The sequence below is a fragment of the Conger conger genome, chromosome 5 (assembly GCF_963514075.1).
Source record: "Conger conger chromosome 5, fConCon1.1, whole genome shotgun sequence".
In the NCBI taxonomy this organism is placed as follows: Eukaryota; Metazoa; Chordata; class Actinopteri; order Anguilliformes; family Congridae; genus Conger; species Conger conger.
This window is the reverse complement of record NC_083764.1, coordinates 57,421,581-57,483,921: the sequence shown is the minus strand read 5'-3', so window position 1 is coordinate 57,483,921 and position 62,341 is coordinate 57,421,581. Positions and strand designations below refer to the sequence as shown.

The window sequence follows — 62,341 nt, the reverse complement described above, 5'->3', positions numbered from 1 at the left end:
CTCTGTGAAAGAGACACACCCACGTCACTCTCTCTTACCTCCTCAGTGGATTAATGATCCGCAAACGTACACGGCATCGCTACACAGCGGTTCTGTCCGTAATAAATACTATATATCACGGAAGATTTCAGTCAAGCCTAACATTCAAAATATACAGCGGAAAGTAAATCAAGACGTTTATTAATACAAATCTTGAATATGAAATACATGTCAACAAGACCGATGACCTTTTGAATTTATAACCGCCTTCCTGAGTGTTGGGGGAAATTGACTGTTTTAACATGTTTCAGTAATTATATTCTCATGAATATAGAAGGATCTATACATCTCTGTGCATGTTTGCTCTAATGATCTATTTAAATTCCAGCGCAGGCAGCCACTGTTGAGAAGAGAGGCTGGAAAATCAGCAGGGGTTACCGCTCATCACGGTCTTCATCTGTCCCAGTGGGGAAGTCACAGAGACGCAGGACCATCTGTAGAGCGTCAGAGCAGAACCGGATGACAGCAATACACAGGCTTATTTAAACTGATCCGGCTTCTGCACTAAACAAAAACCTATACAATGTGCCTATTATGAAAGCCATAGCCATGAGGTCTAGGGCTTTTATAATATGGGTGTATGAGGTTTAATGTAACAGCTTCACTATGGATGTTACCTATATTTAGCAATATCAGTGACACTGATCAACACTTCCTAGCAGTTTTGGAGTACATAAACTATATTTGCATGTTTTGACTGCCTCTAGACATATTTATTCTAGACTGCAAATTTTATCAGAAAGACAGTAACCAAGCTCCCCTGTATGGAGAGTACCCGATGGAATTTTCAGCATTACTGTATGGTCAGTCTACTATTTATAACTGTATCTGTAAGTTCTTATTTAATATATTTTTATTATTGCAGTAATTTAAGTTAACAGTCTTACAAGATAAGCCAGTTCAAAGTAGAACAAATAGTACACTCCAGTTTCATATCGTGCTTATTCAAAGCACCATCACAAATCAATTGGGCTTCAGATTGTATAACACAAAGAGTGATATTACCAACTTTGTCCTTAAGAGGGTGCTATAAGACAAAAGAAATACCACCTTTGAAAGCAGGGGGTCATTGGCAGCAGTAATTGAGCAAAATCTGCTAAGCTCTTGGATTTCATTTTCTGTTCATAATGGGGCAATCTGTAGGGCATACAGTTTCCATGTACAGGGCAGCACAGACTTAGCAATGTCACAATACAGATCAAGCTTATAATGTTCTGTTTAAATAAAATCTACCATTATTAAGGCCTGAAAGTCCACATTCAGGGTCAGCCTTGAGATTTAGTAGCTGTGACGTGTCGATAAGAGTTATCTCATAAACACTGTGTAATAATCATGTTTATCAGATGTGTCATCTTTGTGATCTTGGCTTCAAACTCACGGCCTGTCCTTGTTCCCACGTCTGTTATAGGTTCATCAAAGAATATGGCAGCCTGTAGCATAGTGGTTAAGGTACATGACTGGGGCCTGCAAGGTCGGTGGTTGCTAATCCCGGTGTAGCCACAATAAGATCCGCGCAGTTGTTGGGCCAAGGCCCTTAACTCTGCACTGCTCCAGGAGAGAATTGTCTCCAGCTTAGTCTAATCAACTGTACGTCGCTCTGGATAAGAGCGTCTGCCAAAATGCCATTAATGTGATTAATGTAAAGATATGTACATACATGTTTGTATGTACATGTTTTCAATGGCCTTATTGTTCATAATCATTCGATCATTCACATACTTCATTGACAGACAGCTGCCCACTTCTGCTTGTCCCCTGGGTGCTGAGAGTAATCTCCCTGGTCTGTGGTCCTGCAGCTCGGCTTCACAGTCCCTGTCCTGTTCCTGCGTGTGCCCGGGCGATGTTGTTTTCAGCTGCTGAGCTCGCGCGAGGCTGCCAGCATCGCCTCGCACCCTGCAGCCAGGAGAGATGAGAGTTTCACAGTCTGATGCTGTCCAGTTGTGATCTCCCTTCACTCCGCCCGCTGAGAGAAAATGCCGACTCATCACTTCTGGCTGTGTGCATGACTTTCAGGTTCCTCCTGTAACTCCCAGTCTCAGATGGTCGTTTTCTCCTAATCATTTTAAAAATAATCCAGTGTATGCAGACACACACAAACTGGTATCTTTTTATTTTATTTTATTTTTTTACTTTTTTGTCTAAGCATGTTGACTTCTTTTTTCTTTCTGGACATTATCCATAAATATACATTTGGGCATTGATTGGCATATTCTGGTGGGATGACTGGACCTTTAACATGATCCAGGGGCGATATTGGCTCAGGAGGTCAGGGCAGATCACAGGGTCGCCGGTTTGAGGGTTGCCAGTTTGATCCTGGGTGTATCAAAGTGTCCCTGAACAAGACACCTAACCCCCAATTGATCCTGATGAGCTGGTTGGTGCCTTGCATGGCAGCCAATCGCCGTTGGTGTATGTGTGTATGAATGGGTGAATGAGGAGCATGAATTGTACAGTGCTTTGGATATAGGCACCATATAAATGCCAACCACTTACCATTTATCATCTATTTCCAGATTGGGAGAGAGTAAAATGTGAAATGTTCTGTGTCAAATCAACTGTAACTGAGTTTATATGAGTCCAAGATGGCTGAAATTAATTCTGAGTAAAACATACTCAATCATCATTAATTCCCCCATAAGGATTTCACAGTGTGGCTTGCAACCTTTTCCACACTGCACAATGATATTCTTTTATTTAAATTAGGTCTGGTAATGCTATCTTTATTCTTCTTTTTCTGTGTTTGAATTTAATTAAATATCATAATTCCAATTTGCTCTGTTGACTCTTTGCCCTAGTAGGGCTGGTCCCTAGTACCCATCGTGCATTAGCTCTTAGTTCTCTCGGCATCTGTGAATTCATTAAAAACATTGTTTGTTAATGCATGCTATGCCCAAGTGAACTACATTCTTCTATAAGATTTGAGCCTGCCACTGAGCTCCATCTGCTCAGTTATTCCACAGACATCCATAATGGCCATGGTTCCTTTCCCTGTACTTAATAGTCTATTCATTCATTGCCTCGTGGTCTGAATGTAATCATAATGCATACAGTTAATTACTGAGCAGTCATAAGGCCAAGCTGATTGCATAGCAGTTATAACTGCGACTCACCACTTCCACAGCAAAGGCAGATGCTCTTTGGGGACTTTGGGGCGTGATAACGTGTCTTGGGCATTGACGGGCCGATATGACAGCTTTGTGAGGGAAACCGGAGCCGTGGATCTTTTTGGAATACTTTGTGGCGCCCTGCAGAGTGGGACCTTGCCTTCAGCCACCAAAAAACATTGCCCCCAGAACAGATAATTCTGTCATAATAGTTCATAAAAGATGCATTATTCTCACCACAGGGTTTTGTTTTATAGATAAATGCAAAAAAAAAAAAAGAAAAAAAAGTGTCCAATTTTGTACTTTTATACAGGCTGAATCATTTCCATATATTCCAGTTATATTCATAGGTGATTTGCATCTGCTAGATAAAAGCTTTAGAGTCTGTCTTCAATACATTTGAAATCAAACTGGCAGTAATCCGCAGAGCTGTCAAAGGCAGAACACTCTGATTACACGACAGATAGAGAGGCCAGATCTTCTTTGTGAAATAACAGAGATCATGGGTCATGAGATAAAGTTCACTCCACTGCTACAAGGGACTGAACTCTAGTCTGAAAACAACAGTCTGCATTTGTACCGGGCTTGACTGCACTTATTTATCTTGTGTGTCTGTGTGTGTGTGCTTGTGTGCCACTCTGCCAACCATGGTCGAAGAAATAAGCAAACAGAGAGACCTCGGTGAGGAAAACGACGAAGAAGAAGTGCAGGATACTAAAAAAATATTTGGTGTCTTTAGCAGAGAGAGTCTAACCATGCTTGGAGTTGGAGTCGGTGTGGTCGTATTGCTGGCGGTCATTACAATAGCTTCTGTTGTTGTGACTTCACAAGCAGGTAAAGACAATTTAAATCATTGGACAAAATTCTTCCTCTCCAAATTCCACTCATGTTATCCATGGATGGTTCACTTTCATATTGTGTGGCGCTCAAAATCTCTGCCTGTATTTATATGATACATAAAATGGTTTTCACAATATTCAGTTATCTTTATGTACAGCATAAAGCATTTTTATTATGATCGCTTGTAATAGCTTTAGTCGTGCCATTAATTTCATTATTATCATTCATCACTATCAGCAGCAGAAATGGTCGTTTGTAGCGCAAGCAGTAACAGTGGTGTAAAGTTATTTTATTATTTGGAATATTTGCCAGAGAATTGGAAATTAAACGGTGCGGTTTTAGTTAGTTCAAGTTAACAGGAGTGTAGATTCTTACAGTAGTAAATCTTTGAATTTCTCGCTTCCTGTGCATTGCTACAGACACTACTGGGCCTGTTCAGCCTTTTCCTACCAGTGGAGACATGCTGGATTATCTTGTCCAAAATGGCGACATCCAGGAGCGAGATGCCCTACATGTCTCATGGTACCACTCTGCCAACAACAAATCTGAATTGGACAAAGCCTTGAAAAGTAAACATATCTTTTTATATATTAATGAGTAACTAAAATGTGCTCTTGCTCTGTAAAGTGTGTACAAAAATATCGAGTAGAAGTGGCATTATTAGAAACACCACAAGCAACATAGAATAGTATCTGGTACATGTTACATCTGGTACATACTCTTGCTCATTGCTTTCCCAGGCACCGCCATGGTTCTGGAGGCTGACGTAAACGTGCAGGGACACAACACCGTCAACGAGACAGAGATCCCCATTATGGCTCACCCCCCTGATGTTTACAGCGACAACACTCTAGAGGAATGGCTGGAGTCAGTGCTCAAGTCCAAGAAAGGTCTGAAATCGTATCTTGCAACGGTGCTGTAATTCCGAACGAGCACAATATCTTCACTTTGTAACTGCTTTTATCAGTAAGTCCAAAGAAGCATATGTCCTGGGCTGCTTCATTATGTACAAAACATGAAATAAAAAAAATATATCACCTGTTAGGCTAGTTCAGTTTAAAACATTTAATATTTTTAAAATGCTTAGAAAATGGAACAACAATTGATGAGTAAACTATTTAAATGACTTAAGGTTAAAAACAAATGTGAGAAATAATTAAGTCTATGGAATAGTATATTTATATGGGTCTGGACACGGAATGAATCTTCTTGTCTCGTGTGAGCAGGGATCAAACTGGATTTCAAAAGCATTGAGGCAGTGCAGCCGTCACTGGAGATTCTGCGAAAGAGAAATCAAACAGGGATAAACCGTCCAGTCTGGCTGAACGCAGACATCCTCCCTGGTCCTAATGTCCCGAGCTTTTGGCCTGTTGTCAACAGTACAGCGTGAGTGAGCAAATAAAAAACATCCAAAGGACAAATAAGCACACACTCTCTCCCTCACACACACACGCTCACACACGCACGCATGCACGCACACACACACACACACACACACACACACACACACACACACACACACACACAGTATCTCAGTTGGCTCTATATCTACAGTAGATAAACAATATAATATGCATTATGTCAACACTGAAAATCACACTCCAGTGGATTGTTGAATTTTTTTTACTGTCTCTACCGAGACCAAAATGCATCCTAGAGTGACCTAGATTAATCATTTTAGGATTTTTTCAGCTTGAAGCCAAATGTGCTTTGTGAGTGGAATAGTATTAATGCTGTCCATTAACTTATATATTTATATACTTAATATACGTGTCCATTTCAAATTCAGCAGCTGAATGGGTTACCATTTATTCAGTAGATAAGCACAGCAGGTATAAAATCAGCCTGTTCTGTTCCAAGACTTCACTGTGATAATATTGAAAATGCCTCTAGCCGTATTGTAAGTAGAACAATACTGTTATCACTTTTAATAAAGAGAGCAAATTAAAGTTCTCCCCAGGACTCTAATGCTAATCACTGCATTCCCTATGAAATAATAAAAAAACAAAAGATTATAACCACAAATTTTATGATAGATTCATGTCGAAAACAAGATGATACATGTTGATATGCAATGTCTTGTGGATTTGTTAGACATCATTTGCAAGGATTATGTGTCAACCAAAGATATTAATGTTTAATGTTTTCTTCTGATTTTCAACATCCATCTTCTCTGCCTGTCATTTGGTGCAGTGCATCTCACAGCATAATAAACCTTTGGCTGTCAGTGGGGGGAAGCACTAACATGGGTGTGACATGTCTGTGCCCTCACACGCTGCGCCAAACAGAGGAGGCTGGTCTCCCCCTGTTGAGTCCGGTTTGCTTTTGTGTGGGGGTCTGTAGCGTAGTGGTTAAGGTACAGGACTGGGACACACAAGGTCGGTGGTTCGATCCCCGGTGTAGCCACAATAAGAGCTGCACAGATGTTGGGCCCTTGAGCAAGGTCCTTAACCCTGCATTGCTCCAGGGGAGGATAGTCTCCTGCTTAGTCTAATCAACTGTATGCCGCTCTGGATAAGAGCATCTGCCAAATGCCATTAATGTAATAATGTAATGGGTCGGCTGTTAAAATATTCCGTGGCATTCACTTGGCAAATAACACAGATTTAATTTGGTGACTGTTTTGTTTTGGTTTTGCCGTAGGTTCTTGGGCCTCATCCAAAGCGAATTCCCGGAGGCCACGATCTCTCCGGGGTGGAAGGTCCTCTACCTGCCTCTGACCCCGTCCTACACGCGCGCCATGGTGGAGAAGATGTACTCTCTCATCCGGCACGTCCCCCAGAGGGTCACCTTCCCTGTCCTGGCCGTCATGGCCAAGCAGGCCTGGCCCCACTTCAGCTGGCTGCTCAGCCAGTCCAGCAGGTACTGCCCAGCAGGTAACCCAGTCAGTGTGTAAGGGTACATAACAAATACACCCAGTGCTGGGGCCACTTCTAAATGTGGTCTTCGTTGCACAAGAAAGGGCGGCCCGTAGCGTAGTGGTTAAGGTACATGACTGGGGCCCGCAAGGTCGGTGGTTCAATCCCCGGTGTAGCCACAATCCACTCAGCTGTTGGGCCCTTCAGCAAGGCCCTTAACCCTGCATTGCTCCAGGAGAGGATTGTCTCCTGCTTAGTCTAATCAACTGTACATCGCTCTGCCAAAATGCCATTAATGTAATGCAACCAATGAAATTCACTTCAGAGCATTACATTTAGTGCATTATTTTTCAGTGAGTTCCAATCACCATTTGTTAAACTCTTCTTTTAACCTCCTTGGTTACAGAAGCAATTATGTAACTTCCCTGGGGGTTATAAGTGAATGTAAAAAAATAAAACACATTCACACTCAAATACCATCATAATATACAACTACATGTCCAGTACAATTATCACTTTAGAAATTATGTTAATAAATCACATCTGCCAATAAATCAATCTGAATGGATAACAGTAATGATGTGACTGTCCTGGGGGTTTAATATTCACACCCAAAAATATATAACAGCTACTGTATATGTACAATACCATTATCACTTTGGAATAACAGGGAGCACTTCAATGCTCGTACACAAGAGCTAGATAACTCCTTCATAAGCACTACATAAATATTCATAAGCACTTACCGTATGTAAATTATTGCAAATAGGCATATTATGGGTAAATGTTATTATGGGCAAATGGTAAAGACGTTATGATTCAACAAGTGACATTACCATGACATATCAAGTGAACTGACACATGATCCCTCTGTCAGTTATTGTGCAGTGCTTATGAATACTTATGTAGTGTTTATGAATGTGCTATGTAGTGCTCATGACAGAGTCGTATAGCTTTTATGTAGGAGCCTCTAAATAAAGTATTAAAAATAAGTCACTAGTCAATAGTCATCTGGAGATATCAGTGGATAACAGACTGTGACTTAAGTCATTCTGAGATTGCAGGTTTGAATCCAAGGTGGGGGCACTGCCACTATGCTACTCCAGCATGCTACTTAACCAGTATTTTTCAGTAAAATATCCTGCAGTATAGTTTGTATGTAAAGAATGTAAGCTATGTGGGTCACTGTGGATAACTGGGTCTGTTAAAAAATGTCAATGCAATTGTGTTTGATTTGCACTTTGTTGTACGTCGCTCTGGATAAGAGCGTCTGCTAAATGTCAAGTAATGTAATGTAATGTAATGTATGGCACGCCCGTGTAAAATTAGCCTGTTGTGTATTTCCTGTGGGTCAGGTTCAGCCTCACTCTCTGGCAGGGGGCGGAGAATCCCAGTGTAAACGATCTGCTCTTCATCCGGGACAACAGTAACCCACAGCGCATTTACTACGACATCTATGAGCCCGGCCTGTCGCAGTTCAAAGCAGCTGCTCGTGAGTTGTCTCTGCATAACCCACAACTCTCCTTTTTTCTACATTTTACACAATTCACTGTAGCCTGGTGGTTTTCGGTTGAAATCCCTAATGGGTCACTGCCACTGTACCCATTATTAGACAATAAATTAAGTCAATCTCAACAAGAAAATGTTAGACTTAAGATCTAATTTCTATAACTTTTGTGCTAAAAAAGACACAAATATTGCCAAAGGTGAGATAGTTTACTTATTTCAAGATTTGCCAATGGGGTAAGAAAATCTCACATGTCAAGGAAACTTAAAACAAGATATTTTTTGCCCTCAACTAGAATATATGAAGATATTAAGTCTCATTACCAGACAAAATCACTTCTTCTTTTTTTGCAGTGTAAAAAAAACAATTATTATATGTTAAAACTGTAACCAGTGTACATCATTCTGGATAAGGTCATCAGTTAAGCAAACAAATTATAAAACTTTAATTAAAATTGCTCCCATGTAATGTGACGGTAGATTATGAGTGATTTAGTCACTCCAGGCACAGGCTTAAGGTGGGTTTTGCATTGTGCAGTGCAGAAGGGGAGACTTAGGCGGTTCTACCCTGGAGGAGACCTGGTGGACTATTTCAAACCTGAGAACAGGGACGGGATAAACATTGGGTGGGACTGGGTCAGTGACAGAGCCTCCCTCCAGTCCCTGCTCAAAGGTAACCAACTCCCCATCACACAAGCCACACTACCTCCCCTTCGCTGCAGTTCTGTATTCCTGATCACTGTTCACAAATCCCTGAAGCAATGATCCGTGTTAAAAGCCCACTAGATTATATTACCAGAGGAAATTGCTACTACTGAGTCACTTGCCATCTGGCATAGCTCAAAATGCACCTCTTCAGACCATGCGTTTGACCCTTAACTATAATTACGATTTTGATTATGCTTTATAAAAGTGTACTAAAAATGTGTTCTGCGTACTTGTTCTTGTGCCCTTCAGTTTTTTCTTGTGCTTTCCCCTATATTCAACCCAGTTTCATCAATCTCATCAGTTACTGTGTCTAAAACATTTCTTGTTAGATGCTAAACGCTAAATGCAAATGTATATTGGAAAACTGGTACTTAATGTACACCACACATCAGACTGCGCAATAACGGTGCAAATAAGTAACTCTGTTTGAAGCTCGTTAGAAATAGATTGCAATTGAAAAAAAACAAAATGCTCAGCAATTTTGTTGTTCACAGGTAGCAGGGGTGGGATGCTAGTCATTCCGATTGGATCCAAAAAAGACCAGCCAGAGGTTCCAGTGCTGGAAAACTCCAGTCCAGAGATTTCACTCCAGGAATGTCTTGCCCTTGTCTCAGCCTCCCCTACGCTCCACGGCCTCTACTTCCAGGTCAAGTCTCAGACCATCCTGACCCCTACGCTCCACCTACTCAACCAGACCTACAACGGAGACCTCCTGTACCGACCCACCTGGATCAACATGAACGTGTCCCACGGAGCTTTCGAGACCCCCGGCTACATCACCGGCGCAGAGTTCCTGGACACGGTCGACCGGGTCTTCCCATACGTCACCCTGGCCCCAGGGTGGCCCCTGGAGGCCCTGAGCGAGGGTTACACCCAGCCTCTGGTGGAGGACATGATCCGGCTCTTCCGGGGGGCCTGGCAGGACGTGTCCCTGCAGTTGAGGGCGGTGCCGCTGGGGAGGTCGTACCCGGGCCGCCGGCGCCTTCTGGAGGCCCAGCCGCGGTTCTCCCTCACCGTCGAGCACGGGCCCGACCAGGGCGGCTACAACTCGGGCTTCATGGGCCTGATCTCGGTGCGAGGCGGGGACATTCACCGGAGCTTCTACAACATGCCCGCAGGCTACAAGGCCCAGCTGTTTATGGATGTGTTCACCTCCTAGAACAAGACCTACACTCCAACTGCTGTGGTCCTCACTCCTGGTCCCGGAGAGCCGCAGGATGTGCCGGTTTTCATTGTTACTCTGCACTTAATTGATCAATTCAAAGCAGTTAATTACACGGTTAACTCGTCTCACCTGGTTTCTTGGGTCTGAATTGGTTGCTGATTTTAAGGCGAAAACAAAAGCTCTCCAGGACCAGGAGTGAGGACTACTGCTCCAATGTGTCAATCTCAAATGTCAAAATATTTTTTTGTTTTGGTTAGTCTTTGGGTTTGGGTTTTGGATAGTCATCGCTATTTAAAATAAAAAAGCTTTTTAATAAACAGAAGATTTAACATTTATGAAAGCGTGCAGTTTAATTTATGGACCCTGAATACACCATTAGTTCCAGAAAAAAACAGTCTATGAAACACCTCAATTGCTAAAACAAACTCTAGTAAATCTAGATGAGGATCTGTGAATGGTTATTTAACGGGCCAAGAAATCCTGAAGAAACAGTCTATTAGAAACAATGGAACAAAACAGATTTAACAAAGCAGGAAATTCATTTGCCACCTAGTTGCTTATTTATTGTTTTAGTCCAGGCATGTAATTTACATTGAAAAATGGGGTAGGGTGTCGATGCTCAGCATTCATAAATTATTTTCAGCTCACTGATGTTCAAAATCGTGTATAAAGACTTGAATATGAAAGGCTTGATTGCTGCTCATTATATAGTGTTTTCTTGACATAGAATTACATTTACAGTATGATTACCAACATCTCGTCTTGTTTTCACTAATCTATTTGAAAAGAAATAGACTGTGAAGCATAGAAAATGTGCAATGAAACTCTACATTCCCACAACTGCACTATAAAAAAAATCCCAGAAAAATCTCCAAACATATAAATATGCCCAGCTCCAGTTAATTGCAAAATGTCTTTCTCACAACACAGACTTGTATGAGACATCTGTGAATTTGTTTTGTTAAAAATAATTCACAGAACATTCCCACAGTATCTAAATAATAATGTGTAATCCAGATGTGACTACAGTACCGATTCCACATTCCAGAATATTCTATTGGAATATCATAATGGAATATTACAATTCTGGGCCAGTTTTGCAGACACAGATTAAGCCTAGTCCAAGACTAAATTACATTCTGAATGGAGATTCTCCGTACAAAACAAAGTTTAGTCCAGAACCAAGCTTAATATGTGTCCGTGAAACCAGCCCTGTTTTTCTTAAGTGACATCTCTTACTCTGCAAGGTGTGTTGTGGACAAGTTTAAGTTACTATCATATATAACACCATCAATGCCAAACATGCTTTCAAACATGTTCACTTCCAGACACTTACAATAAGGAAAACTCTGTTTCATAACGTAAAAAAACCCCAAAACTTTTAACAAATGAACTATAGTATTAATTCTAGTTAAAAGGCAGTAAAAGGCTGTAATAAATCTGTGGCTGATGCAATGGCAGTAAAGGCCACAGCGTAACAGGCCACACACACCCAGCTCCAGGTGAGGTGTCTCGTACTGGAGCAGTTTGGAGCACCTCGGAAGAGGGGCCTGATGTTGGAGCTTTCCGCCCCGCCCTGACGCCCCCGCTCACAGCCAGGTGTCACAGCGCGGTGGAGGCCAGGAGCTCCAGGCTGTCCTTGTTCTCCTCCAGGAACTGGCTGCAGGACTGAAAGGTGCAGCAGAAGCTGGAGGAGAGCCCGGCGATGTCAGTGGAGATGTAGGGCAGCACCTCGGGCGAGGCCTGGTTGTAGTAGGAGATCTGGGAGACACGCGAGAGAAAGAGAGCGCGTTCCACGTCACCGCTACTACACCCACAGCCAGCTGCTCCCGTTCAGGACACCCTGCCGCAGCCTAATTGACACCCTTTCCAAGGACGCGTAAGCGTTTTGAGTTTCCACACGGCGGAGGGTTGAAGTTGGGGCCATTCACATTAAGCGTCCCGCTAGCTCAATGACACAGCAGAGTGAACAGAACCAGCGGAGCCCCACTCCGTTTGATTTGAGCCCGAGATCATACCATCCACAGCCCTCTAAATTACACCTGCGTGGGCTCGTAAATCAACAGCCACTGTAAAGCTAAATTATACCTGGGACCCGGTCGTTCTGTTTCAATGATACGCTCTGTATGACCCCAAAGTACACGCCGCTAATGGAACATCAATTACGCTGTTGTGTAACTGAAGCGTCCAGACAGCACAAGACCGTTTTAAACAGGCAAATGTGTCCGACGGCCAATAACTGGGGCCTCAGAATGAATGTAATGGGCACTGTTAGTACATCGAGGGAGTTGGAGCTAAAATGCCATACCTTTGTAACGTTGCTGGAGACCTCCCAAATACTGAACCCCGCGCATGTCACCTCCCCACGCTTGTAGTCTTCTGTGGGGGGGTGAGTGGGAAGGGTGACAGACCGCAGGGCAATCACGAACGGGTCCCTGGAAGGACAAAAAGCCTTAGTCTATCTGGAAGCCCGGTCACTTCCATGGCGTAAGTAGGCCCCCATGTCTCACACAAGATGGTGGGAGGCCCCTCACCCAGTGTTACATGGCCGCCTCCTGGAAGCTAGCAAGATGAAGTCCTGGACACTTCCGTGTTTGCTGACCGAGGGAGTGACCACGCGGTAGATAGTGTCATCTTCGTTCACCTGGTTGACCACCTCACACAGCCTTTCAGATAAAAAAAAACATCAAAACATTTACATAATATTTACATACCATTTTTCTATATTTACATATTCACATTGTTCTGTCACATTGTACATTCTGTGCTCTGGTGTTTCATCATCTCTGGGATTGCTTTTGTTCTATATTACAACATAACATGGGCACATCACATAGTACAAAGGTGAATTAGCAATACTTAGCTAATTGCTAACAACAAAATAGCCTGCCTTATTCCAACCACACAGGCTTGTTTGTAAATTCAGCCCATTGATACCACAGCCATCTTGGCTCTTGGCTTCCATGAAAAATCCCTTTTACTAGCGTGTAAAGCAATCAAACAGAATCTGATACTCCTTATCAAAGCTGATACACGAGAAGAGCAAAAGCATTTTGTCCAAATGCATCCTGATTATAGACTTTCTGTCCAAACGTGCCGAGGATTAAACAAAGAAGGATGGCAACCATATCCCCCGCCTCATCTGATCCTCATCTTAATCGCCTGTGATTAAGGGCACTGTTCTCTAACACACACAGAGCTCAACCAGAAACGAGACAGAAGAAAAGTCTTTTTTTTGTTAAAGACGTACTGAATATTACATAAAGCGTTTCACCGATAATGGCAATATGCTGAAGTGTGTGAATCATTTAGCTTCATGGTAGCTAAAAACAAATCTTTTCTGAAAGTAAGTTACCGATTTCCTTACATCCACAAAAATCTCTTCTTCACCCAGAGGGACGAAACAAAAGCAAAATCCATTTCTGTTCAAATGTACAAGAGAAGAGCCCAACGCATAACCCTTCTCGGAGGGTTTGGCCATGGCCAAAAGGACCCTTCCACACCTGTTTGCACCTGTGCCAGCGGGCACCACTTAAGATCACATCGCAAAGTAACGAGACTGTGAGGTGTGGTTCTTGCTCTGTGGTATATCACCCAGAAGGTTCTTGCTCTGTGGTATATCACCCAGAAGGTTCTTGCTCTGTGGTATATCACCCAGAAGGTTCTTGCTCTGTGGTACGTACTCATAGTTCCTGTCCCACTCCGGCCTCCGGCGGAGGTCCGACATCAGCAGGAAGACCTTCTCCGCCGGGACGTTCACCTGGGTCTCCACCCAGATGCACAGGACCTGGTTCTCCTCCAGTGTGTACAGGCTGACCTGGAGACCATGAGAAGTCAACTAGGCCTGCCGGACCAGAGCTACACCACATGACACTGCTCTACTTTACTCTACACCACTGATCTCCGTTCCTGGTCCTGGGGAGCCACAGGGTCTGCTGGTTTTTGCTTTTCACCTTAATATCAGCAACCATTTAAGCCCCAAGAAACCAGGTGATGTACACTGGCCAACTGCTTTCATTGATCAATTAAGTGGTGAGTAACCAGCAGACCCTGCTGCAGCTCTCCTGGACCAGGAGTGAAGATCACTGTAGCTGTTCATATGGCAAGCTTGCATGTTACATGTAATTCATATGCAAAATAAATCTGGTTAGAAGCTTTATGATGTGTTTGTCATAATAGTAACACATATTTGAATGAAGGCCCTGATACACTCCAGGACCCATGAAGGATAGTCCTTCCATTTGCAGTAAAACATTCTTAACAGCAAAATTATTCCAATGAACAAATCATTTGTACATGAGAAAAAAGCCAACAACATTTTCTGCTGCAAGAAATCAGGAGCAAGAGTATCGGCTAATAGTTGGAATTGGTCTCCCATAGAGACATACTATAAGTATCTGAGAAGAAATCCAATCCTGTGATGTAACTACACCTGTGGACTCATCATTATCCCACCCTGCTACCATATGGCTTGGAGAGACCTACCTTATTTCTCTCAGAATTTAACACCCAGTTGTTTCTCGCGGCAAGCATCTTCAGGGCAGACACGTTGTTGTAGCTCAGGTACACCTGCAGATATTCAGCAAACACAATTTTACACTTAATGGTTTCAAACCATTAAAAAAGTATAGTACCACAACTGGTCGGTCAGACGAAGGCACAGAACGCCCCCACATCTATCGGAGTGAGATAACAGTATCAGATACTTGACTCTTTATAGAGCAATTGAGAAGTCAGTAAAGACAAACGATAGCCTTTGCACCATTTTTTCACACTACAGCATAGGGAAGCCCTTTTCAATGTCTGGGCGTTCACTTCAAAACTGATGTCATCATTTCATAGAGCCTTGCACATGCTCAATGTTCACTGCTATGGGTGTGGCCCACACCGCTCATTGGCAGGTAAGGTTACCTGGTTGCTGGGATCCCAGGGTACGGACAGAGGCACCTCGGTTTGCTTACAGGAGATGATGTATTTCCTGAAGTAAACACAAGAGAGACCACAGAGTGGGGTTTGTAAAACTGGCACTGGTATACCATTATACCTTATTCTGTTCAGTTCAAACACTGACTCCATGAACTGATGGTGTGATGCAGTGTAGTGCTGATGGTTTATACAGGGGGAGTAGGGGTCTAACAGCAATGGCACTGCTATTACTAGTGGGAGGGCTGTTATTCCCATGGGGCTCAATCAGGTGACCTCCGCCAGTGACAACTCAGATGAATGGTCTTTATATTTGAGGGGAACATTTTGATGTATGAAGGTGACTTGTCTTGCAGAATTCACAGAAGCTTACGGCAGATAGCAGTATGCCTAACATTTCACACTTGTGTTTTTCAGTGCATACACTCATCATTCATGGGCTTTTATCAGAAGCAGGATTACCGAGTTAGCTAGACAACTGCGCAGAGAAAAACCCCAAACAGCTTGTTTTACTTCAATCCATGTTCCAGATTTGTAGCCATGATGAGATCCGCACAGCTGTTGGGCCCTTGAGCAAGCCCCTTAACCCCACATTGTTCCAAGGGGTTGTCCTAGTCTAATCAACTGTAAGTCCCTTTGTATAAAACCGTCAGCTAAATAACATGTAATGTTAATGTTAATTACCTGCCATAAATCTCATTTGAAGGCACTTTGTTCCACCAAACCGTTTAACTGGGCTTTTGAATCAGGGAATCATTAGATTGATGAGATCCGTTGAACTACTCTGCCTCGTTCTGGGACTGCCAGTGAATTGAAGAGAGCTGAAAAATGTGTTGGGTCGAGAACGCTTGAGAGTCCAGGGCCTGGTTTTGTTTCTCGCCTCAGTAAAAGGTCCCCTGGCTCTTGGGTAATCTACACCACCCTTTCCTTCTGAATAAATGATGAGCACTTTGAGCCAGCCCATTGTGTCAGAGACGAAATGAGCACAGCAACAACCATTAATGTAATATACACAAGAATCCCTTTTCAGATCCCGGCTTCTGGGCTGATCGATTTCTCTGACCTGGTCTGTAATCAACGTCCATGTCTGCGGACATGAGCAAGGACGTGTGTTGCATTCACTGCTTTTTCACTGACGGGAAGCGGGTCACTTGAGCAAACGGCTTTAACTGCACCTCTCACTTGTGGAGTGTCGAAAAGGACACAAACACTCCTCTAAGCCAATATCCAATATACACTTTAAGGAGCTCGACCACAAATGGTTTTAAATGGTGTTACTGCCAATACCGATGAAGCCAAATAGGAACTGTTATTTTGTGTACGAATCAAAAGGCAGCTAGTCGTTTCACCTGTCCAATCGAATCTTCTTCCTGGCGATGGCCTCCCGGTACCGCCTCTTTCCATTCTGTCAATGACATCACAGATATCAAAAGGGGAAACTCAAGCAAGAGGAAGTCTTTGGGAAAAAGCACAGAATTACTTCAACCAGACAGGGTACTTCAATTATACATGGCTACTGTTTATTACTTCTTTCCAATATATAGACTCCATTGGTGTGGCTTCACATGTGCAGACCCTAATCTAGTCCAGTTCTGCCCTCTTGGCTGAATATGAAGCGTAATTTCCAATAACTGAACTAGGACTGGCAGCTCAATTAATAAGATGAACTTTCTCAGCTGTGCATCAAAGCAAACTGTGAACAGTGACACCATTAGCTCTATGCCACCAGCTCTCAGAATCAGCTGACCCAAGGTAAACTCGCTGTCCTTTAGCACCAAGAGGCCAGAACCGGGCTTTGCTTTTGAAGCTATTGCCAGGTGTTGTTGAGAGACGTTGCTCTACCACCAGTGTACAGGTAGGTGTACTGTATGCATTTCAGCAACCCTTTCAATGCAAGTCAATGGTAACAATTCATTAAAAATGTTTCCCCAGAGAAGAATTTTATGTTTTCTTCATCTAATGTCTCCCCGTGTGTTGATTTTGTGAGGTTAGGGATAGTTTAGTGGGTGATGTCACGGGTACAGGCAGTTATTTGGTTTGGTTGTTAGTTTGTTTGAGCCCAGGCGAGGGCTCACCACGGGTTCTGGTCGAATTTGCGGCAGTGTGCGCGGTTTCCCATGCTGGTCCAGAACCTCGAAGGTCATGAAGGCGCTGTTGATGTGTCGTAGACTCTGCCCCACCTGGTAGGCCTCCGCACACACGCCCACCTCCATGCTATGACATCAGAGAGGGAGAATAAGCGGGGATTAACCTACATAAACTGCACAAAGGGCAAATTGTTATCCTCTCTCAAAATGAGGAGGTAACGTCTGCCGTTTCCATGTTTGGATATCTCCAGGCAAATTAGGATGAAGTAAAAACGATGAGTCCTCGGGACAGACTCATCAGGGTCACCAAGCAGTAAATCCAGACACAGCAGGAAGTGACATCATTTTAACCAAACTGACTAAACAATGATGTCGCCAAGCATTAAGCGGAGTCAAAGTAGGAAGTGACATCATTTTAACCAAAGTGACTAAAGAATGACTGAATTTAAAGTTCTCCTTGACCTAATTTTCCATGGCAACTGAGCAAAGCAACACAGTGTTATTACAGTGTTATTATATGATATGTACTTAGCATCTCAGTCATACTGTAAACATCCACACTTTGTTTGACAGTCCTGAGATGTGCTGTGAGCTATGATACACATAATGTTCTCTGTTTGCTTTGGGAACCTGTGCCAAAGTCCCCACAATCAGTTTTTAGCTTTTATTTATCTATTTTTTTTAAAGATATTTTTTCTGCCTTTTTCAGCTTTATTGGACAGTATAGTATAGAGGGACAGGAAGAATGGGAGCGAGAGAGAGGGAAAGAAATGCGACAAATGTCAGACGGTCGGATTCGAACCGCTGACGTCGCGGCTCGCAATGAGCATGCGGTCAGTGCTCTACAGGCTGCGCCACCGAGACCCCCGCAGCTTTTATTTTATTGAACATGAGGAAGAATAGCGGAGGGCTAGCGTATCCTCTCCAGGATCAAGTAACCAAAAAACATCTTGACAAACTGCTCTTCAGCTCTGAAAAAACTGGTTTTAAGTCTCTCAGCTGTGAATGCAAAAATAAATAAACAAAAAAAGAATATGAAAGCGATGCAGAGGCAACACCATTAGATTTGTTCTTGACCTGGGTCAGGGTAATTATAATAAATATGGTCATTAATTCAGAAAGTACATAAAGCTTGTAAAAATAAAGCTATAAAGGTGTCTACAAAGCAGACTCTACGGGAGAATAATGTCCTGGTATTTTTATTGTGCTTTTTTTCCGCTTCATCGGCCTTGGGATTAGTCTTATCGCTGACTTATCTTAATCACCTTCGCATTTCCACAGGAGAATTAAACATCAGCGTGACGAAGTGCAACTAGCGTCAGGGAGAATTCAGCTAACTGTGGACAGAACAGCAAGCATCTCGGAAGCGCTTCAAGATTTTGGGCCGATGCTGCTCTTGCCATCGTGCAGCACAGTGGCAGTTGGGAAAGGGTGACCCTAATATATCATATATTAAAATAAACAATACGTTTTGGTCATAAATCTATCATAATAAATCTGTCATAAATTTTCTATTAGCTGATGCATTTTATCCAACTTCAACTTAAAGTTGATTAGACTAAGCCAGACCCCCCCCAGACCAATGTGGTCCTTGCTCAAGGGCCCAACAGCTGCATGGGTGTTATTGTGAACTGGCAACCATGTACCGTAGCCACTAGGCTACATGCTGCCCCTATATAAATCAGTGAACATGATGTACTGTTACACCTACCAGGCCATACCTGGCATTAAACGACGCACCTGTGCTTGAAGGAATAGTTGACAATGGCCTTCAGAAGCAGGCGGTCCCCAATTTGGGACGGACCTCTGAAGTGGAACATGTCAATGGTCCGCAGGGTGGGGTGTGCGTTGCACAGACGGCTATGGGAGAGAGACAGAGAGAGATAGATAGTCTTACTTTCACAAGAAACCAGAGCCTTTCTGGCCTGAATAATGCAAACCCAGACAGCAAGCTCTGCTGCACTGAGAGAAAGAGCACCAGCTAGTGGCTGCTGAATACTACAAGGAGTAACGAGACACTGTAAATGAGTATGCACATTAATCTTACACTGCATCATATGCTTCATACTAAGAATACGCCCAATATCGGACATGTTTATGACTACAAGTAAATGTCAAAGTCTAATCTAATTCCATGCAAGAGTCTTTTTTTGTCAAACATTAACCAATGCGTAGTTTTTTTTTAATGCTTGCAATATGTTTATTTATGAAACTATTAAACCCAGTCAACTAATGATATGTTCTTCTTAATAAATAATAATAAACCCAATTTCACAGTCTTCGCAATCAAACCCAAACAGCCCAAATTTTCCATTACATGGCCATCCAATGTGAGAATGTTGTGTTTGTCCCAACAGGACATCCATCCATCCATCCATTATCTGAACCCGCTTATCCTGAACAGGGTCGCAGGGGGGCTGGAGCCTATCCCAGCATACATTGGGCGAAAGGCAGGAATACACCCTGGACAGGTCGCCAGTCCATCGCAGGGCACACACACCATTCACTCACACACTCATACCTACGGGCAATTTAGACTCTCCAATCAGCCTAACCTGCATGTCTTTGGACTGTGGGAGGAAACCGGAGTACCCGGAGGAAACCCACGCAGACACGGGGAGAACATGCAAACTCCGCACAGAGAGGCCCCGGCCGACGGGGATTCGAACCCAGGACCTCCTTGCTGTGAGGCGGCAGTGCTACCCACTGCACCATCCGTGCCGCCCCCAACAGGACACTAACTTCAAATTGAAAGTTTTTTATTTATTTATTCATACTGCATATGAAGACAAAAATATGGTCAACATTCACTTTAAAAAAGGATCCATGCTTATTTACAGAAGTTGTGAGGTCTAGGGTAAAGACAGTGAGCTGAATGGTTCAGTGTTAGTTTGTGGGTGAGTAACAGTGGAGTGGTGTTACCTGGCAGCAATGGTTGCCACGTTTTCCATCCAGGCCATGATCTGGCCCCCGAAGGTGTTGACCTGGTGGTTGGCATGAGGGGGCAGCACCAGCTCCACACTCTCTACCCGTGTCCTCTCTGCAGGCACCGAGTCCTGATGGTCCTGCCACTCATCCACTGAGATACACACACACACATATACACACGCGCGCACACACACACACACACACACATACACGCGCACACGCGCACACGCGCACACACACACACACACACACACACAAGCACACATATACACACACACACGCACACACACACACACACACACGCACATACACGCACACGCGCACACACACACGCACACATATACACACGCACACGCACACACACGCACACATACACACACACGCACACACACACACACACGCACACACACACACACACACACACACACATACACGCACACATACACGCGCACACGCGCACACACACACACACAAGCACACATATACACACACACACACCCACGCACATACACGCACACGCGCACACACACGCACACATATACACACGCACACACACGCACACATACACACGCACACACACACACGCACACGCACACATCCATATACACACACACGCGCACACACACACACACACACATATACACACACGCACACATACATACACACGCACCACACACGCACATACACACCACACACGCACACGCACATACACATACATACATACACACACACACACGCACACACACATACACGCACAAACACCACACATAGACATACATACACATACAAACCACACACGCACACACACACACATACATACATGCACACACATACACCACACACGCACATACACATACACATGTGCACACATGCATACGCACACACACAGGAACATACACGTGCACACACAAGAAACAACACACAAACACACAGACATTTACCAGACATTATCATAATGGTTTGTTGAATTCTGCATGTAGTCATATAAGCTAGCTTTTCTGACAAACATACTTTACCAAGATGCAGAGTAATCCATATGGACAACATTCACAGTACTTTTCCCTGAAAAGCTCTTTTACACAAGCTTCTCCTTTACATTAAATGGGTTCAGCTGTTGCGTATGAGACAGCAACAGGATGGCACCTGGTGAAATATGTGCAAGTTGGTGCTTGCTAGTCAATACCAGTCTTGTTGTTGAGCATAACAAAGGTTCCTGAGGGCGGTGTCTCTGAGGTCACGTGGCGACAGACCTTTCTGAAGGGTGGCGTTGTTGAGCAGGTCCTTCATTATCTCCACGTGGATCAGCCTCATCCTCCGCCGCTCAGCTGCCACGCTGTGCTCCACCTGCTCCGTCTGCGTGCGTGGGACCACCTGCGTCAGCTGCACCTGCGCAGATGCCAGCCAACGGCCCGGTTAAGGGGGCCCTGCCGGAGCGCGAACCGCGCAGAGCCGCACAGAACCGCACAGAACCGCACAGAACTGTACAGAACCGTGCAGAACCACACAGAACTGCGCAGAGCCGCACGTAACCTCACGTAACAGCGCATAACCACACATAACCGCACATAACCGCGCATAGCCGCAGAGCCACACAGAGCCGCGCATAACTGCACAGAACCGCACAGAGCCGCACAGAACGTCGGTCCGCTCTCACCTTGCCTGCTTCCGTGCGACGGCCCACAAACGTGGCAAAGGCGTGGCACACCCTCCACTGCCGGTCGGTGAAGAGGTCCTCACACAAGACCAAAATCCCCACCTGTGTGCACCACAATTCTGTCAGTCCAAGAGCAATGTCGCCTCCCCATCTATTTCATCACAGTTTCAGAAACAACTGGTTCTTAAAACTTTTTAATATCAGTAAAACTGACATGAGACCCTAATGTTCAAACAATATGCAAAATGTAATATCACTGCTGCCCTGTTCTCAGGCATCCATTGGCTACGCTGTATTTTTGTCACTATTGTCCAAAATTCCTTGGACTGACATTGTCTGCAGTTGTAAACCTGCATAGACTTGCTGCAAAAAGCTACATTAACTCCAGAATTCTTAATGCTAGTAATGAAGCCATGTTCATTTCACACCGTATTAATTAATGATTGCAGTCCTCACCTCCATACTTGAGTTGAAAGCTCTGTTGACTTTAGCCTGGATGTTGACCACCTGTCCCACCCTACAGGAAGACATCAATCAGGTCAGCATAATACCTCTGATTTCAAGTGATATTGGGTCGTTAGTTACCTCAGAGACAGAAATACATCTGTGTGTTGCTGCATTTTAGTTCCTGTTGGACTGTTTACATTCTAGGCATTCTAGTCGACTAGCGAGTCATCGCAAGACATTTTTGGTCATTTCTGGGGGTTAAGGATGCAAATAACACAAATCGAATGCTTATCAAATAAGGTCTGTGTTTTAAATTTGAAGCTGTGGTTCACTTACGGCTTTATTGTATGACATTTTTCATGGTTCAAGGAGGACTCTGTGTTTTGTTTGATCATGTTGGCAGGAGCGCATATGTCACAACTCGGCCAATTTGTGGTGTATCTAGAATCCTGATTTCCCAAAAACTTGAAAACTCGACATAAGGGTTTCATGTGGGCCTTTCCGGTGTGAAATTTGTATTGACCAAAACTGTCAATCACCATCTTTTTTTAACTAATCAACAGACTACTGCAAATCATGAGTAACTAATAAAACACTAGCTTTGGGGGTTCATGAGCCTCATTTTCCCATTATTCAGGTGAACCATTATAATGTCTGCAGGTTGTCATTTTTGACTGAAAACTGTTTGGACAGGACCTCATCCACTCCATGAAATGAAGATAAATAGCTTATATTGTTAGATGACGCTACAAGGTTAAGGTCAATTGGGCATTCACAGACTTCCTGTCTTTGTTCTCATTGGTCCTCAATTCATGTATTGATTTGATGGAAGCTAGAATGTTGTGTCATGCATTAGTCAGCTGCTAACTTCGGGAAAATCTGAGGTCATCTGGCCTGCCCAGCAACACACTCCATCATTTAGCTGTTGTGGCTCATACAGGGCATTGTCAGTTTTAGACTTTCACTTTACACAAAATATTTATACAAAATATCAGAGATCAAAAGAAACCCAAAAATAGCATTACAGCCCTCAGGGACCACTGAATGGCAACCTGAGAGATTTGAAAATACACTGGCCGGCCAACAATATGGGACCTTAGGAAACATGTCTGACACCTACACAAAGCTCCTTTGAGAGGCAAACCAACAAGAAATGACGCTCACCCTGAAATCCAACCATTTTGTGTAAAAGATGGACACCCATCCCAGCAGCATCTATGCACTGCAAGAGGAGGCAGGCAGACGGAGAGGAAACACATTCGCTGAGGTGTCCTTTTCAATGCTGCCATTTTAATTTAATTCCACCAGCGGTAATTAAGAACCCCATGAGTGGCAACAGTTGCGCTAATTACCGAATCCTGCCCTTGTTTTACACCACACAAGAGGGCTCATTAGAATCAGCCGCAACATCGTCAGCGGCTGCTCAGATCTGATCCGCCTAATAAACGACAGTTTAGGCAACGCAGCCGGGGGCTGTAATGACCCAACGCCACCGGACACCCATCTCAGCGGTGAGGGTGTTGATAAATCACCGATCCAATGTAATTACAGCCACGGCGCTCGGAACGGAGGGAGTGATCCGGTAACCCAGCTCCGGAGGCTGGCAGGCTGTGTCATAACCCCTATGAATTCTGGGTAGCCTGCTAATTCAAGCTGTGCACACATTCACAACTTTCTGGAAGGAAACCTGTAAATAACTGCACACTCATGTGTTTACATCACACAAGCGGTCTCATTTTACACTGTACTTAAGCTGTTCTCAGTTTCAAATGTTGCCTTCCTTTATAACATGCAGTATATAAAAAAAAAAGGATCAATGGCAATGCTACTGCCAGCTAGACAATCCAAATTTCTGAATGCAGTATACCTGTGTTTCAAAGACTTCTCCTAGCTGTGTCAGACAGCAAATCGCTTCTGATACAATTCACATGTGAAGATGCAATATTTAAAATGCCCAGGCCTAGCCAGTGAGTACACTAATCGACAGAGAGGGGAATGTTCTGTGAAATATCTCCCTCCGAGCGAGGCTCCCGCCGCGGGCTCTAAATCACAGCGGTGGTAAGGATCTGAGACCCGTGCAACACTGCAGACTCCCTGAATCAGCACGGCTGGCTGGCAGAAGAGACCTCTCTCACTGCTCTGTTACAGTTGGGCCTGTAAATTCAAACAGCAAACAACTGTGTACACTCTCCCCGTAGCACAATCTCACTACACACAACTCATTTGGTTAAGAGGTTTGTACAGATAACCAAATACAGATACAGATGACGATGCTACGCTACTGGATGCTTGTGCATTGTTGTATTGTACTGCATTGTATTTTTTCAGATCAGTAATGATACGGTACACCAGTGTGAGATTTTGCTCTTGGGATGCTGCATTGGTAGCTGGGGAATTGCCCTGTTCTGCTCGATGAGACACCAATGTCATACATCACAGAGGAGTGACAAATCCCAGTCTGAATCATATAGTGATAGCAGCTGTTGTGCTAAAAAGCGCTACGCTCTTATCTGAAGACATTCGGAAGCTTTGTACTGCAAACTCAATGCCCTCACGTTCCCGCGCATCCTGAGGGACAGGGCTTAAAAATAGGCTGTTATCAATACCACTGTTGTTATCAAAAACCACACTGGCTTCACCTTCAGTGGGGGGCAAACAACAGCAGGCCATGGCAATGCACACTGAACACAACCAAGGTCTGATGTACATAGGAAATTACTTTGAGTTGTTTCAAATCTATATTACGCTCATATTACACTCGGAGCAAGGAATGAGGATTTACTAAAATGTACTTTATATTGATATCTCTGGCTAGCTACAGGTACTTAGCTATTGATTATTTAATCCAACAAATGCATGTAAATGCACCACTTGTTTGTCAATAGATGGGACCTCCAGAGTTTGACTGATGAGGATCTGTTCAAGGATTAATGATCTTCTAATATTGTCCCTATTTGCCTTCACCTGCTTCACAGCATGAATTTTAGAGAACACTTTTTTACTAAAGGTGCTGACAACTAGCTGTGGGTGTGCAAACTGGCAGTATAACTGAACAGTTTTTTCTGAAAATGTGAATGAAGAAAGCAGTGCATTCCCAAACATGAGTAGACTTGCAAGACATAATTTGAGCCTTTCCACACACTTTTGTTCGCAACACTGTTGGTTTTCTGTTCCTGAAAACAGCCACTTTAAATATTCAGGAAGTGCCTTTTCCCTCTGAACAGAATCAGATAGCAACAAATTATATAACACATTTTATCCATCCTTAGCTAAGGAGGATGGACTACAACTCCAACAGTACTTTATGCTCTCCGCAAGGGCCCCACTCCCAGTGAGACTAGGTGAAAGTTCAAGGGACTGTTGGGGCCTAAACTTATGATTTAGCAGAAGGAGAAGAACCAGCCGTCAATCTTCTAGTTCTAGGTATGGTGGTCCCATAGTCTTGGCAACTGAATGAGTCAATGCATTTGATTCAGCAAGAATAAAAATAAAAAAACCTTATAGTTCACCTGAATTTTGTTGACTTACAATATATGTCACAGGCAGATATTGTGTGGGTCAGTATGTTTATTGCTCGTATTCAAATCAATGTGTGTTAGTAAAATGGGCAAGCCTATGTTTGCAGAAATAAAACAGCTCATCTGATATTTCAGACAGTATATTTACCCGATCGTGTGCTCGAAATAGATATCATCTACAGATGCGGTGATGCAGGGGCACCCAGCATGCCTCTCCGCTGCAATGAGACAGGAAACAAGGACATATGACTTCCTGTACACAAAGGATGCATGTACAAGCATTTCACCAGAGCATGTCTATCTGTACTCATCTGTCTTCAAAATGTTATTCTATAAAGGGATAACAATTCCATGCCTTTTAGCAGCGCTGCAAGCCCACTGTGTTTTATCTGGGTTTGAAGAGTTAATTAGCAATTACAACAAATTCCTGCTTACACATCTGTAGCCTCAGTGATGAAGATCCTTACATCTTCGTTCCCTGAGCATGTGTAGGGTAGATAACCCACAGACTGCTGTAATCAGTTTCTGACAGCAAGTGTATCAGTTACCCAAAGTCTGTTATCTTCAGCAGATATAGAAACTGTTACAGCTCTTTCTGTGCGCAATACTGAGTATGATTGAATGTAATAATAAGTAAGAGGAATGATTTGCATGGGGACATTTCACTTGAACACAGCCTGTGGATCAAGCCATCCACCTACTGTAGGTAATGAGATGATTGCCCTTATGATTAAAAGGAACTTCTGTGTGCCACCTTAAAAAGCTTTTCCTTTGATGAGGCGCTGCACAAAGCAAGTAATAAACAGAGGATCCTGCCAGGTCCTCTCTTTGGAGTGTGACACATGCAGGAGCAAGAGAGGGCTTAAGACTGAATCAGTTTGGGTATACAGTTCCACACCCAAATGGCTGCCAGCCATTACAAGCATTATCAATTTGTTCAGCAGAAGTATTTTTTATACAGTGTAATACTTAATGAAGTGATTCTGTTCAATCACCTTCCCCAAGGTTAAAACGGCCATACCACGGTACTTGAATCTGCAAACTGAGTTACTGACTAGATCCCTTGGCACAGTGCTTCTCTGCTGACCACTCCAGCTGATTCCCTCAATCCACACATCACACATTGCCTGCCATTACACAAACTGCCTTCCCTGTTCACTGAGAATTTCACTGGAAAAGGGTCTTGAATAAAATCACAAACTAAACTATAATGTACACGTAGTGGGTTTGTGGACAACCTCCATACCCTGACCCAGCAGAGCCTACATTCTATCCCACGATGGGACCCTTTGGCTGGGTGCGCTCACCAGACAGACAGGCAGTGGTGTCCATCCACTTGAGCAGCTGTCCCACACTGAGCTCCCCGCGGTGGTTGGCGTGGCAGGGCAGCACGATCTGGCTCATTTTCACCTCCGTGGGGTTCCTGTATTCCTCTCCATTCTCCAGGATGACCAGGGGCTCGTCCCACTCCTGCAGGGCCTGGCTTTCCGAATCCATGGCTGGAGGGGCGAGGGCCTGGTGGATGGGCCGTCAATGAATCAGCGCTTCTCCAATGAAACGCTGGAGGTTTTCAAGACCAGGCTCGATACAGTGCTACATACTATCAGGCCTTTAGGTAAGGACCAATACCACAGACTGTCTCTCAGAAACGTGCATAGTAACAGACAAATCCAAGCTGTTGGATTGAAATGGTATAAAAGCCAGGCAGATCTAGAGTGCAGCCCAGGGCAAAGTCTCCACCCTTGTTTAAGGATCTTAAGGTTGCGTAATCTTATAGGAGCGGGGGTTGGTAAACACTCAAACACTATTCCTCTTTTCACATTCACTGCCGTTCACCCAGGTTCCTGTATATAATTATTCAGACACGGACTCTTACGCACTCGTGATTGATGCAATGCGGCTCTGAGGTAGACAGCTGCAAACACAGCAGAAACTGGACTGGGTATTACAGTGCTCATATCATGTGGTGGCTGGATCACTGTCTAGGACACTGGACACTGACCTTTGGCAAAGAAAGCCCTCTGACACAGCTGCCACCAGTCAGGTAGACATCTTATCACTGTTGCTGATAAGTGGGGGCAGAAATGAAAGGGTTTTTTTTGTAATTTGATGAGTACAAGATAATGATCTATTGGAGGTAGAAAAGTGGTCATGTCATAACTCAACATTGATCTGATCACCCTTGTAGCCATAGTGCAGGTCAACAAATAGTTCGGTGGGATTTACATAAAGAGAAATACTTTAGATGAGACAACAAAATAAAAGACAATTAATAAGACGGTGCCTAGGGATGGTCTTTCAAAACATCAAACCCTCAAAGGGTGGTATGAATGCTAACGCTAGTCTGTGACACTAACTGAATCGTGCCAGTTCCTAAAGTTTGATTTCGGTCCTACAAACCTCGAAGTTGTCACCCCTGGTGTAAAATCTAGCTTGAGCTATTCATTTCGGCAGTCACATCGTCTAAGATGTAAGCTACATTTCAAGTGTGAGGCGAAAGTAGGCCAACACACATAGCAGGCATATTTTTGTACACAATTGCACAAGGGCACAACCCCGTCCGTTATTTTAATACATAGCACATGGCTAGAAAACAGTTACATAAACACAGTTTGAAAGTCAGCCAAACAATCACGTTCTCAAATTTAGTACCGGAAACCTACTGTGTATGCTGGGTTTTGTTACGGTTTTTAGAAAAATTACATAACCGAGCTTTGACATCTTGGTGTTGCTATACTAAATTATTTTACTGCGGTGTTGTTTATAAACGCATAAACAAGGCTAGCGGCAATGACAAGGCAGAGCATGTGCATTGCCTTTGCGCCTGACAAAATAACCGCGGCATTTGTAAAAACACCCCCCTTCGCACCTGACTGCATACAAAGGAGTCCATTATCCGAAGAGAATTGTATTGAAAACCATTGTTTTAGTGCAGCACAGCCAGACAGATTTAACTCATAAACACATTCACCTTCTTGGAAGAGCCGAGTGTTTCCCAAAGTCAAACAGCACGATCACTGTCTTGGAGAGAATTACTATTGACCAGTTCTTACACGCATTTACTTACTGTTAATGAGGACACTGCAATTAGGAAATTACTTTAATAATTAATCATAAAAACGGATTAATGTCACATTTGTGTATAAATCACATCACACGCGCAAACAAAATATAGAAATGTAATCCTTCAGAAATTGTTCAATGCTTAATAATAGTCAGTTAGCCTATGTAACGTTAACTGACTCCAGAAAGTATAAGAAGTTTTATTCCCGACGTATGGTATGTCGTAAAACAAATACAAACTAACATGTGGATGTTAACAAACAGCATAAAGGTAAACAATCAATTAATCGCCTTCGTAACATATGGTTTTAGACTTAAAAAAAGAAAAAGTAATTACTATATATTCACCTTATAATTAAATGGAAAATAATTCGCTTCTTCATACTTTCAACTCATTCAACTTTCATACCTGCTGCTCTGTGCAACGATTAAAATGAGTAATTGTGACTAAATTGCTTTAATTTATTTAGCAGACTAGCTATTGGCTACTTTTGATCTCGCCAAACATTCCAAAAAACTTGACAGCCTGCCTCTCACGCAGGCATGCACGCGCGGGGTGCTATTGCTTTATCATTACTTTTCCTGTGCAGCAAGAAATTGCGATCCAATCTGTATCTTTACATTCTAGTAGCATGTCGGTAATGTTCGGTCTATTTGATCTTTGATTTAGCTATAGTTAGTTCTTGACATGCTCTGTGAAACAGAACTAGGCTATCGCCAGAGATTTCATAAACAGTTGAAGAAGAATATCTACTTACTTACTTACTTGAGAAGTTAATCCGAAACCGTAATCACATCTGCGCGAATGTACATTTGTCCTAAACAAACATGTACAATGACAAAAAATATAAATATGCGCTACTCGTGAAAAAATGTCACTACTACTAACCAAGTTACAGAGTGGAACTATTTTTTATGGCAGCGAATCGCACGCAGCTCATTGGATCAACATTTGCTGGGGAACTCGTCACAGGTCGGCAAGCCTTTATTTAAGGTGGAACGAATAACAGGCCATACATTTTGCTCAGTGTTTAAAAAAGTAGTGTTTCGCTGCTTAACGTTAAATTACAAGGTTGTGAAATAATTCAGCTGGTTCAGACTTTATTCATTTACTTTGCTTAAGTGTACAGATGAAATGGGTCTTTACTCAGTTATATATAAAATAAATAATGACCAAAGTGCGCGGAGTATTGTGTTATAATATCTCACTGGCAAGTTTTATACCGGCCAAAATGCTAAATGCTCGTAATTGAGATCATGTTGCTTAGCAACCAAAACATTTGGGCACAATCGTTTTACCTGTGCTTTGTCTCTGATAATAGCCTACGTAAAACAGCTCTTATAAGAGATATTCCAGATATAATATCGAAATGATTACATATATATTATTAACGTTTTTGTCTTTCACTATTGAGCCACAACCATATTCAGTAAACTTTACACATTAGATGGCCAAAACATATTGCCTTTACAGCAAGATTCTATATCAGCTCTTTCTTTGACGTCAGGGGCCAGATAGCTAATTCTGGAAAAGGCCTAGAGCTCCTTTTGGACAGCATTCAAGATGCCAGTTGCACAGTGGGTACAGTGAGGTCCATAAGTATTTGGACGGTGGTATAATTGATGTTATATTGCCTCTGTATTCCAGCACATTGGATTTGAAATGAAAGATGATTAGGTTAAAATGCAGACTGTCGCTTTTAATTTGAGGGTCTGTACATCCACATCGGTTGATCCATGTAGGAATTGCATCCTTTTTTATACATAATCCTCCCCATTTTAGGGGACCAAAAGTAATTAGACTGTTGGCTTCTCAGCTGTTTCTGATTATACAGGTATATTCAATCGCATCCTTAGTGCAGGCATAAGTCTTAATAATTCACCAATCAGTTGTGGATGTGTCAGTGACTACTGTCTGCAGAAACTGTAGAAAACAGAAAACAGAGGCTACACTGAAAGATGCAAACCACTGCTAAACAGGTTGGACAGGTTACTCCTTGCAAGGAAGTACCGAAACTAGCCTGCATATTTCTTTTTTTCTCTCTTTCCTGAACCTGTATATTTCTGAAAAAAGGTCAGAAAAGACCAAGATTGACTTGTATCAGAGTGAAGGCAAGAGGAAAATGTGCTGGCCAAAAGGAACTGTCCAAGATTCAAACCACCCCCTTCATCTGTGAAACATGGTGGTGGGAGTCTTAATAGTGGTTATGGCTACCACAGTTGCTGGCTCACTTGCCTTCTGAACTGCTGATAGCAGCAGCAGAATTAATCCTGAAATGTACAGACATGCATCATATCTGCTCAAGTTCATCATATCTCCTCATGCAATATTCGCTTGTACAAACAGATGTGTCCTTAAAAATCTCTTAAAATTTGCGATGTAGGAGAACTTGGCGTGGTGAAATGAAAGTGTATACAAATATCTTTAATAAAACCTGAGAATGTGCACTTTAACCAGGTGACCTTTTCGATTACAAATCTAATATTATGGAGTAAAGAGCCAAATCAAGAAATAAAATATGTCTTTGTCCCAAACATTATGGAGCTCTCTGAATGTCAAAGGGAACTTATCTGAATGTGTAAAATGTTGTGTTACGAATGGCATGAATGGCCTCCCTTAAATTATATACACAAGATCATTGGCACCATTAATTACATTAATTGAGCAAGACTCTTTTACTTGAGACACAAGACGGTGCTGAACAGATCCACCAATCATTATGTTGCATACAAGCATTACATGGCTAATCATATGTCTATTGCCAGACCATCCTGATTGTATGGCGATCATTTGATTGGAACAGCATCTGCTCTGACTGATGCTAGAGAAGCCTGTAGCTATGTCTGGGAGAATATCAGCATCTTAAGCAGCAAACAATGCTCATCATGGTTTGTAATCTAAACAAACTTGCTTTCACTATAAAGAGATTATTGATGGGATTATTGTGAGCCAATACTGCCTGTTTGATTGAAACATATCACCCATCTCACACATTGTATTCAAAATGAACAGTTTAATGAATGGTATGATATAGGAATATGACCTAATGTACATCTTCTTCTTTTAGACCATCTCAGACTCCCAATTCATGTATCACTTTCAGATGTTTAACTGAATGCGTTCAAAGAGGAAGTAGGTGTGTTTAGTATTGCATAATAAGGAATTAATTTGAATATTGTGGAAAGGCAAATTAAGATGTTTGCATATGCCTTTCACAAATAGATAATGTAGAAAAGATGGGTCATTGGTTTATTTGTAGAAACATTACAAAATTAAACAAGTTTGCATGGTTTGCCTCCATTACAACTAATTAATGAATTAATAATTGTCATTTTTTTGGATAAAAAGCAACTGTAGTATAAGAGTTGGTATTTGGAAGGCAAAAAATGACTTCTGAGTAACATTTATAGAATACGTATAAGGTGAGGTTTGGCTGCCGAAATCACATGAAAACCCAACCTGCCTTCTCAAACAGCCCCAAGCTGAATGCCCCACACCAGGTCATGGTATTCATCAATATTTGATCAATCTTTTTCAATGCTGAACAGATGCTGGGGCGACTTACTGGTTTTCATCTCCTCCCATGCTCCTTGTGTTCACTGAGCCCAACATATCAGATGTTCTGCACGCTACAAAGATCTGTGAACTCCGCCAGTACCTACATATCATCAATGAAAACCACGCCTGCTTTCATCAGTCAGTGTTTATGCTCTTTCCATTTTGAACGGTGTATGATGCGCTCCTTCAGCTGTTTTTTCTTATTTTTTTTGCATAAGCAGGTCAACACTTTTCCTGGTAGTGTTGTGAAGATAGTTCATCACTGCACATAAATAAATTAAGATATTTCAAAACAAAACATCTTTCATTTAGACTTTTGTTGTGCATTCATGAAAAGTACCCGGTTTCTCCCCTGTGACTCTTGATTGGTTAGGAAAGCAGGAAAGTGCAACTTTATTTCATTCAAAATTCTGCTTGTTGCAAACAGAAAATATGCAGGTATTACAAGTGGCATGTAACTGGATGTAAGTAAATCCAAACTATTCCATAATTCTAAGGGACACAAAAATGGGTAATTTGTAAAAGGATGTTGTCAGTCCCCATAATTGGTGGGTTGAAACAAAAACATGTACACCACACTCATTATAACAAGATATTCCAGTTCCAGACTGTTTGCTGAAAGTCACTTCCATATATGTATCCGGCTGTGGTCAACAAGCAGCAGGGCGATTACCCATAAGCCTCGTCTGTGCCTGCCTGACCACGAGGTCACCACTGTCCGTGGTCCTGAAGATCTTCCAGGCTTTTGGAGACGGTGGAAACCTCTGGCGAAAGGCGAAGAACATGGCTACGTCCAAAACCTCTAAAGGCCCGTCCTTCATTCCTTCATTCCGCTGATCTATAGAAGGAGGGAAGGATGCAAGCGTATGCATTACGTTTGAGAATATGAACAGCGCCCACACAGCCACTGTCACACTCCTTCCACAGTACCACTGGTGCTAGGCAGATGTCGGGGTCTTCTTAAAAATAGAAATTAAATTACGGAATCCCAATGATATTTAGCTGGTAGAAGCCGATCCTGAATTGGGAGTATCTATAGTACATATTAATATTACCACATTTTGACAATTGCTATTAATTTATTATGAGATTCTGTTTGATATCTCCTTGGCAGTCTGTCTAATCATTTTCAACCCTGGAGAGGGTGCCCCAAGGAGAAAGTCATTTAATGTCCTCTAAGACAATGTTATTATTAATACATCCAGGCACATCTTTGTGGTTTATTACAGGGCGAACATATTTTGTTCTCCGATAGCATGACATAAAGACATTCTAATACCGTCTTTCTGCTCTGACATAAAAATCCTTATTGTAGTATCAATAACCTATAGGGGTTTCTGTGTTGTTCTTTTCTGTGCAATTTCTGCAATACTGACTTCAGCAAAAAATAAAAAAGAACATGTTTAAAATTACCACTGCACTATCTGTCTTGGTACACAGTGTGTGGATTGCTTGCATTTCAGATCAGGTCACATGCAGCCTCCAGCAAGGTAACGGATTTGTGCAAGTCCAGCTGACACTATCCTAGTGACCACGGTTACACTCAACCCATCACAAGTCAAATATGGGAAGTCTATCTTCAAAGACTCATGAGTGAAAACAAGGTGTACAGTCAGGTCCAGAATTATTGGCACCCTTGATAAATATGCAAGTACTATATACTGAAACATAATACTGTTATTGGCATAAACCTTATTCTCCAACAAGTGTAAAGTAGTGTGCTTTATTAATTAAAGTCTTACATTTTTCAAATAAAAACATTATTTACCCCAAAAACAGGTTTCAATTATTGGCACCCCCTGGTTTAATACTTTGTCCAACCACCCCTGGCAAAGATAACAGCTGTCTTCTCCTATAATTTGCGGGAGAGATAAGGTTAAACACATTTGGGTGGATTTTTGACCATTCATCCATGCAGAACTTTTCTAGATCTTTGGTAACCTTGGGTTTGTGCTTATGGACTGCCCTCTTTCATTCAGACCATGGAATATTGGTGGGATTTAAGTCTGGAGAATTAGAGAGCCATTTCATAACATGGCTGCTGTTTTTACATAAACATTTCTCTGTGGAATTTGATTTATGTTTGGCGCTATTGTCCTGCAGGAAAATCCACCTACGGCCAAGCCTCCTAGCAGACACAACCAGATTTTCAACTATTTCTTTGTTGAATTTATTATGCCCACAGACCGCAGCAAAACATCCCTAAAACATCAATGACACACTGCCATATTTGGCAGTAGGTATGAGGTGCTTCTCCTTGTATATTCTCCACTTTTGCTTCCAAATATTTTGATGCTGTCAAACTATTACAGTGGTCTCATCTACCATAGCACCAGTCATAATTCCAATGATGTTTAGCAAACTCCAGATGCTTTGTTTTGTTTATTCTGCTCAGTAAGAGGTTTCTTTGTGCCACCCTTCCAAAGAGTTTGTTGGTATGGAGGTGGCATTTTATGCTTCTTTTTAAGACTTGTGACCGAAAGATGCAAGCAATCACTGCTATTCTTAAACATGATGGTTTGATTCTTTAAGGCCTCCCTCACCATCTTCTTCACCATCTGTGGGGACAAGGTGCACTTGCATGCTTTTCATGGCAAGTTTGCAACCATCCGATAAGTATACATTTTTTTTATTCTTACAGTGCTACAGTGTTTAACCTTTTATGTAATCTTTGTACCAGTTACCAGACTTGTGATGGTCAATTACCATCTGTTGAATTGATAGTTCCTTGGCTCTTCCCATGCTGGTGGATGCATGCTGTGATGGAATGACACAATATAGTTAATTTAGACTTACATTAACTTACTTAAGTCAAAACTGTTAACTTTGCTTGATTTTATTTACAATAATTGTTAGGACTGGCAATAATGTAGACATTTTGAAAATGAAACATGACAGTAAATGTACTGAAATAAAGTTTTCCCATATTTCTGAACATAACATATAGATTATTATGTTTAGTATATGCAGCCTTTTTTTCTTCATTCTTAACAAGGGTGCCAATAACTCTGGAGCAGACTGCATGCCTGCGGCATAGTTTGGAAGGTTAGATCGGGATTGAGGGTGATTCCTGTTTGGGTGCCTTTTACCAGAAGGTCAGAACACCATCATACAATTACAATTATCATCTACCATATAGTACCCTCTAAATGTATGTTATTATATTAATTACATGTATTTCATTGATGAACCACTGAATGCTATTAGCGTACAGCAGCATAGAGCAGCTTGCAGTAAGACAGCCGTCTATATTTTGGACATATTATTCTCTCAGGTTGGGTTTCCTGAGCCCATCTGATGGGGTGATCAACACTCTCTCAATGAAGCTGTGAAAGTTTATATTCTGTATTGAATTATCAACTTTTTAAAAGTCCCTCATCCCTCTACTGAATTTGGAAAGTTGGGTTTCAGGTAATTTGCACCGTACAGCTGGAACCATCTGCAAAAAAAAAAAGTCTTAAACTTGACAAATGAATTTCAATTGCTGATTTGATTTTAAATGTGTAATTCATGACTCGGTGACTGAAGTATGCTTCTGCTTTAACATCTGCTCTGCTTTCTAATTACTGTTCTACTTCCATTTTGTTCTCCATTTACTGTTTATAACTTGACTGCCTGTCTCGTTGGGTAACTTTGTCTTTCGTATCAGGTCCCCCTTGCAAAAGAGATTTAGATTTCATTGGACTTAAATAAAGTTCAATTCGAAGGACATTTTGGCTGACTGTATCAGACCGGTCATCCCTACACCCCAGAGTGAACCCCAGAAACCAATGGTCCTTTACAAGACACTCATTTTAAATGAAACATTCATTCATTAAAATGTTTGTGCTCATTTGATTGTAACTGCGGGTTTTCATGTGTTTCGTGTAGAAATGTTGCCATGGTAGGCGTGAAGTTCAACAGAGTTGTTGACAAGGCACAGAATATTTATGTGCAATAATATTGTGTTGGGCAGGTTTGTACAAGCTCAAAAAAACTGGAATCTCATATGGCAAAATGGAATCTCATATGACAAGTTTGCTAAATCTGTGTGTGTGTGAGTGGATACTGACAGTTTTTCTAGTGACATTGTAACAGCAACATGGGTCAAACTATACACAAATGCTGCTGCTGTTGTTTGTGTCCGGAAGTACTTGACTGTTAATACCCAGGAAACTGTTCCTATTTCATGACCATTAGTTTTCAATAAAAATGGCCAGGTTAGTTTTAAAACTAAATGAGGGTTTATTATATGTTTGGGTTTTTTTAAAGCAAGGCACTACCTCTTACCAGTGGAGCTTGCTAACACTATAAGAAATAAATGTATGCTATATATGTCTTTATTTGATCGCATAAGTACTGTCCAAAACATTGAATTATTACACATTTTCTATTAAAATCCAAGATTAAAAACAAAATAACGAGAAGTATACAATCGACGAATATTTCTACATAAGACATTAAATGATCCAGCAATATCAGCTACCTTGCAAGCTGGTGACGTATAATATTGACCACGCTGCTAAAATGAGTCGCACTGAAAAAAAACACGACCGAAATGCAAAGTATGTGCATGGATTTTTTCATTACTGCGGCAGAGGATGCTATGAGCCTTCATCAGCGAGCGGTTCTGTCGAAAAACAAAGATGTTAACAATCGAGCAACAGGAGAGTTAATTCCTTCCGGGATGAACGCACCGGAGGGGGCGCTGGGCAATAAACGGAATTCTCTGACACAACGCTCCTCCAATGAGTTACAATTTGCCGACAGTTTCAAGTTGCCCCTTCTCCATTTCTAACCCACGAAATGTTGGGACGTTTGCATGCACAAGACTGACAAACCCTCAGCAGACCAAATGCCACAGCTTTGTAGTGCCATAAACAGTTATGTTTACTTTGGTACTGATGTGTGAGCTGTCTACGGCGAATTATACCTTTATAAACGTTATTGTGTTCAGAAATTAGAAGCCTGTAGGAGCGTTTCAATTGGTCGTTGGAATTCATTCATAAGTCTTCGGGATTCATTGATGAACAGGGAGCTGTTACATTTGGTTTATGTGCTTGTATCAATGCAGAATATATTGAAATTGAGTTAACTGAATGGCATAGCATGATTTAGGTGTAGCGTTTCCATGTTTATGGCAACTGAGTGGCCAGGAATTGTATTATGCAGTGGACCCTTTCTGTGGCTTTAAAAACATTTCCCCCAAATAACATTAATAAATATATGTCTTTGTGTTTTGGCCATTGGGCACACCCCAGACCTGTAACAGAATAGATCATGTTTCATGTTTGCATACAGCTGGTAAATTCTTGTGAGCAAACAGTGATGGAACTACCTCTACATTCCTCATGATGGGTACAAACATACTGTACATATTTAGAGCTTACAGGGACTGTACAAGCCCTGTCTGTTACATGCCGTCACTGCATAAGAGCGCCGAAAGTATCCAAGCCTGTTGGAGAGGAACAGTATAAAGAATATAGGACGCATTAGGTTGGAGATTTGTCAAGGGTTTCCCATGGCGAGAATAATATTGACCCTGAATAATTGTGACGCATTAAGGGTAATCAGTGAAGAGAGCAAACATTTTAATTACACGAGCATGTAAATAGATACAGTGCTTGACAACATTGCTTTCTGATTTCGGAATTAGCATATATTAATATAAACTTTGAAATCCCGCTTCATACCGTAAATCCTTTCAGTGTCAGAAAACCTTGAGCTATGAGCATAAAGCAATACGTGCAATATTTATATATGGCATAATCTCTACGGCGAAGCTGAAATGATAGCCTCTCAAAGTAGTCTGTTGGGTTGGCACGCACAGATTGAAGCCTTCATGGCACTAGCGCCGGGCTCGCACATCTGTTTCTTTCAGACTGAGAGTCTGGAGAGGCAACACTACGCTGTACATAGAGGAGCGTGAGTTTAAGTTGACAGCAAAATGAATTACTTTAGTCTCAGCAGAACCGCATGAGGGGGGGGGGTTGAATAGGCCCAGCTCTGTGTATTACGGGATAGGGAAAGTAGAGCAAAAAACCCACTGGATATATGTTTGTTTGTTTTTTGTGCTGGAGATTGAATCCCCAATATTCCGGAGTCAAACACTCTGACCACCAGAGACTACAACAAACTCAACAAACATACTAACAGCCAATTGCAGAGCCCAGGTACACACTATTAGCCAATGTAAAGTCCTGTGGATGCACAAACAGCTAATGGCAGAACCCATGGACACACTAACAGCCAATAGTAGGTTATGGTTGCACACTGTCAGCCAATGGTAGGACACAGTGACAAATTGACAACCAACTGTAGGACATGGTGAAATGCAGACACATTATATATAAATGGTAGTACACAAGAAAACACTGGTAATAACTGACAGATAGCAATGTTAGAAACACACTGGGAACTATGTGACAGACTTCCTGTTTATATACAAATTTCACACCTTCACACCTGGTGTGTAGTAGTCATGATAGTCAATGTGTCTCTGCATACAGGTGATATACACTCAGTGTCTGTGACCATTTCATTAGTATTCATTAGACTTATTTTTAGACTTTTGCTTAGATCTTTTACTACGATAGCCCATCCACTTCAAGGTCCAGTGTTATGTGTGGGGTTTGTTTTCTGCACCATTCTCTGTTAACTCTAGAGACTGCTGTACATAAAAAAATCCCAGGAGATTTGCAGTTTCAGAGATACTCAAACTACCCTGTCTGACACCAACAATCATTCCACGTTCAAAGTCACTTCGATCACATTTCTTCTCCATTCTGACATTTGGTTCTGAAAAACAGTTGAACCTCTTGACCATGTCTGCGTGCTTGATTGCATTTAGTTGCTGCCACATGATCGGCTGATTAGAAATTTGCATTAATGAGCTGGTGTACAGCGGTCACTGAATGTATGTCAATACCTTTCCACTGAACACTAGGAGCAGCTGTGGAAGCCATATAACAGAGCCAAATTCTCCATACAGCACATACACACGGCATAGTTCCTCATCACTTCCCTTACCGATGAAACCTGCATGCTATATGATGTACGCTGGAAAATGATGACATCACAAATGTTGATGGTAGGTATCTTTTCAGTTCAGAAGGGTTCACAGAAACGCACATCCCAAATTAATAACAGGTGCAAAGCAAAGGCCCTTCAGGACATGAAGTACACTGCAGTATATTTTAAATACAGCATGTAGGCATATTACAGTGTATAATACCTACATTTCACTTAAGTGTATTGCTAATACATATATATTGCAATCTGCATATGGCAATTGCCATAACCCCTGCCATAACATGGCAATAATGTGTGCCATATATTATTAAGTATTGCAATGTCTTACTATATTTTATTTCAATATATTTCTAGTATATTACAAAGCATATTACAAAACAAATGACAAGGACAAATAATACCCACACAATGCTGTTGCTTCCAAATGCGACATTTTATTGTGCAATCACAAAACAAAAAATTTTACCCCAAAGACCTAAGAACTATTTGGCTGAAATGTCATCTTTGTAATTACATTTAAAATGTCACATTCCACAGTGACAGCTTTGTTCAGGCCCGGTTTCTCCAAAAGATGTCACATTAGTGTCGCACCAGTCCTCTGAACTTGAGTGCCACGTCTACTCTCAGTCTCCATGGATGTCTCAAACCATAACCCCACATTTAGATTTTCTTCTATTACGTTGCAGCCTGTCTACCCACTGGGCTTTTCAATGGACCGTGAACTCCATTAGACCATTTGCACAGTAGCTTGCTTGGCATCACACTCCATCTTCATTTTATGAACTTTATGTGTCCAGGTTATGACGCGCCTAAAGCCCTTAGCCTATTGTTTTGATAGTATTGCAGTCTTGCTTTTTCAATTCACATCCTTCAACTGAGACCCCACTTACTATCATCGACCTGTAACTAAACGCCTACTGTTACTGCAGGCGTTTGCAAATGATGCTTTGCGCGTCTCATTTGTCCTATGTGGCTGGCCGTTGAGATAGTCAGCTAGTCTCTAATAATAAGCGGATGTGGCAACATTTGCCTAATTAAATGACCCACCAACGACTGAAAGATAAACACACAAATAGCAATGACGTCATATATGCTCCCCATGTCTCCCCGTTGGCTAATAAATCACATTCATAGCATAGGTGGCAGTGCCCTCATGTAGTGTAATCCACTAATGGGGTAAATCATAATATTGATTTTGCACGAAATTTGTAATTTACACGAAACTCATGTAACGTCACCCCAAACATTACGAAATTTTCTTGGGGTCATGGGCCTATTCGAAAGATTTTCTTCGTCTCGCCGCAACAATGACATGGTTTTTCACTTTTGATTTTGACTACAAATGAAATAGCTGAAAACATAATTCAGTTCATTGTGTACAGGCAGAGACACTCTCCGGTCTTTCTCTCCTCTGCCAACAGAGGAGGGCGTTCTGTAAGGTGATTTGAAGAGCTTGGGTTTAAAAAAAAGTAGACCGTTTCAAGGCACCCCTAAACTGAATCCAGCCATCAGCCAATCAGAAATAGTCTCTTTTTCCTATTTTATTTAAAGAGACAGAACTGGTGTTCCTTTCTCTGTCATTGTCGTATGTCAGTATGTCATATGCAGGACATACACATGTTGCTCTGTATCTTATTTTTAGATTTTATTTTGAAAAAAACCCTATATTGGGCAAGAGAATGAAACATAAACTTAATAACATAAACTGAATAGGGCTTTGTGACAATTTAATAAGCATTCGCACATAGACAAATGCTTCCTGTAAGTGATTCAACAATATTTAAAGAACTGAAAAATGTTAATTTATGTATTACTTATCATATTTATTTTGTAATAATGTTGTGTGTGTTCTAAAGCCATTGGGAATATTTCAATAGGCCCAGACATTCCATAATCATATTCTTGGGGTAGAACTTGCCATTCACAATTTCTGTATTACACTATTCTTGTCTGCATTCACATCTTTAATTTAAGAGGAATGAGAATGACATCATTCTCTGTTTTCATGGTGAATGACAAAAAATAATGAATATATATTTTAAAATTCATAGGTATTAACTTCATAATTCATATTTCATAACATCATTATATTTTTTACAGTAATGCCTGCAAGTATGCTCCTTATTTTTTTACTGATTATCCATTTATATTATTCTGTGCTACAGGAAAATGTATATCCTCTATATTCAAATAATTGATCATAGATTGACTGGTCTAATTTCCCAAATAAAATATCTGTTCGCAGTTGAACTAATATTCTCATTGGTAACATGTAGTTATTCTGTTAAAGGTTATACGGTTAAAGTGTTTTTTCTTTTGTTTGTTTTTTGTAGACTTACATTAAAAATGTAGGCCCCATGTTGGCAGTTCTCGACAACGTAGCCAAAATGAAGTGCAGGCCACCTTTAAAATCAGTTAGCTACTCCAACAGGCTTAAGAGAAATAGTAACCGCATTTTACAACTCTCTGTGTGGACGTTTAAATGACTGACAAGGCACAAGGGGAGGTCCTCAACAAGGTATTGTCACAGTATTGGTACATAGATTTGCCAGTCAAGAAAAAAGTGGGTCCCGCCCATCGTCCATGCCGTGACCAGGATCGGTTGAGCAACACGGTCGCAGTGTGATGGGGTCGGGGCCGGGGTTGACGCTTTGACAGCCGTAATAAAGGAGATAGAGAGAAATAGAGCAGGCGAGCTCCAGCATACTGCAAACCATGTTCGCCAAAGGGAAAGGCGCCGCTGTGCCCTCGGACGGGCAAGCTCGGGAAAAGTAAGACTTTTTGAAACCTTTCGCTCAACCTTACAGTCTAGTTTATTCAATTTTAAATTATTATTGTTGCTGATTGAGGTCTCGTGCTAGACGTATTCTTGGTGGGACAGCGGGGCTCTTTGCGAGACTCTGTGTCCTCCCTTGTTGCGGGGAATTTAATTAAACGCGGTGTCCATTCTGTTCGTGCCCCTGACTTGGCGTTGTGAAGCCGCCGATCCCCCGCTTTGGTTACTGTACGCGCGACTGGGTTCTCCTCGGAAAAAAATGGTGAATTTAGTAGTTTACCCGACTTGGATTTAAAAAAGTTTTAAAGGGAAAATAGCTGGAATAATATAGTTATAACGATATATTTTAATATCAAGCTCGATCCTCACCCCTCCGCGTTATGCAGGTCAACATAATGGATACTTAAATTTCTGCTGCATGTTCGTTTGTTCAATTGTCTGTAGCCAACCGTATGCAATAATAAAGCGCTAGTTTACTGTAGCCTATGTAACAACGTAGTCGTCTGCTTGTTACTTTGTTTCAAAGTAATTTGTGCTGTTGTGTCTTAAATATTTTAATATACACGCATCCTATTACTAGCGACGATGTTCATATATTGTCCTTTTGCATCGGACTGCTAAAGAAATATCGCGGATGTAAGAATCTGTGTTGCTAAAATTCCAAGTATAGGAGAAACTTTAGGCATTGCTTTGTTCGTGTATTCTACTCTGCATAATAATATTTTGTCGGGTTTACGTTTCTATTTTAACATATCACATGAAGGTCCTGTTTCGTTGAAACTTTGAAGTTGTGCGTTAAGCCACAATCCTAAATATGTATTCTTTTTCCCCCCCACAGACTAGCTTTATATGTATACGAATATTTGCTTCACGTAGGGGCGCAGAAGTCGGCACAGACATTTTTATCAGAGGTAAAGTTGTCGCTTATTGTCTGTTTATTTTGTGCATGACCCCGTGTCTCCTGTGATAGTCTTTGTTTTCGGAGCCCTCTGTGGCCTCCATTTTGAATTTGATCACCTTTTTGCCATTTATTGCTTGTTGCTTTCACAAAGCTTTCTCCTAAACCGGCGCCCAAAACCATGCATAATTTGGATGCACTGTCCTGTGTGTAATTTCGTTAGATACGATGGGAGAAAAACATCACGTTAGGGGAGCCCCCGGGATTTCTGCATTCGTGGTGGTGGTAAGTATTGTTTTTTTATTTTGTTTTTTGCATAATTTTTTCAAAAGTTAATTGTGATGTAGCTACATTTATTGTGTTATATAAGATTCTGTATTGTGTTATAGAAGTAACAGCGAACGTATACCCTCAGTTTTTAAAATCACAGAATGCGAGTTATTTATTTTTTAAATCCCCCGTTTATATATAGACAAAATAAATTATAGATTTTCAGTGAATAGCTGACAATGGCTTACAAAAAAACCCCACCTTTTTGGTAAATTTCATGTTGGAGGCTATATAATTAATTTGAAAGCGCTAACATGTATGGGTACTTTAAATGCACCGAACCCAATTAGTAAAGCGCTCTTCATTTGCACCCAGTAGTTATGCCTTATTAAAATGTAAGCCTAAATTTGTACCACCACGTGTACAGTCATCACACTCTCAAACACAAACACCATAATTATAATGTGGGCATGGAATGCCAGTTGGTGTTTACAAACAACAGTTCTTCTCCACTTCTTGCCAACCTCGAGTCTTGTTCCCTGAGTTCACGTATAGCGAGGGGATATCCTAGTCAGATATTCAGCGTTCAGAAACACCTGGCAGGACCGCATGTCTGGGCCACGAATGACACGCCCCACTTTAGGACACATTGTTCTGCCATTGTATGGGTTTGTAGCACGCGTTGTAAATCGTAACCGGACCCCCCTCTTTTTTTCTGTGTCCCAGTGTTTTTTGGGACCTATACTGTGCAGCACCAGAGAGGCGAGAGACTTGTGAACACTCGAGTGAAGCGAAAGCCTTCCACGATTATGTGAGTATCCCGTTTGATTTCAGAGATCTCCGGATTGGGAAAAGCCTGAACTGTTTTTCTGTCATTCCAGTTAATGGTTTTGTCCGCTGCCATGCAGTGCAGTTCAGTCCAGCGTTTTGGAGGAATATATGTCATGTTGTGCACTGTGGTCCTTTTTGGTGAGATTTTGGGCGTTTTTAGTGTTGTCCATCAACCTAACACATGCACATTATGGGCCAGTTTCACTGTCACAGATTAAGCATAGTCCTGGACTAATTTGAGCTTTTCATGGAGAATCTGCGTTCAAAATTTAGATTTAGTCCAAGGCTGTGCTTAATCTGTGTCTATAAATTGGCCCGTGTGTCTGTTTAGGTGTGACTACTGTAAGCTGTGCATGAACACCACGTGTGCTTTCAATGTTTTTGATTTAAGATGTTTGACTTTAACATGAGAGTTTAATGTGTAATGTCAAAAGAAGTTTGGAAAGCAAATGCAATCTATCAGAATTTGATGTTGAGTGAAGCAAGGTCTCCTGCAAGAAGGGAAATGCCTTTTTTTGACACTGATTTTGATTCTGTGTTTTTACAAAACTTGCATACTGATATCCATGTTTGAATTATGGAACTTAGCATATTCCAAGGGACTGAAACGATTTTGGGTGTTGACAGAATTTAACATTGCGACTGAGGAGATATGAAAATGTGTTTCCGAATGGTTTGACCTTTCTAAGGATATGATAGTTGCTTGTGTGTATTAATTATTGATGCCATAATGGGTACAAATGTTGCGATTGGATCGTATGAAGATGAGTGCGTCTGCAATGTAACAGTCCGTCGAATGTACGTTAATTTAAATTTGCAGAGCTGCCAGTTGATCTGAAATGGTACGAATGTTTGTCGAGGCTCACAGCAACGTTTCCATTTTTTAAAAAACTGTATATGAGATTATGCTGAGGGTAATGGTCAGTATGTCTTGTTGAGTTATAGGTTATGGTCAGTTGCTGACCTTAGCTGGATAAAGCTGGCTCGCCTTTTGGCTGTAGTTCTCCTGTGTCCTTGTAGCAATATTTAATGCTGATATTTCTCTAAGTCTCACCAAATCTTCAGAGAACCAGAATGCTTATTTGTCTAGTGTGTGTTTGTATGGGCAGCTATTGGCAAAAAGTGAGTTTTGATCTATATTAAATGGCTACTGTTGCCATCAGCTTCATCGTCATTGACCAGCATTTTGGCTGGTTCTCTTGACCAAGGTAGGAGTCTATAGAATTAAAACTTATTATATAGTTTTTAGATTGTCATTATCATTTCTTCTCATTCCATGTAGTCAATGGGAATTTTTCAGGGTTTATTTAACGTATCTGGTCTTGTTGTGGTCTCAGGAGGGGTGAAAGTCCAGTGTTTTCAGTAATGCTGATGCCATGAGGTCTTGTGTTAGAAAGTTTTTTTCATTGTTCTTCTGCTGAATTCCTCCTACTTCAGCTGGATTTCAGGTGCCTGAGAACATTCTGTTTCAGGTGCCTGATCATTTTTCTGTGTATTTGTGCCTCTAGCAAAATCAAAGTGCCTTGTCAAATGTTTCATGTTAAATATTATTTTATTGCGCATCGAAAAATAGAAAAAAAAAAAAACTTGAACTGGTACCCGTCTTGTTTTGGTTGTATAACCTTCTCTTTAGCCGCCTCGATTGGTTAATTATTTTTCGTTTCCAATCGTAACCATTGCTGATGGTATTGACTGCCTTCATGGTAGTGTCATTGTTGTGAGTGTTAACTGGTGCGGCGTGCTTCAACAAACGCTCCTGTGTTGTGGCACGGCTCCGGTGCCAGGGTGCTCAATCGCAGGCCTGTGAAGGCACGTTATCTCCCAGCCTGCCCCTTTCACCGGGCCGAGTCCAGTGTCTTAGCCCGGCTCAGGCTAACGCAAACACCGGGCCCGGCGTCTTCGGCGGGGCCCTCTCGGATGCTCTGTCTGCGTCGAGGGTTGGCGGGATTGACTTGCCATTGCTAAATTTAGCCCCCCGTCTGCCTCCTCATTACTGACTGATTGCTGAAGAGCGTAGCCTGAAATGCATCGCTGATTGACGCTCTTGCGTACCCCAGCTCTGCATTTTATTTATGTTTATTTATTTAATTCCTATGTTAGCCCTTCATGTCGAAGGCGAGGGTTAGATGTCTTGTGGTAGGTGACTTGAATGAAAAACCCACGGACTTATGCGATTGACGGAATAACCTGCTTATCACCTCAGTGGGGCTTAGTTAAGACTTTGACACCGTGGGTGGAATTGGAGGCTGTACTGGTTCGGAATGGGTGGGCAAGTTAAGTGCTCTACTTTTATTATCCGGGTAAAATGTTGATAAGTCAGTCAACTTGTATTTATACAGAATATGTTCCTTAATTTAGTCATGTCCTAGGCCAGTCTGTGGAGACCCAACGGTTTTGTGAGCGTTAGACCTTCAGGTATGAGACGGTTTTCTATGAAGTCAGGTGTAGCGTATTTACCTGTCAGTTTGCTGTAACTGCCATAGGAGACGCCTCCCTAGTATCTTCCCTGTTCGTGTTATGTAAGTGGGTGGCCTCTTCCTCAAATAAGAGCCCTGCAGGTGCTGTGAACATGAAAGGCAAAGCTACAGAAAGAAGGGACTCATAATTGCTATGGCTGGAAGGTTTTATTGCCTTAACGCGGCTGTTAGAAATGTCAAAATATTACAAGTGGAGGCAGGCTACAAAGTTAAAATGTCAAGGGCAATTAGACGGTTCACGTGTTACTTCAAATGATCGTTTCTGTGTCCCGCTGAAATGTGTCATGGTTTTTTTTTTTTTGTTAAAAAAAAAAATGTGCTCATAGCATTGCATGACTATTTATTTTTCCCCATCAAATTAACTGCACGCAGTGTAGTATTTTTCATTATGAGACTGCTTCCTGCCATTAGGAGCAGAGAGTGAATTAATGACATAATGGGCCGTCAGCAGGTTTGAACAGCCTTTTTGGTAACTTCAGCATCATGCTTCGCTATGAGTGTGACTGTGCTGGAGTATCGGGGACGACGAGTAATTTTGTAGAGTGCTCCTTGACCACAGACGTGTGCTGTGACCATTAAAGTAGATCCCGCCGTAGTTTTTACGACCCTGACTCATGGCCGGCTTTGTGACGAGTGTGACATCACTCCTGTACGTGTGACATCACTACCTCGCTACTGTACGTGTGACGTCACTACCTCACTACAGTACGTGTGTGACATCACAACTTCGCTCCTGTACGTGTGTGACATCGCAACCTCACTCCTGTACGTGTGTGACATCACAACCTCACTCCTGTACGTGTGTGACATCACTACCTCTCGACAGTACGTGTGTGACATCACTACCTCTCTACAGTGCGTGGGACATCACTGCCTCACTCCTGTGCGTGTGTGACATCACTACAGTACGTGTGTGACATCACGTCTTGGCCGTGGTCTCTCCTCCGAGCAGGCCCCACTCGCCCCAACTGAGTCAGAGTTGGCCGAAACTCTACCCCTTCCACCAACGCCACTTAACACCCTGTAACAAATTGGCTCTTGCACCGGCCGGCAAACGACGCCAGTGCACTTTCGCAGCGACGCAGACGAGCCGCTGACCCTCCCGGCGGCGACGGCCGCTTGTGCCCGCGCCCGCAAAACCCCTCCGAGGGCCCGTTTCAGTCCGCAGTGTTCCCTTTAGGACGGAGAAGCGGCCCTCGGACGACGTGCCGCGAATCCTAATTGGGAGCGTTTGGTCTTCGGGCCCGACGCACGGGATAGACAGTTCTTTTGTGAAAGAGCCTCTTAAATATGTGTGCTTTCCGTGTCCCTAATGAAAGCAAATTGTCAACAGTTGTTTGTTAACGGGCTAAATTAAAATCTGTAATTAGTCAATTAGATTAAATGGTTGGCACAACCTGATTGTATCCTGCTGTGTTGGTTATTAAGAGGAAGGGGTGTGCTTGTTTTAATTACAGAATGTTAATTCTGACGGTTCAACAACTGAAGTAGATATTTCCCATATGTCATTGGCTTTGAAAAAGCAAGTCGGAGGGAAGAGGGAGTCTTATTAGCTTAGAATGGGGTTAATGTGCTCTTTCGGAGAAGCGATTCACAGCTCTTTACGAGTGATTCCGTGTACGTCAATCATCGCCGTTGTTCCGCATTCTCTCAATACCTGAGGCAGCGAAATTAGTCACGGATTTGTGTTGCCCTCTTAAGAGGTTTATTCTTGTTGATTGACTTGTTTTTAATGAAAGGTCTGATTGTATTTGAGCCCTGGGTGCTGGGGAGTGCGAGGGCAGGGAATCCGAAGTTACGTCGCTCGCACGGGCCGTGCGCTAAAAGATTAAAATCGCAGGGGCGCGAGCGGTTCCTTCGCTGAGTGGCAGCGGACGTTTCAAAGTAAAACCGCCGCCGTTTAAAGGGAAACAAAAAAAAAAAACCACAGGCCCTTTTAATGAACCTACAGGCCTTGGGTGTCACACAGTCACCTGACCCCCTAATCTAGCCTTGTCAATACCCATCCTCTTAATGTAGTTGAAAGTGAGAACGACAACAGCAAGTGGCTTCGTAATGGAAATTAACTCGCCGTTATTAACGTAGTTGTCCATATATGTGTATATGGTGAAATAATGAATATTCCTTTATAATAAATAATAACTGTTGGTGGAAATGTCCCTGGGCTTGCGAAGAAGCCGCGTCCCTCTCGCCCCTGCCCTCCTTGTCCGTCATCCCTGCTCCTTTGTTTGTTTGCGGTGTCATTGTCAGCCGCGGTGTGGACGTACCGCGCGCGACCGGTCGCCTGGGCTCTGTCTGCCTGTCGCTACCCCCCCCCCCCCCCCAAACCACTCCCACCCCCCGAGCTAACGCTTCACTGCTGTCTAGGGGAAGGGCGTCCGCTTGGCAAAGCGCTAAGTGACAAATTTGTAGCCGCAAGTAAGCGCCACCCCTCGTGGGCCCCTGCTCCTCGGTGTTTTTCCACTGTCCTGCTCCACGGCGGCGGAGGGAGCCCGGGGTGAGGAGGGAATGGGATGGGTGACTGTCACTTTTTATTTTTTAAATATTTTTACTTTGTTTTTGACTCGTAACAGGGGGGTTTATTTTTGGGTTTCGGTGCGGATGGCGGGGGGCTTGCGGGGCAGAGCGACCCCGGTCAGGACGGACATCTGCTGCCATACGCGACGCTAATGAAACGATATCAAACCCCGATACCGCCGTCACCCCCCCGGCCCTTTGAAGCCGTGACAGCGGCCCCCCAGGGGCCCCGCGGCCAACAAAGCGCCGATGTTCATTTGGACCGTGACCCCCCCTTGCGGACAGATGTGATCGGAAAATCGGTGGGGTGGGGTCGGGCGGTGGGCAGAAGGGGGCGGGCGGGGGGGGGGGTGACGCGTGGAGGTGGTGAGTCTTTGTTTTTGTGAGGCCGATCACTGCTGTTGATGTTGCATGTAGATGGCTTACAACACCCCCCCCCCCCCCCCCTTTGTGATTTTGGCACCATGTCTGCAGGGCACCTCACCCTCCCCCCCCCAACCCCCCTCCATGCTGGTATCCAGTCCCACCCTGGGTTCGGTTACAGGGTCATAAAGCCAGGCCTCCTATTGTTCGACAGAGAGCTGGGCCTCCCTTAAACCGCCCTCAGATCCCGCAGTTTAAAGTCCTGCATGTGTTCTTAGGCGGATTAAGTCGTATAAGCGGTAAGCTTTCTTTCGCAATGTGCCATCGCGGAATGTCCCTTCCCGCACCCTGTACTGCACTCTGCGTTACGTAACCTCCCGCCGTCGCGGATGAGAGAACAAAATAATTGTGTAGCCCCGCGAGAATGCGGCGTGTCGCACGAGAGGCCTTATTTACGCCTCCGGGGCCGCGCGTGTTCGCCGGCTTCGGGCTGTTACCGCCGGCGAGGGGGAAAAGGCTAAACGGCCTGAGTGTGCGCTCCAGCACGGTGACTGTCGTAACGGTTCTGTCCCTTTAAAACCGAAATAGCTCCTGGTGTTGTGCGAGGGGCGGGGGGTGGGGGTGGGGGTGGGGGGGGAGGGGCGCCTGTCTGTGTTCAGGGGACTTGATAATAGTGAGGTTTGCGCTCAGCTTTTAGCTTTTAACCCTGACACAGCAGGAGAGGAGGAGCGAGCGTGCCGCCAGCACCCCCTCCCAGGCGCCTCTGGCTCAAAGCGGACCCCCCAGGGGACAAGGACTGGGGGCTGGGGGGAGGCGGAAGGGAAGGGAAGGGGGGGGGAGGGTGTTCTGAAAGTCTTGAGCAGTGGGAGAGCGTGAAGCTGGCGGCTAGCAGAGTGGAAGGCAGTCCGCAAGAGTATTCTTTCTTAATACGTGACGGGAAAAACTTTCCAACTCTTGCCATCACTTCTTGAAACGGTTTTCGTTGAGAAGCGAGTGGCTTCCGTTAGAGAGACACGCGTTCTGTCTCCGTCCGCGACTTTAGCGGGGTATGGCGGTGTCGGGGTCGCCCCGGCCTTGGAAACGAGCCGCCGGCTCCAGCGAGGATGTGCGGCCTGTAGCGTAGTGGTTAGGGTAAACGACTGGGACACGCAAGGTCGGTGGTTCTAATCCTGGTGTAGCCACAATAAGATCTGCACAGCCATTGGGCCCTTGAGCAAGGCCCTTAACCCTGCATTGCTCCAGGGGAGGATTGTCTCCTGCTTAGTCTAATCAACTGTACGTCGCTCTGGATAAGAGCGTCTGCCAAATGCCAATAATGTAATGTAATGTAATGTGCGTCTGCGGGGCTCCGCGCTCCGTCGCGTGTGAACACCGGAGCACGGCGTGTCACACCACGGCTCTCGCGCTTAGCCGTGGTCACCCAGGACGTGCTTTCAGCCCCGTCTCTGTGCGACTGAGAGCCAGCTCTCAGCGATGGCCAACCTGGAGCCCATTAATGGACATGAATTGAGTCAAAGCCAAACGATATCATTGTAATAAGTTACTAACAATTTGTTTCTCCAAAGTGATTTACAGTTTATTAGACTACACAGGGGATAATCTCTGCTGGAGCAATGCGGGGTGAAGCGCCTCCTTGCTTGAGGGACAGATCTTATTATCACACTGGGGCTTGAACCACCAACCTTCGGGGTCCCAGCCATGTACCTTAACCTCTTAACCTGGGTGACTAATGAGAAATCCAGTGACTTACGTTCTACTCTGTGGTGTTTCATCCGGTCAGTTGCTCTGGCCAGCCTCGCGCTCGAGCTGAATGAAAGTGGCACGGCTGGTCTGTCCATTTCACGTGTGTGTTGATGTGAGGTGAGATTTACTGCCGTTGTGTGGCTACTTCATACCCATTAGACCCCCGCCCCACAAACGACACGTTCTCTGGCCATCCCACTGACCGCAGACCAAACCTTAATGCTTAGCCTGACCTGTGATGCCTTTTTCTTTTTTTCTTGAAGGGAAAGTTCACTTCCTTTTTTTTATACTATTTTCAATTTGAACGTTTTCAACTTTTTTTTTTTTTTGTGCAATAAAGGATTTTACTTAAATGTCCACATTTTATCAAAAGGTTTATAGTTGCTGGTATGATGGAAGCCTGTAGCGTAGTGGTTATGGCCCATGACTAGGACCCTCAAGGTGGTTCAATCCCCAGTGTAGCCACGATAAGGTCTGCACAGCTGTTGGGCCCTTGAGCAAGTTCCCTACTTAGTCTAATGAACTGTAAGTCGCTTTGGAATAAAAGCATCAGATAAATAACATGTAATGTAATCTTGGGGTTACAGGTCGAAAGCAAAAATGTGGATAAAAAGGAAAAAAAAAACTCCAAAACGGCTTGTACAGTGCTGTGTGTGTATATGACCTATATCCTTCAAAATAGTTTGCTTGGAATTATTTCCCGTTGCGCTTGTAACCTGAGACCAATGAGCTCAAAGAAGAAAGTACCGGCACAATATAATATTAATGTGTCCATATGCTCAGTCTCTAGAAGGATGTCACTGGTACACACTGCTTTTGAGACGTGAATTCTGTTGCTTCAAAGCAGGAACACCTGAATACCATCTCATACTGTAAAATTGGCTTCTAGTCAAAAACTTCTGTATCAAAAATATCCTCCGTTGCACTTAAAAATTGTCTAGGCCCGCTGGAAAAAATACACTAATACTGATATATAATTATTATTATTTTTTCCTGTGACAGGACTGTAAAAAAAGCAGCCCTGTCCTCTGCCTTATCTCTCCAGATCTCCTGGCCAATCAAAGGAAGGGTCGTTTCCCATTTGTTTGGCCGTTAAAAGTGTGAACTGTACCCAGTCGTGGGGCCAGTGTGTGTTCTGTAATTACGTTTGGGCTGATGAATGGCTTTGCTCAATCAAAGCTGTCACATTCCAACGTAAGGCCATTACTGGGGGCTTCCTTCCTCTTAAATTGTCCTTTGCCCGTCTCTCAGTCTAGGGATTTTTAAAACGGGCTACGATTTATAACCAGAAAGGGTGCTTGTGAATGTGGATTAGCGTTAACGTTAGCCCTGTCCATGAGCCTAGGCCAGAGGAGGCTCAAGTGTTAAGGTGGTGGAGGGTGGGGGGAGGTGGAGGATTATTGCTTGGGTAGGTGTATTTCTGAAAGCTAGTTTCAGCAGATATGGAAAAATGTCTGTGCTCCTTCTGGTTTTTTGGGCTCTCTGGCCTGCCGTACGGCCCTGCTGAAAATCCAAACTGCCTTGCCCCGGGCTCGTCTGCTGCTCAGAAGATGACACGCGATAGTCGTGACGGGAGCGGTGTCTCTCATCCTCTAACAAAAGATGTGCCTCAGCCCATCAACAAGGGCCGCAGCCAGTGTGTGTGTGTGTACACACATCATATCTGTGTGTGTGTGTGTGTGTGTGTGTGTGTGTGTGCGCGTGTGTACACACATCATGTCTCTGTGCGTGTGTGTACACACATCATGTCTGTGTGTGTGTGTGTGTGTGTGTGTGTGTGTGTGTACACACATCATATCTCTGTACACATCGTGTGTGTGTGTGTGTGTGTGTGTGCGTGCGTGCGTGCGTGCGTGCGTGTGCGTGTATACACACATCATATCTGTGTGTGTGTGTGTGTGTGTGTGTGTGTGTGTATGTGGAACTGATTGTGTGCTGTGTGTGCTTGTGTGTGTCCAAACATCTTTGTGTTTGTCTGTCTGCAGCTGTGTGTGTATATATGTGTCTATCTGTGTGACTCCGCTTGTGTATGTGTGTGTGACTGCTTGTGGCGTGTGTTTGCGTGTATGCCTCTGTGTCTGTGTGACTGTGCTTGTTTGTGTACGTGTCTGTATCTGTCACTGTGTTTCTCAGTTTGTGTGTATGTGTCTGTATCTGTATCTGTGTGACTGTGCTTGTTTGTGTACGTGTCTGTATCTGTCACTGTGTTTCTCAGTATGTGTGTATGTGTCTGTATCCGTATCTGTGTGACCGTGCTTGTTTGTGTACGTGTCTGTATCTGTCACTGTGTTTCTCAGTTTGTGTGTATGTGTCTATGTCTGTATTTGTGTGACTGTGCTCGTTTGTGTACGTGCGTCTGTACCTGTGACTGTTTTGTCTGTTTGCGTATCTGTGTCTCTGTGTGTAAAGGGACAGAACGGCAGTGATGCTGAGGGGTGCATTAGCATGGAGGGTGCATTAGCATTAGGTCGGTGCTGGTGTAAAGGTGTCGGAGGGAACTCAGGCTGGAGCTCCAAACAGAGGGGGAGGGTGGGGGGGGCGGCGCAGGCGGGAGGTGCGGATTTAGCCGGGCTCCAGCAGTGTGTTCTGTGTGAGGGAGCAGAAGCACTGCAGCCTGCAGGCTAAAGATAATGTCCAGGAAAGGGGATTTCCAGCTGGGGGGTTCGGATGATTAATCCCATCTTCTATGCGCAACACACACACACACACATAGGCATACAAACACACTCACCCATATATACAAAGACACACAAATACACACACCCATATATACAAAGACACACAAATATAAAAACACACATTCATACGTACCAGCAACACCTGGAACACACACACAGAAACACAAACGTGTACGCTGAAATACCAACTCGCGCACACACACACTTTCACACTCATATGCATGCGCACACACAACACACACAACCATAACCCACGGTCACACACTCGCCATTAATGTGTACACACACCCACTGCTTACACAATAGGTCTCCTCTCGGTGGGGGGGGGGGGAGGGGCGGCAGGAAGTTGTTTTTGTGCGGCCGAATAGTTGATATGAAATGCCTTCGGGGGGGGCAGGGAAGGGGGGAGGGGCTTTAATTGTTTAGATGTGCGCCGGGATTGGTCTCTGCCTGAGGCCCCCGCCTCTCAGCTATCCCTGGAATTTCCTTGATTTTGTGCAGGAATTTGGTGCGCTGTTGTTGGTCTGGCAGGCCGGTGGGATTGGGAGAGGGCCAGGAGGGGTGGCGGGGTCGTGTGGTCTTCCCCCGGTGGGGCAGGGCGAGCTGGGGGCTCTGTGGCGTTCCTGGCACAGTTTGTGCTCTTTATCTCTCGTCTCTCTTCTTCTTTGGTACTCTGACCGGTGCAGGTACTGAATCAGCCTGGAGATAGCCCTCACCAGGAGGGGAGATATGACTGAAGTCTGCCCAGGTCTGGAGGAGAGGCTAATGTACTGGGCTGAACATACCCTCCCACTGCACTGGTGTAGACTACACTGCGCTCAAATGCTTCAGTGAAGTGCATCTGCTCCCTGCATATGTCCAGAATTACTGTGTGATCATTACAGGCCTGTATGTTTATCATACCTGACCAGTGCTTAGATTCTGTGTCTCTCCTCAGGAAATCTGTTATTCCAGGAGGTATTCCATCATTAATTATGTGAGTCTGCCAATGGCTGTGGGGGAAATGCGAAGAAATGAATGGTTGAATGGATATATTAATGAATGGAAGGAAGGATGGATAGATGAATGAATGGTTGGGTGTATGAATGAACGAATGAATGATTGATTGGATGAATGAATGAATTGATTGATGGATGAGTGAACAAATGAATGAATGAATGAATAGGTGGGTGATGAATGAATGGTTGGGTTGGTGGATGGATGGATGAATGAATGTATGTATGCGTGTATGGATGGATGGATGGATGAATGTATGGGTGGGGTGGATGAATGTGTGGGTGGATGATGGATGAATGTATGGGTGGGTGGGGTTAGATGAATGGATGGATGGATGGATGGATGGGTGAATGGATGGATGTATGGATAGGTGGTTGAATGTATGGATGGGTGGTTGAATGTATGGATGGGTGGTTGAATGTATGGATGGATGGATGAATGTATGGGTGGGATAGATGAATGTATGGGTGGGATAGATGAATGTGTGGGTGGGTGGATGATGGATGGGTGGGTGGGGTAGATGAATGAATGAATGTTTGGATGGATGGATGGGTGGATGGGTGGTTGAATGTATGGGTGGGGTAGATGAATGTGTGGGTGGATGATGGATGAATGTATGGGTGGGTGGGGTAGATGAATGAATGGATGGATGTATGGATAGGTGGTTGAATGTATGGATGGGTGGTTGAATGTATGGATGGGGTAGATGAATGTGTGGGTGGATGATGGATGGGGGGGTGGGGTAGATGAATGAATGAATGTTTGGATGGATGGATGGATGGATGGATAGGTGGTTGAATGTATGGGTGGGGTAGATGAATGTGCGGGTGCATGGTTGTGCGTGTAGTGTATTGGCAGTAGCTGTGCTAGCAGCAGCAGACCGAGTGGCCGTATCTCCAGAGCCACACCGTCGCGCTCACAGGAGCGATGCCCCTCCAGGGCCTGCAGGGAGACTGACGGCCCGCTGAGAGCACCAGCGCCCGCCCCAGCCCAGAACCACGTGACCCGACACTGCTGCCCTACATTCTGAAGCACACCATCAGCGCCTCCCAGTCTGTCGGATCGCTGCCTTACTGGGGCAGACGGGCCCTGACGGCCATGGCAGAGAGAGGCGGTGTTTTTGGGGTCTCTGTAAAGCTGTTTGGCCCGTGTCGCAGCCCTGTCCCAGCAGTAGGGCCTCTGCAGTCCCGGTTTGGCTGGAGCCGTACCCCTGTCCCGGCCTCCTGGCCCTCTGTAGTCCGTTTTGGGTTCATCTAGTGCCCCAGTCTCTGCCCCCGCCCCTCTGTAGTCCGGTTTGGGCCCGTGTCTCGGGACCAGCCGGGGTCTGTCAGCAGGGTATAGAGTTTGGCCCTCAGAGAGTCAGACGCTGCGTCTCACACGCTGTGTCTGTGGCTGGTAATGACAGCTGGGTATGTGTCAGACAGGAGCTCTGTGTCTGCTGTCCACACATGAGCCTTTCAGATGAGCACAGGCACACACACACACACACACACACACACACACACACACACACACACACACACACACACACATACACACACATACACACACATACACACACAAACACACACAAACACACACATACACACACAAACTCACACATGCACACACACATACACGCATATATACACACACACACACACACACACACAGCACACACACACAATGCATACACATCACATCTAAATGCATACTTACACATACACATGTATACACACACATTTACAGACACGCACATATACATATACGGAATGCATGCAGCGTCTACACAAATAGAAATCCAATACACACAGACTCTATGCATACATACACACATACACACACAAATGCACAAACCCTGCATGCATGTACACATGCACGCTCTCACCCTCAGGCTATATTTAGTGCATTCGTACACACTCAAAGACGCACAAGCCCATCCTGGCAAACCATCACTGGACAGTAACACCTCTTCCATTCGCTCTATACGGCTCCGTTAAAGCACTGTTAAAACATTGCTGATGCAAATGAATCCGTAGTAGATTTTTATGACCACGCTCGTCCTAACCAATATAATTATGCCTGCTTGTCGAGATGCCTCGTTAAAGCTGATTTGAGTGACTACTTGTGGCTCTCAAACGGCCATTTTCATTCTGAAGATGGCAGCGGACTTCGCAAAGTGACCTTTCAGCTTTATTAAAAGGAAACGCTTTCTCTTGTGTTCAGACGCGCATTGTGCAATGTTAGCACTTAATTTCCCCAACTTCATTTGTCAAACATTTGCAAACGCGGTGCTAAATTTATTAGGCGGACTGATAGAATTTGTGTCCGCGGCCATTGCTTGACACAAAAGGGCGCTTATGACCTCACCCTCATAGGGCCTTTGCCATTATTCCTGATTATAATGTCTGCCAAGTGATTGTAATTGTAATTTGCCCTCAATAAATCAAGTTTGGATGAATTTGTTTGGCAAAGCAAAATGTGTAATTTTGTGTACACAAACATTGTGATACTCAAAGATATGCCCTACAAAGACCCTTGTTGATTTAAAAAAAAAAAATGTGCATAACCCTTCCAAGTCTTCTTAGAAAACACGTTTAACCTTTTATTTGATGAACTACGTGCCTTCGGTTGTGATCTGTTAAGAGAAATTACCTCTGCCAAATATACTGCTTCATCAGGTGAAAGAGAAAGGAAATATATTTTTTTATTTTGTTGAAAATGTTGCTTGTTTTTAAATTCTCACAGCCACAGTTTCTCGCCCCATTGGCAAATCTTGAAATGAGTAAAAGCGCTTAATCTCAACCACAATCTTTTTATCTTATCTAGCAAAAGAGTAATAGAAATAAAATTTTAAGTCTAAATATAAAATACTAAAATACTTGTTAAGATTGACTTCTTTCTTGGTTTTTGCAGTGTAATGGTCTCTGACAATGCAAGGCTCTTTTTAAGGGGCCGGTTTAACCTCAGCCAGGTTTGGCCCCTCAGCCGGCCCTCAGGCCAGTGGATGTCATCCACAGGCCAAGCTCAATTTCCTCTCGGTTTAAAATGTTGTTGCACTAACTCCAGTGTAGAAACAGGCGCCGGGAATTCAAAATGTATGCAAATTGCGATTTTTATCAAGATGGCAAATATGTGCTGCTAAGCGGTGTGCTGGGATAGCTCAAGCTGTGGGTTCCAGAGAAGAGAGTTTGATTACTGAAAACCCACACTTGAATGCAGTGCAGCGTATCAAGCCTGGGGAGTCATTTTGGTTCCCCTTTTTCACACGTCTCTGTGCGTTCTCACTTTCTCTCTCACACACACTCCCACACACTCACACACACACTCACACAAACTCACTCCCGCTCTCTCTCTCTCACACACACACACTCACTCACTCACTCTCTCTTGCTCTCACTCTCTCTCTCTCACACACACACTCACTCACTCCCTCTCTCACACACACACACACACGCACTCTCACTCACACAAACACACTGATTCCCGCTCTCTCACACGCGCGCACACACACACACACACACACACACACACACACACACACACACACACACTCGCTCTCTGACTGGTGTTTCATCCTTCTCTGCTGTTGGTCTTTATCTGTATGACTATCAAGGTGTTGTTCACAGCCAATAATGATGGTATCTCTGAACGACTGGTTGACCCACGTTCCCTTGCGTCTTATTGCTTAGCCCATTAATAAAGATTCTCAGTCCAATTTCAACCTGTGGAACCCCAAACACCAGATCTGGGGACTGGAGGGGAGTCTGGCACTCCGGCCATCCTCGGTCAAACAGAAGCCACGTCCCCGGTTTCCTCGAGCTTTCACGCCGTGGCCCCCCCCGGTCGCCGCTGTCGAGGAGGCCAGGGAACGGGTTAAAAGAAGAAAAAAAAGAGAGAGAGAGAGAGAGAGAGAGAGAGAGAGAGAGAAAGAAAAAAGAAAGAAAACGGGGAAGTTGAGCTCGCGGTTTTTGCGAGATATGGTTGCCATGGCAACAGTCCTCCTTAATCTGGCGGGTGACCTGGGAGGCTGGCTCTGGCATTTCATTATTCGGAGAGCCCCGCGCCTCTCCAGCTGCTCTCTCCCCGCTCTGTCTGCACAAGCGCTGCCATTAACTGACCATGAAAATATCCGTAATGGGCAGAATAATGAAGCGGACCTCCCCGTCCCACCCCCCCCACCACAGAACAAGGCCGTGTCCACTCCTGCTACCTTAAAGGGACAGAACCACAATGTCCTCTCCCGCTACCTTAAAGGCACAGAGCGACCGTGTCCACTCCTGTTACCGTAAAGGGACAGAACCACATTGTTCTCTCCTCCCTTAAAGGGACAGAACCACAATGTCCTCTCCTACCTTAAAGGGACTAGAGTGACCGTGTCCTCTCCTGTTACCTTAAAGGGACAGAACCAGAGTCCATTCTCTCTACCTGAAAGGGACAGAACCGCAGTGTCCCTCTCCTGCTACCTTAAAAGAACGCGACCGCGTCCACTCCTGCTAACTTGAAGGGACAGAACCACAATGTCCTCTCCCGCTACCTTAAAGGCACAGAGCGACCGTGTCCACTCCTGTTACCGTAAAGGGACAGAACCACATTGTTCTCTCCTCCCTTAAAGGGACAGAACCACAATGTCCTCTCCTACCTTAAAGGGACTAGAGTGACCGTGTCCTCTCCTGTTACCTTAAAGGGACAGAACCAGAGTCCATTCTCTCTACCTGAAAGGGACAGAACCGCAGTGTCCCTCTCCTGCTACCTTAAAAGAACGCGACCGTGTCCACTCCTGCTAACTTGAAGGGACAGGCCGCGCTCTTTTGGTGCACAATGCGTGTTGCTGTGGACTTCTGTAACATTAGTCACCGTCGGCCTATGTTGATACAGCCTTTTGTCTTGCGTGACGCAAGCAAAAATGCAGAAAAAAGGGTTTTCGTAGCCATCGTGTCATTGTTCCGATTCTGTCCCTGTCTGAACGAGAGGAAGCCTGCAGCCACAGACATGAGGCTAGTGCTGACAGGAGCCTTAGCCCTGCAGGTAATGGCCTACTTTTAAACGATCACGCTCAGCACAGGGACAAAGCTGTGTCGGACTGCTGTACCTTCTCCCTCTGTTCTGGCGTAGCCAATGGGAACGTCTGTTAGAAGTGATGTTGTAATGCAGCTAGCCTAACCTGCATGTCTTTGGCTTGCGGGAGGAAGCCGGATTAGCCATGCACCCACACGGTTAGAACATGCACACTCCACACAGAGAGGCTAGGATTGGACCTCCTTGCTGTGTGGCGACGGTGCCATCCGTTGCATCACCATGACGGCCAATAAATAAGCCACCGCTGGTAATAGTCGCTCAGGCCACTGCCTGCGGGTTTTCGACAAGCCATCAGTCACCGTTTCCCACTTCCTGTGCAGCGTTTGGGTGCTTCAGAGATCCTTATCACAGAAGTACAGCCGACAGGCAAGACGTAGATCTTATTCAGGTTTGCCTGCGTTTCGAACCTGGACACTGTACGGCCCCTGATTATTAAAAAAAAGAAAAAAAAAAGAAAAGAAAAAAAGCCTTTATTTAATCTATGAAGATTTCCTATGAGCTGTGTAACTCCAGGCAGGGCTCACTGGAGTTCCAGCTACCGTAACCTTGCCCTGTATCCGTGTGCAGCTGCGTGCAGTAGGTAACAAAAACAGGAAAAAAAAAAATATATATATATATATATCCCACTCACCCCCCCCATTGGAATTCAACTTCCTCCCTGCATTAATGGCTAGCGTAGGACGCGAGGGGTTGCCAGAGTTCACATCGCTTCCTGCCCCTGCTGGAGAATATCGGGTTTAAATACGAGGTGTGCGTAACGGCTGCTGGCGTCTGCTCCCATCGGGCCGAACGGTGACTCTCCGTGCCACGGATAATGCAGGCCTAAATGAGTCCTGCGTCCTCACGTTCTTCGCCCTTGCCTTGTTGTCGGGGTAAGGGCCCGCGCTCGCAGGCTAGCGGAGAGAGAGAGGGAGGGCCAGCTTGTCGTTTCGCGGTGGAGGAAAAGGGAAGTGCTCTTCGGCTCGTTGCGTCTGGGTGGCTTTTGCGCTGTGCGGTCGGAGGCCCGTACCTCCTCCACTGTATCTGCTGCCTTCCCTCCCTCCTCGCTGTGCTGCTGCATTCGCTTTAACAGAGATCCCATTGTGTTCAACTGAAAATTGAACCTTGGAAGAGTTGTTTTTTTTTGGGGAATGTTTTTCCAAAAACTTGGTCCTCTCGAGAACTCCATTGCTCCATTCTGTTGGCCGGTAGTGTTGCATCAGCATTCGAATGCTCAGTAGGTCACATATGTCATTGGAATGTTCCTATCAAAATCAGTCCTATTGATCCCAAACCATATTTAGAGGAGGAGAATGTAAGCTATCTAACGGTACCAACGTTATCTCTCTACTTCAGATATCAAGGGAGGTCTGTCCCGTGTTTTTGAGTGCCACCAAACCATGTTTTTGAGGAAAATTGCTCCAAAGCTTCAACGCAGGTTACGTGTGAGGCTGGGAGACTACCGATTACTGGGCTTACGAAAGTCCAGGGCTATAACTTGTCATCTCGTGTATAAACCCTTTAAAACGATATTTTTAGTCATACAGACCATGAAAGCATGAATGCAGCTAATGCGGTTGTGACTGGTGAAGGGTGACCCAGCTGGCTTCAGTGTCCCTTTCACTTTGACATCTTGCGTTTAAAAGCTTACAAACTGTATTCTTACTCTGAATTTGGCATTAAGACATGCAGATTATGAAAGCCAAGATATTGTTCTACAAAATGAGGAGCCTAAAACAAAAAATGAAAATATTTCCATGCATGTCGATTTATGTGGAATTGGCCATCATGACTTAAGACCGATTATGATAGAGCAGGTCACCTATTTGTGATGTTACTCTACACCATAAAGAGTTCACATATATATTTTCTGCTGGGTTAAGTGCTTCTGTGACTGTGGGTATTGATGTGTGTGGTTCATTGGTCATGCAGTCGAGGGCAGTTCAAGTGAGTGTAAGTGGCAAATGGTAAGTACATACACCTTGTTGGTCCTTGAAGATGAATAGATGAAACCATAGCGACAGAGGCATTATTAGTTTGTATTCCTTATCCTGACCAATGTTTCTTGGATATTTTTCCTTAATTTCTTTTTACCTTCTCCCAGTTTTTTTTAGAGGGCCCAGTTACAATCTTTAAGCCCGTAACATAACAGTCAATGTACTTTTCCCGTTAGTGAGAGGGCACAGATTAACCCGGGAGCCCTGCTGGAAGCTCATGCTGCCACGTCCACGCTGGACACACCGCACAGCCGTGGTGGCGGAAGTTCCTGACCTGCGCTCCGTGTCAATGAAGTGCGCCGGTTCCCGTGGCGACCGGGCGCGCTCAGCGGTTGGCTTCCCGCCGCA

The 62,341-nt window shown here is 43.8% G+C and overlaps 3 protein-coding genes across 12 annotated transcripts in view; 2 read left to right on the top strand and 1 right to left on the bottom strand.

Moving 5' to 3' along the window:
* Positions 1-3,799: 3,799 nt before the first annotated feature.
* Positions 3,800-10,391, top strand: fam151a (family with sequence similarity 151 member A). Its single transcript, XM_061243449.1, has 8 exons — positions 3,800-3,977; positions 4,403-4,552; positions 4,724-4,873; positions 5,210-5,369; positions 6,627-6,845; positions 8,197-8,333; positions 8,886-9,020; positions 9,550-10,391. The coding sequence occupies exons 1-8, from the start codon at positions 3,899-3,901 to the stop codon at positions 10,212-10,214; spliced, it is 1,695 nt and encodes a 564-aa protein (XP_061099433.1). The 5' UTR covers positions 3,800-3,898; the 3' UTR covers positions 10,215-10,391.
* Positions 10,392-10,757: 366 nt separating this feature from the next.
* Positions 10,758-29,755, bottom strand: acot11a (acyl-CoA thioesterase 11a). 7 transcript variants are annotated; one of them, XM_061243446.1, is made up of 17 exons: positions 29,603-29,743; positions 27,780-27,842; positions 27,085-27,292; positions 25,926-25,995; positions 22,269-22,329; positions 21,813-21,914; positions 21,409-21,544; positions 20,153-20,309; positions 18,971-19,090; positions 17,219-17,357; positions 16,493-16,548; positions 15,132-15,198; positions 14,706-14,789; positions 13,904-14,037; positions 12,755-12,886; positions 12,529-12,655; positions 10,758-11,981 (listed from the first exon to the last, which is right to left on the bottom strand). In XM_061243446.1, the coding sequence occupies exons 3-17, from the start codon at positions 27,272-27,274 to the stop codon at positions 11,823-11,825; spliced, it is 1,734 nt and encodes a 577-aa protein (XP_061099430.1). In that variant the 5' UTR covers positions 27,275-27,292; positions 27,780-27,842; positions 29,603-29,743; the 3' UTR covers positions 10,758-11,822. The 7 variants fall into 7 exon arrangements, with proteins under 7 accessions (XP_061099430.1, XP_061099431.1, XP_061099426.1 ...); XM_061243447.1 differs by having other exon boundaries at positions 29,607-29,660; XM_061243442.1 differs by lacking the exon at positions 27,780-27,842 and having other exon boundaries at positions 29,599-29,755.
* Positions 29,756-41,973: 12,218 nt separating this feature from the next.
* Positions 41,974-62,341, top strand: part of ssbp3a (single stranded DNA binding protein 3a) — a 61,668-nt gene continuing 41,300 nt past the window's right edge. For 2 of the 4 annotated variants that reach the window (XM_061241738.1, XM_061241739.1), the window contains exons 1-4: positions 41,974-42,181; positions 43,025-43,097; positions 43,308-43,369; positions 44,081-44,165. In XM_061241738.1, the coding sequence (XP_061097722.1) occupies positions 42,126-42,181; positions 43,025-43,097; positions 43,308-43,369; positions 44,081-44,165 (276 nt within the window). In that variant the 5' untranslated portion in view covers positions 41,974-42,125. The remainder of the gene's footprint in view (positions 42,182-43,024; positions 43,098-43,307; positions 43,370-44,080; positions 44,166-62,341) is intronic. The other 2 variants (XM_061241736.1, XM_061241737.1) reach the window with 1 other exon arrangement.

Coding starts and splice junctions, on each gene's coding strand:
- acot11a (XM_061243442.1), bottom strand. CDS start 27,274: ATGGATTCGGAAAGCCAGGCCCTGCAGGAGTGGGACGAGCCCCTGGTC. Junction 25,996..27,084: donor CACCACTGCCTGTCTGTCTG/GTGAGCGCACCC, acceptor GTCTCATTGCAG/CGGAGAGGCATGCTGGGTGC. Junction 14,790..15,131: donor CCTGGGATCCCAGCAACCAG/GTAACCTTACCT, acceptor GAATATCTGCAG/GTGTACCTGAGCTACAACAA.
- fam151a (XM_061243449.1), top strand. CDS start 3,899: ATGCTTGGAGTTGGAGTCGGTGTGGTCGTATTGCTGGCGGTCATTACA. Junction 3,978..4,402: donor TGTTGTGACTTCACAAGCAG/GTAAAGACAATT, acceptor GCATTGCTACAG/ACACTACTGGGCCTGTTCAG. Junction 9,021..9,549: donor CCTCCAGTCCCTGCTCAAAG/GTAACCAACTCC, acceptor TGTTGTTCACAG/GTAGCAGGGGTGGGATGCTA.